At 33.7% G+C, this 72,089-nt stretch overlaps 1 protein-coding gene and 1 long non-coding RNA gene across 2 annotated transcripts; both read left to right on the top strand.

Annotated features, from left to right (window-relative positions):
- Window positions 1-26,462: 26,462 nt before the first annotated feature.
- Window positions 26,463-33,177, top strand: LOC133180469 (uncharacterized). The gene is made up of 3 exons (XR_009720331.1): window positions 26,463-26,531; window positions 27,118-27,336; window positions 33,094-33,177. It is a non-coding gene; the product is annotated as an uncharacterized LOC133180469 (long non-coding RNA).
- A 2,188-nt stretch (window positions 33,178-35,365) lies between these two features.
- LOC133180468 (von Willebrand factor D and EGF domain-containing protein-like) lies at window positions 35,366-68,465 on the top strand. The gene is made up of 13 exons (XM_061314984.1): window positions 35,366-35,469; window positions 35,611-36,006; window positions 38,769-38,854; window positions 45,365-45,428; window positions 49,230-49,415; window positions 55,433-55,656; window positions 55,775-56,174; window positions 56,345-56,497; window positions 62,219-62,387; window positions 63,241-63,431; window positions 63,527-63,766; window positions 67,684-67,798; window positions 67,979-68,465. Exons 1-13 carry the CDS (start codon window positions 35,404-35,406, stop codon window positions 68,281-68,283), a joined length of 2,595 nt encoding a protein of 864 aa, XP_061170968.1. The 5' UTR covers window positions 35,366-35,403; the 3' UTR covers window positions 68,284-68,465.
- Window positions 68,466-72,089: the final 3,624 nt, after the last annotated feature.

The following is a 72,089-nucleotide window of genomic DNA, read 5'->3' as shown; positions in this document are numbered from 1 at the left end:
ACCATATTTTTTTTTGAAACGATGTAAAATTTGCTGCACACCAAGTAATCTACTTGACGTATCGTTTGTAATGCAATACTTACCATTTATTTTGTATGTCCCACCCTATAACAAGTAGCGGTGACCATTTAACATAGTAAACCGACCCTTTATTATATTGAACGCAGCATTTATGTTGTATTTTTCACCCTATAACGAGTAGCAGTAACCATTTAACAGAATAAACCGACCCTTTATTATATTGAACACACCATTTATTATTTACGTTTCACCCTATAATAAGTAGTGCTGACCATTTAACACAATGAACCGACCCTTATTATATTGAATGCACCATGTATTATGTACGTTTCACCCTATAACGAGTTGCAATAACCATTTAACATAATAAACCGACCCTTTATTATATTGAACACACCATTTGTTATGTACGTTTCACCCTATAACAAGTAGTGGTGACATTTAACATAATGAACCGACCATTTATTATATTAAACGCACCATGTATTATGTGCTCTTCACCCTTTAACAAGGAGTGGTGACCATTTAATATATTGAATCAACCCTTTATTATATAGAACACACCGTGTAATATGATGTATCATACCTTAAGACAGCTATGGCGTTCCATAGAAACACCTCCATTTTCCCATAGAAGTGGTAACTGAGCACTAGTACCCTACCCTCAAAATTTCAGATCCCGGGACAGGGGACTTCGATATCGCCGAACCCGATGTTTATTCATATAGTACTATATAGTAGGCCTAAAAACTGGAGGGCTATATCTCGGAAACTAGAGATGGTACCATCACCATTTTTTCATAGAAGTGGTAACTGACCACTAGTACCCTACCCTCAAAATTTCAGACCCCGGGACAGGGGGACTTCGATGTCCCCGAACCCGATGTTTATTCATAAAGTATTATATAGAAGGCCTAAAAATTGGAGGGCTATATCTCGGAAACTAGAGATGGTACCATCACCATTTTTTCATAGAAGTGGTAACTGACCACTAGTACCCTACCCTCAAAATTTCAGACCCCGTGACCTATGTTAAAATTTTGAATTGCCAACTGCGTTCTAGAATGCAGTTCACTTTTGAATTGCGAATTGCGAACTCCGTTCCAAAATCTGATTGCCCTTTTTCTATTGCTGTATGAAAAAAATAAACCTTTTTACATTTTTTTATCTATTTTATTTTCGTGGCCTTTTTTGTGTAAAAATGCAAATTCATGATTCGATTCAGGTTGTATGAATAAGATCCATTCACAAATAAATAAAATACGCAATCCTAGGGTTTTCCAACTTTGGTTTTCCTTTCACACTTGTAAAGCGCTGCTAAACTTTCAAAGGTTTTTAATGAATTAAATAACATTCATTTAACTCCTTACTGTGTGTACTAAAGTGGGAATTGGAATCTAAGGGTTATTCATGTAAGGTAGACTTGTTTAATTTCCTTTAAAAAAAAAAAAAAAACACATGAACTATAATGTACTATTCCTCAGAGTTGAAACATAAATTTAAATCTGGTTATTCAAGATCACATTTTTTTTGACAGAACATGTACTTCTTTATTTAGAAATCACGTTCGTCGAATAAGAAATGAAATCTTAAGATTATTGTCTAACCAATAAACTTGTTTAGTGAGTTACAATGGAAAGTTTTAATTTGCCAATATGATAGACACTTTATAATAATACTGTCAATTTTAAAAATTTTAATGAATAGAAGTATCATAATTAGTCATTAACCTGAAGAAAAAAATATATCAGCCACACCATTTTTCTCTTTGAGAAGCAGTAAATCAAATATTTTAATTTCCTCTGCGCAGTACTCTATACAGAAAGTTTAACCTGTTCAGACAGTTCGAAGGTATATGAATTAGGATTTCTATTTGCTTTGTCAGTCTCTATTATTTGTCGAATGAATATAAAGTATTGATTTTTTCCTTCACATTCTGGAAGTCTTTTCTAATTTATAAATGGCGCTAGTCATAAAATGTGTTGCTGTATAAAATAAGGTAAGGACTGTTTTGTATTAAAAAACGAAAACAAACTAATACTAATAATAATATGTTCCCTGAGGATACAAAAATTCGGATAACTAGTCTTTAGATCAAATAAATATAAATGTATGGTGTTTATTTATTTTCTAAATTAAGAAAATCAATTGTTAAGAGTTCTAGGAACAAAAATGTTTATAATTTTATGACTAAGTCCTACATGTTACACCTGGTATCATACGCTTTAAATACATTAATATGTTTAACCTTATAAATCTTATAAAATATTATAAGATATGTTTTATGCTTCGAGATCGAAGATTAAGGGTTTATTGTTTTTGACCTGACCATCCGTAATTCTGTCACTGTATTTCTGTCAAACTTTAATTCTCTTAATAACTTTTGAACCAAAGGACTTAAGATTTATTTTTGGGAAAGTTATATACTTAAAATCTATTTATTGAAAGCTCTCTCTCTCTCTCTCTCTCTCTCTCTCTCTATACATAACATTAATATTTTTCACCAAAAATTTAAGACATTCATCTTTTCTTAAAAAATAGTGAAAATTTATATAAATCGGGATTGGTGTTCTATAAATAGGTAATACATTGTTGAGACTCCATGTGTGGTTAAAACAAATGAAATTGAACATCGCTTGCGAAAATTACAGATAAAAAATCTAAAACAGACTATAAACAGGTGACCACTCATGTGTGAAAATCACAATTTTTCTAGGTTGAAATAAACAAGAGTGCTTTAATTGAACCATCTTTCATGTTATTAGCTGGTTTAATCTGTGACTTTAACAATATGAAATACTAATGAAATATATGGAGATAACGAACAGTATTCAAGCCCAAAAGTCCATTAAACAATAAAAAGTAGGAGCAGAGCAAACACGGACCTCTAAACATCAGAGGTGGGATCAGGTGCCATGGAGGAGTGAGCATCCCCTGCCGACCGGTCACACCCGCCGTGTGCTCATTGTCATGATCGGGAAATAACGGAAAAATCCGTCGACAATTCAGTGTGTAAATAATGGCCTAACAATTAGTATGGAAAACATCAGTCAGCATTTGACTCGGTGATAAATTGTATTTGCTGACAAGGTCATTGTATCGACCATAGAACTTACGAAATGATAACTTTAAACGAGACAGCTGATATTCTTGTTTCATCAGCTTGTTTGTCAATAATTTACCTCGTTTAAGAAATTGTTCATACGTAGAGCATGCTCTTGCGTATCGAATCAACTGAGAGATATATACCCCGTATGCAGGTGATGAAGGTATATTGCTGCATAAGTAAGGGAAGTTGACGATTGAAAAGTTAAAGTCATCACGTTTATCATAAAGCTTGGTTGTTAGATTACCATTAACGTCTTTTTCAAGTAAAATATCCAAATATGAAACAGATGTGTCAGACTCTGTGGTATCTTTTATCTCAAGCTCACCAGAATATATCGTATCGACATAAGAATGAAAATAGCCATTGTTAATTGACAATACATCGTCGATATATCTAAATGTCGAGTTGAAGGCCACAGCAAGTGTTTTCTTCTTTTCACGTACAAGATTTTGGACAAATTCTGCTTCATATGAATACAAAAAAAGGTCTGCTAATAACGGGGCGCAATTGGTACCCATGGGAATTCCAATAGATTGTTGGAAGACCTGGTCTCCAAAAACCACATAGATATTGTCAATCAGAAACTCAAGCATCTTTTTAATGTCAACTTCAGAGTACTTGTGTGTACAATCAGAATGATTTTTAACAAAATAATTTTGCAAATGACCAATGACAAGGTAAGTATATTTACGAGTTCCATTTTTATTGAAAAAGCAGCTATCAATTATATCAAAAAGCCTGGACTTTAATTTATCGTGGGGAATGGTTGTGTATAAAGTAGAAAAGTCATAAGTTTTTAAGCTGTTGATTTTGGTAAAATCTTGCGATTTCAAATTTTCCAAAAGTTCCTTGGAATTTTTAAGTATCCACATCTGATTTACACCACTTCTCGAATATATTGTTGCACAGTACTAATTAAAACATTACATGTAAATGGAACGTGTCTAACACTCATTTATTTTATATACTTTTAAGTCATTTTAAGTCTTACGTGATATTTCGCTTTTAATAATTTCATTGACAATCATACTTTATAAGATTGCTGAAAAACTTCCATAGAAGTGATGAACGCTGTTAAAAAGCTCTTTTCCTTGGAAAAGGTAAGATAAAGAATAGGTCTACATAAAGTTTTTTTTTTTAAATAAAGTAAATAAAAGTAAAATAAAAGGTAAGGCTCCTGAAAAATATCAAAATCTTAATATTGGAAATAAAATTATTACGGACAGAAAAGAAATAACTAATGTAATAGCTAATACATTTTTTTTCCCTTTATATTCTTTATTTATTTATTGACAAATATTTACTTAAAGAACATTGACTATATTTCAAGGGATCCAATAACTAACTGTTCTGTTTCCAAGAGAATTTAAATCCAGTTATACATGTAACAGGATTGATTAAGGGAAATGGTTTTCATGAATAAAGGCGAAAATACTCAGTGGGTGTAATATTGAAAAAAAATTCTCTTTTAAAGGAAAATGAATGGTATCAATTTCCTTTGAGGCAAACCTCACATGCAAATAACATAAAGGTACATGTATTTTTTTTCTATATATTTTGTACATTACATCTATCAACTTTACTTGAATAAGACAGATAACGTACGACAATTACTCGTGGAACCTATACTAATATCAATGTAATATTGGCATGACAACACATTTACATTTAATCTCTTTTACAACATTTTACTCGAATAATTTCTACACAAATATCAAGGATGAAATTCCACATTTCGATTGCAGTACAAAATTAAAGTTGAAGAACAAATTGAAGTAAGAGATGAATCTGAGACTTCAAACTCGAGACGGATTCTGCTACTGATTCTAATAATTATAGTAATGGCTGCAATTGCCATCGCCATAGTTACTTATCTCAGGATTTTCAAGACAGATGATGGTTGGTATATGTATAAAATATTAAAGGTCTCTTTTGATTTTTTTTTTCGAAATCAGATTTTTCTGCAACCTAAAGATTTAGGAATCTTTATTAATGCTTTTAAACAAATTTTGGTGTAGTAACACCTGTACTACAATGTATATATGGCAGAATCTCGTATTGACTATTCCAATGTATTATTTTTTTAAATGTCATCAATTAAAATATAGAAATTTTTTTAGAGAGATCGAAAATATTTATTTAAAGCAATTTCAAATATCTTTGCCAAGTTCTTGAATATTCATGTCTGATTGAAGTCAATAGTCATTTAACGATGATTATAATATACGGATATCATGAAGAATAATTCAAGTATATATCATTCAGTTTTGAATTCTTCATAACTATTTTTCCCGTATTGTAAAGCAGAAATATTTTGTCAACAAATTTATCAAAAAACTCCATTGAGAAAGATTGTGAGATGAATATCACTTCTTACATGTAAACGTCTTTGTAATTTCCGAAAGCTCGTTCAATTGTTACCTGTCTAACTTAAAACATAACTTGACAAAAGCCAATAGGATTAAGTCATCACAGTGGAACAAAAAGGCTGGTTTTTAAAATATAATGACACATTCGGATTTCTGGAGGATTTGAATAATTCAGTGAAGATTTTCCTGCGGTTACTCTAGTTGACACACTCAGACCGAAAAAATGACGCCAGATTTACATTTAATTAAAATTTAGTTGCCTCATTTTTTACATAAATTTACGGTTTTTTCTAAAATAGCAGTGAATATACCATAAATATTTCACAAACACATTTTGAAAACTGTTTGTTGCTAGACACTAGAAATTTGAAATGTTTCTTAGGTTATATTTTTTTATTTATAAGATGATAAACAACACACTCTAAATGGAAATCAGGAAACACCTTCAAGTGGAATAGATTTTTCTACGACGACAACAATACCAACGTCAGGTAGGAATGATACCGCTTTATTCCCGGAAAATTATTTTTTAAACATCTCATTTGTAATATATGGTTCGCACAGATACTAGGCTGCAAAACATTAAACACCGGTATGTTCATGGACTATCAATTTTCAAGCAACTAACATTAAACTTTTTTTTTACCCTCAACATTCTATAAACAAAAACAAGTTAATGGTTTTTCCAAACTTGGTTTTATTTGGACCTGTCTTCAATAGTTTAGTGAATTATATGTACATGTATTTTGTGTAGAGTGACACATAAAAAAAATATGTAACGGTTTTGAGTAAGCGGAAGAATGAAATATGAAGATAACGAACAATAATCCAGTTCAAAGTCTGTTGGAACAATACAAACATCAGAGGTGAGATCAGGAGCCATGGAGTAATAAGCATCCCTTGTCGATCGGTCACGCCCGCTCTGTGCTCCTTTTTATGATCAGGGAAGCTGAAAAAATCCGTAGAGAACTCAGTGTGAAAATAAATGGCGTATCGAGTTGAATGAAAAACGTCAGTCAACATTCGACTTAACTTGGTAACATGGTCAATTGGTCATTGTCTCGACCATAGAATTTATGAAATAGTTTTAACGAGACTGTTGATAGCCGTGTATCATCAATTTTTTTCTCAATAGCTTGCGTCGTTTTAGAAATTGTTCGTACGCGTAGATGTTCTTGCGTACCGAATTAACTTGGAGACATAAATACCATATGCAGGTGATAATGATTTCAGGATATTCAACTGTATATGCAAATGCCACAATTCTGTAAATTTTGCTAAAGGATATCTCACAGATTAGTACTAAACAAGGAATATAATTCTAGCTTAATCATTATTAGTTTTTTTATTAACATCAATGACGCTATGTAATTTTTAAATGCTCTCTAGTAATAAAACAGGCTACCGAAATTTTCTGCTATAAACATATAAATAGAGGATTTTCAATGTATTGTACTTTGATATGGATTTATTTCACGAATGGAAGGATTTAAAAAAAAAATCACGATTGCAAAGCACACGAATCACGAGGGAAGTAAAGCCCATTTTCAGCTCAACGGTTTTTACCAGGTACTGAAAATGGTACGATTCCCAGTGCCAAAACGTTAATTATTCCTAATTTTGAGAATAAAAATTCTCATTTCAACTGCATGATGACTTTGTAATTCTTTTCATACGAAACATTGTACGAGTTGACTGTTTCACTTGCTCTTAAATCGAAATCGAGATCAGTCGTAACGTGTTGTAAACAGACTAGTGTCTTACATTTTGACAACTTGAAAGCAAGAAAACGTAAGAACATACGACATTGCTTTGAAGAAACAATGAATACTTTTTGTCTATTCTTTAAAACGTGGATAAATAGGTATTGAGGTTTGAATAAACCAAAAATAAATTTCATTTTTTAAATTTATAGTTTATTTTAAAAAATGATTCAAGGAAATTTTTTTTTTCAATTTTTAGTTTTTTGTAATTACATTTCTTGGTTTGCTTCTCTAGGTGTGAGAGGGAAACAGTTTGTTGTGCTTTTTACCAAAAATCTTCGAAATGCAGAAAAATCCATATATGTAACATCAGAGAAAGATATTGCAATAAATATTACAACGTCGGAATATCTCGACACGACATTGAAATTTGCTATAGATCGATCGGTTGTAGCAAGTTCTCCTTACAAAATCACTTTGCCACATGCTATACAACTGAATCATAACCAAGTGGAAAAGAAAGGCATTTTTCTTGAAACATCTAATGACGTCTCAGTCTTTCTCGAAGATTTTGAACGACTCAGTGCCGATTCAACAGCAGTTATCCCTGTCCACAAACTCGGAACTTATCACATTATAGTGACAATGCCTCCAGACTCGTTTAAAAGCCATATTGCAGTCGCTTCATTGGAAGATGACACTGAAATTTCAATGCGTTTCAAAATGGCAGTGGATTTACCATTAACAATTTTTGGAAATAGTTTTAGAAGCGGTGATGTTTTTAATTTACGGTTGAACAAGTTCGAAACATTTCTGGTAGGTCACTCCAAAGACTTGACAGGAACGTTGGTAAATTCTTCAGCACCAATAGCTGTATTTTCCGGTGATGAATGCACACTGCTTTTGTCACGTGGAGCATGTGATCATCTTGTAGAACAAGTGCCGCCATTTTCGAATCTTGATAATGTTTTTATTGTACCTTCACATGCTGAAGACCGTACTACAGTCGTCCGGGTTACAGCAGGGGAAAATACTAATCTTACGTACACCATGAATTCCACAACGACAGCTTTAACTTTGCATACAGGAAATTCACATGAAATATCAATTAGTACCTCCCAAGTGTGTTTAATTCAATCCGAAGGTCCTATTCTTGTCACAAGCGTAAGTGTTGCATCGACATCCACTTCAAATGGAGATCCTTATATGACAATTGTTCCTGGCATTCATCAGTTCATTGATTACTACAAAGTGCCTATCCCTTATAGGTACAATACCAACTACATATCCATTACAATCAATTCAAGCGCTGTGTCTTATATCTTAACAAACGGAACATCAATTTTGCAGTCGAACATAGTTTATGAAAGCCCCATCAATTCAGCAACTTGGAACTTCACGGTTTTGACATTAAGTGTAATACCGGGTGAACTTACAATACACACATCGGACCATTCTCCTTTTGGACTTCTTATATACGGGCATGGTAGCTATGTTGGTTATGGTTTTTCAGGAAACACTCTTCTTCAAGATGATGTATGATACAATGACTGTACGATTTGGCGTTTTAATTACATAAAAACGTAAACTTATATTCCTGAAAAGAAATAAGTTTAAACAAGTTTAATTTTATAGTTATATAATATGTTGTTGATCAATTGTACATGTTATATTAGTAACATATGAAAGGAACACAAACATTTCAAAAGGCATATCTTCCACAGATCGAGAGGAATAATAATAATCCATTCTTCACGACAAGTTTTTTCTAAACCCTACACCATTTTTTATATTGCTGAAATCAACCATTTTCTAAAAATAAAGGAAATTGTTCTTAAATTTCGTTTTGTATGTTTTGTGGACCTTCAAGAACGTTTCAAATGTTGAAGGAAAAGTGTACTTCTTTTATTTTTTAATTCTGTTGTCTGTTTCATTCGTATTTTTTTCCATTTCAAAATTTGCATAAAATTTTGATAAATTCACCCCTTCTAATGTGTTTGGAACCTTTTATTTTTCTGTTTTCCGCAAAATATAATACCCGAGGAGTTCACAATAGCTCTGGCGAGATTTATTTGAAACTAAAGCGTAACTTTTAATGGAGAGTGTCAATTTAGCTAGGAAATGACTACAGGGTAAACAGAAAAGTTATGTTACGTTTCAGTTTTCACCGCTCTATAATAATTAAACAACAGTGTAAATGTACTTGGAAAAGTGCAAATCTACAGTACTACCAATCGGAGCTTTTCACGCATATCATAGATGAAAACAAATAGGTCCATTATTATCTGTCATTTCTATGGTCATTTTAATAACAATTGTTAACAATAGAATAAAACAAAAAAAATTACGTCAAAATAAAAAGAATTCTAGGTTTCTCAAAACTATGTTGTAAGGCGAATTGTTGTACTATATCGGTGAATAATTCCCTAATCAAAGACGAAAGACTTATGTGTTCACGTGTTTCGTAATGAAAAAAAAAACTTTGTCGGGCATTTCAATGCATAAGAGATGCTGCTCGTTCTTTTTATCCTTAAAAGCGCTTAAGTTCTTTGCGAAACATTCTCATTGCGACAACTTTTACATGTATTATTTTCATTCTATAACATGGAATTTCTAATCAACAAAGTAACAACTAATTACAAACGCACCAATATCAAGTCTTACTGAGAGCATGTATTGGACATCTTATTTTCTAATCTTTGTAAATTTATATGAAAAAGCAATAATAATTAATTTCAATTGTGTTTTTTCAAAGTCAATTTTATATTGCATCGAAGATTTACCTGAACCATATGTTCGAAGTTGGTCAACATACTTCGCTATTCATTCAATGATGGGCAATTCTTCTTCGTAAGAATCTATGCGCAAGAATAACAATACCCAAGTATTAATTTAAAGTATAAACAAATATTTTTTTTTTATTTTAGTAAATATTACACTTTTTTCTACCAGCCTATTTGGCGACTTTGGAAAAATCACATCTACTGAGCTCCAATAATCGCCGTAAACTATCCCAAAGCGAAGATCAAGAAGCATGTGATTTTCAACCCATCCCCTTTTTCGTTTTAAAATCATGAAAATTTATCAGAAAGGTCCGAAAGACCTATACTCGGCACTAAGGGCTACTGAGGGTTGAGGGTTCTTTATCGTGCCAACGCTACAATGACACGGGACCTCTATTTTAAAGGTCTCACCCAAATGACGCATGTCCTTCACTTCTAGTGCCAGACGCTTGGCGAAGAAACAGTCACTACCTATGTTTACGTCTTAGGTTTGACGCGACGCGGCGCGAACGAGAATCGAACTCTAGAAGGGGGTGAAATCGTGTCCCATTGCCTAAACCTTATTTTGCAAATGACTATGTCAGGCATGTAGATGCAATTTCCGATATTTTAATCTCGTTGACGAATAACCAAAAAATGAAAATGATTCTAGAATTTTCATAGTATATTACCATGTTTTAAATGACCCGAATTGTTTGTTTGTTTATTGTTTAACATCCCTCTCGAGAATTTTTCACTCATTTGGAGACGCTACCACTTTCCGGTGGAGGGCTGCAAATTGGCACGTAAGGCCATTGAGCAGCGAGAGACCATTTTCATGCCAACACCTATTGCGACACGGGTCCTCGATTTATACGGTCTTATCCGAAAGTCCGGTCTCCACGTCCCGCAGTGGATTCGAACCCGCGACGTAAGGATCGCCTTCTTACTTCGCGACTCTAGAGCAGACGCTCCAACAACTGCGCCATGCGAGCAACATGGCCCGATTCGAAAATTCGGAGCTTTTGGACTCTCCAATTCTCTGTCAGTTTGTCCACAAACATTTTAATCTTGCGCATAACTTTTGATTGGATAGAGCTAGGGCTTTCATATTTCGCATGAGATTTCCTTGTAACAAGACATTTCTTTGGATACCAACATATTTGACCTTTTTACCTTGCAGTTTGACACCCCCCCCTTTTTTTTTTGCAAAATTTTACCAAACTTTGACATCGACCATAACTTTAAAACAGTTAATGCTATTTAGAGCTCTTGCATTTCACATGCATTTCTTGTGACAAGGCTTCCTTTGGGTACCAACATTTGTGATCTATTAACCTTAACTTTGATGTTTGACTTGCTTTTGAAAACATTAACCACGATTTCATATTTCACATGAATACTCATTGTGAAAATATTTTTCCTTTGGTACCAACATTTTTCTTACCTAACCTTGACCTTAAAGTTTGACATACATTTTTAAAACTTTATCCTTGGCCATAACTTATGAATGGTTGGTGCTAGGGTTTTCATATTCATATATGTTTCATATTCTTTGTGACAAGACCATGGGTAGCAATGTTTTTATGCCCCTGGATCAAAAGATCCCGGGGATATATTGTTACTTCATTACCTTACTTGGAGTATTACCTACATTTAAAACGTTAACCTTTTCAGTTGGTGCTAGGTGTAAGATATTTTAAATTTTGTATAACTTTGGGCAAGACCTTCTTTCGGCACAAACATTTTTTAACTTTTGACTTTGACCTTGGAGTTTGAACTATTCTACGCTCATCTGAGGCTCAAGTGAGCTTTTCTGATCAAAATTTGTCCGTTGTCTGTCGTTGTAAACTTTTCACATTTTCATCTTCTCCAGAACTACTGGGCCAATTTCAACCAAACATGGCACAGAGTATCCTTGAGTGAAGGGAATTCAAGTTTGTTCAAATGAAAGGCCACGCTCTCTTCCAAGGGAAGATAATTACGAAATAGTGAAAAATTAATGGCATCATTTAAAAAATCTTCTTCTCAAGAACCAATGGACCAGGAAAAATGAAAATCATGTGGAATCATTGTGAGGTAGTGTAGATTCAAGTTTGTTCAAATCATGACCCCTTGGGGAAGGGTGGGGCCACAGTGGACGATCAAAGTTTAACATAGGAATATATAGGAAAAATCTTTAAAATTCTTCTTCTCAAGAACAGTAAAGCTTTGATTGGTCATACATGTATTTATATGGAAGCATCCTTAGGTGGTGTAGAATGAAGTTTGTTCAAATCAAGACCCCCGGGGGTAGGGTGGAGCCGCAATGGACGATCAAAGTTTAACACAGGAGTACCGGTATATAGGAAAAATCTTGAAATTCTTCTTCTCAAGAACAGCAGAGCCATGATTGGTCATATTTATATGGAAGCATCTGCAGGTGTTAATTCAAGTTTGTTCAAATCGTGACCCCCGGGGGTAGGGTGGAGCCACAATGCACGATCAAAGTTTAACATAGGAGTATATAGGAAAAAGCCTTTCAATACTTAACTGATTTTTGCTTTTTTCCTAGCCACAGTGCTCAGGTGAGCGATGTTGTCCCTGGGCCTCTTGTTCCTTATCCGATCATAATGAACATCATCATAATGGCTTAATGTTACAAGTGCTATTGTATTTTTATATTTTTGAGATCTTGGATTAAAACTTTGCATGATCTGATGAATAAAACTGGAATTCTTAAAACAATTTTTCCCACAAATATATTTAGGTTAATTCTACAGTATTCTATCTTTAAAGCTTGTTTGGAATGGAATTATATTTTACTATAAAACATGCAAGTGTGGTTGTTCCCTCTCTCTCTATGAGTCCTGTTATATGATGAGAAGTAACTCAATAAGGAAAGAAAAGTCAACTAAGCTCCCTTTGTATTTTTGTTTTCTTCGTGTAGGCCAGGCTAGGTCATGCAGGCGATGTGGCCATCGTAATCACATAATACCATAATTTTCTAACTTGATAGAAAGTTTTCCGCTTATACTTTGCTTTAATCACCAAAAACGAAAGCACTCGTAACATTGACTTTTTATGTTCAATACTGATATGTCAGTTCGTGTTTCCTATGTCAAATGCTTTGTGACATGTGTAGTGATGCCTGGGATCTGAGATTGTTTTATTTACAATAATTGTTTCTTTCAAAATAGCAATGGTTATTTTAACAAATAGTGTATCAGTAGGGAATGTTTAACCATTATTATGACGTGTGTGATGTTTGTTGATGCAGACGTCATATGATACTGTTCCATATCGAATATGTTTGTAATGTGGCAAAACAATTACATGTACCTCAATTTCAATTCATACATACGTTCTGGTAGTTGCATCCGTTGTATATCTGAATCTTCTAGGTCATTTGGACACTCAGGATTGAATTCTCAAGAACTTTTACCGATTTTAATAAAATGAAGATCATCATGTTCCCCCCCCCCCCCCCCGAGTTATATCGCTTTGATTGCATAGTGACTATGGCGACAAGGGGCTTGAGGGACGAAATACGATATCAAAACACACACACACACTCCTTCACACAATGAGTGCTCATCATTTATATAACTTTTTATTAATAAACATTTCATCAGGACGAGTTAATCGGGTCAAGACCGATAATACACAAGTACCAGAAGTCGATACATTACTGCATGCGGTCAAGTTTAGAGACAGGTTTTCATTATTATTTTTAATTACATCTTAAAATAACATATTCTTAAATAAGGTACTCGCATTTGTAAACTTTTTAAAAAAATACGTAAGGAATATAAATCAGTTTCTTTTTTCTTTAAATGTTGGATAACCCAATAATTCCTTTAAGGTGATTTTCGCCTCGAGGCTAAACGGTGAGGAAAATGTAAAATTTTCGATGTGGCCACACCTCTCGAACAAAATAAAAATATGCTTTATGCATTCATTTTTTTATTCTTTATTTTATGGCATAAACTTTATTTTGTTCGAAGGGTGTGGCCACGGCAAAAATTTGAACCAAAGAAGAAAAAATAAGGTGTATTTGACAAAAAGGAGCAAAGTTTACGTGTATCGACGTTTACTATACAAATATGACGTCATTAAAGAGAAAAATCGGCATACACTTTTTAAGTTCGATACCAGCGACTTAGGGATCAAGACAACTCCTTACTCCGCAACTCTTGAGCGAATGCTCTAACCACTGCGCCATGCAGGCGACTAGTGTAGATTCATGTCTAATAAATCATGACCCAGGGGGTAGGGTGGGACTACAATGGTCAATAAAAGATTTACAAAGGAGTAAATAGGAAAAAAAAACTGCTGATGAAGAAAAATAAGGGTCATAGCTACTCAGGTGAGCGTTGTGGCCCTTGGGCCTCTTGTTTAATGATCATGTACAGTAGACTTGTAAATAATCGATATATAAAAATGAGACCAAACTACCTTATCTTTGCACTTTTAATTTTCAAAGACCTGGAGAGATCAAAGTGAGGAGGAATGGGTTTACTACAAATGTTTAAGCAATATAGTTTTCTTTTGTGTGTATGTTGATAGTGACAATTGGGATTGTATTAGCACAGACAAGTAAATAAAATTACTCTTTATTTTATTACCGAGTACTAGATGAACTATTTTGTTGACCCCAAATTATCCTTTCTCTCTTGGTACTGTAAAAGTGGTTATTTACGTTGGTTGTTAAGCACGCCTTTGTTACTGTCAAACATTACGCGTGGGTGTTATATACGCGGTTACACGAATAACCAAGTAAAATTTACGCGGCTATCGTAACTAATATCGAGTTGTTCCCCTTTGAAAAGGTCAAGTAGTTTACATGCATGAATAAGAAAAATAAATAAAAAAAAAATTAAAAACAAAACAAACAAGAGGCCCACGGGCCTTATAGGTCACCTGAGTATTGTGTAACAACTTTCCAACAATTGAATTTGGTTTGTATTTTAAACCAGAGGCCATGTAATTCACAATTTTGAAAGAGGCACTATTGCTCATCATAACTATACAGTTAGCATGCTTACTTTGATTACTTAATACCCAGAGGCAGAGCAGAGGAACTTACGTTACTATACAAATATGACGTTTACTATACAAATATGACGTTTACTATACAAATATAACGTTTACTATACAAATATGACGTCATTAAAGAGAAAAATCGGCATACACTTTTTAAGTTCGATACCAGAGACTTAGGGATCAAGAAAACTCCTTACTCCGAACTCTAGAGCGAATGCTCTAACCACTGCGTCACGCAGGCGACTAGTGTAGATTCATGTCTAATAAATCATGACCCAGGGGGTAGGGTGGGACTACAATGGTCAATAAAAGATTTACAAAGGAGTAAATAGGGAAAAAAACTGAAGAAGAAAAATAAGGGTCATAGCTACTCAGGTGAGCGTTGTGGCCCTTGGGCCTCTTGTTTAATGATCATGTACAGTAGACTTGTAAATAATCGATATATAAAAATGAGACCAAACTACCTTATCTTTGCACTTTTAATTTTCAAAGACCTGGAGAGATCAAAGTGAGGAGGAATGGGTTTACTACAAATGTTTAAGCAATATAGTTTTCTTTTGTGTGTATGTTGATAGTGACAATTGGGATTGTATTAGCACAGACAAGTAAATAAAATTACTCTTTATTTTATTACTGAGTACTAGATGAACTATTTTGTTGACCCCAAATTATCCTTTGTCTCTTGGTACTGTAAAAGTGGTTATTTACGTTGGTTGTTAAGTACGCGTTTGTTACTGTCAAACATTACGCGTGGGTGTTATATAAGCGGTTGCACGAATAACCAAGTAAAATTCACGCAGCTATCGTAACTAATATCGAGTTGTTCCCCTTTGAAAAGGTCAAGTAGTTTACATGCATGAATAAGAAAAATAAATAAAAAAGAATTAAAAACAAAACAAAACAAAAAAATCATACTGGTCATCGATATGTGCAACTGTGAGTTTCTGTAACATTTTGGACTAATTATTTGAAATTATGAGGGGCGTAAACGTACATAGAGGGTGTTTCAGAAAACATGCAACCATTTTGATTGACTACATTTTATTCGTGTTTCATCCAATACCATGCACCAACATATTAAATTAAAAGGCACAATTTCAAAATTTATTCTTGTAAAAATAAAGGTAATCCAGCAAAAATATAATGAGCTTCGATAGAATAAAGAAAACCTTTAAAATTTTACCTAGTTGCATAATATGTTCTAAATGACGTCATTTTCTGCTGAATGAATAAATGTAATCAATGCAGGAAATTTCTCATAACCATAACTAGTGCACAAAATTTCTTTGTTATGAACCTTGACTCATTTTTTTTTTTTACTATTTTGATTTCATGTGTTGTAATATTAATGGGGTGCTGTTTTATAAACTGTGACCATTAAATGTCCCAAAAGATAAAAGTCGTGGGGGGTTAAGTCAGGTGAATGTCGAGGCCAAAGGATTTTGGGATTTTGAAGAGAAGAATAGTCCTCCAAATATTTGTTTCAACCAGTCCAGTGTGTAAGATTCAAATCATATTTTAGCATCCGATATACACTTGACTTCTTATTTTTGCCTCACATTCGTTTATAAGGTCAGTTATTTTACTTAGGATTTCCTGCGAGTCCCTGAATCAACGTCTCTAACACTCTCAATGTTTTCATGTGTTCTATTGTCTTCGTTCTTCCAATTTGTCCTTTTCTTTTATCATTTATGTTCCATCATATTCAAAATTGTTAACAATTTTGTACAACTTCCACTTTTTAATACGTTCTATGCATTCTGGGTACCTAGGCCTAACTCTATTGTTATAAGTAATCACAGAAACTAGCAACATGCTTTGATAAAACTGTGTCAAAACTTCTGATGATTGCTCTTTGGTAAATTACATTTTCAGAATGAAATGACCTGTTTTTCAATGATGTCAAATATGCCGTCATAATTCGTTCAAATGATACTTATTTCCCAAATTTTTATCAATAAAATTTTTAGCCTTTTTTCTATAATTTTAAGAAAAACTTTTATATATTTCTGTTTGCATATCAATAAAGTGAGGAAAGCAAATGGTTGCATGTTTTCTGAAACACCCTGTACAAAGGAAAAGAAAATGAATATCGATGTTTGTAAGCTCTAATTGCGTGATGTTGCTTTAAAATATTTAATATGAAGATTCGTTATTCATTGCAAAATTTAGAAGAAAAAAAACCCTTTACTTTTTCCTCAATGTTTGTGATGTAATTATCTACTCACGTGCGTTCAATACCACGATTAACATACGACTGGTTCGACCGGTCTAACAGTATTAGTAATAGTCTAGAATGATTCCAGAGCTTTGAAATTTTGTTACCATACGCGCGGAGGTATTTTAGGCGGTTCTAGGCTTACCGCGTAAGTAGTGTAAATTTCCCCCACGCGTAAATAACCACTTTTACAGTAATTGGTTCATATTTTCATCTCTCAGTTTTGTTTATTACATACTTCTATAGATCCTTTACAGTGTTGTATTATTACTCAGGTGACCTTTAAGGCCCTTGGGCCTCTTGTTAATTTTTTGTAAACGCAGTACAAAGTTAATACTGAGATATGCATCGTTTCAGAAATATCATCAGGTTTTACAATCCCTCGATATTATATATGCTGATTAGGCTTTTTCTGTTCTCAAAAGCACTAATTTGAAACCACAGCAGACAACAGGAAGTAAATAAAGTGGGACAAAGGTTATTCATTATAAAAAAAAACTGCATAAAACATAAGAAAGTAATTATAACTAAGGCAAACCATTTTAACCGATTTTCACCGAGTGCAGATATAATTTACCCGAGTGTAAGACGGATATTAGATACATATCTAATCATTTTTTAATCAATCTTCGGCAAGTTATATTACATTGTAGGTAAACGTTGCGTGTTGAAATACAATAGAACTTTTCGGCCAAGGCCACATATTTAAATACCCGTGTTTTTCTGAAACTTCGTTGAGCTGTGTACTCCAGAACACTTCATACCATCCTTAATATGAGGGAATTTGTTGCTTATATTTATTTCTCTTTATGTCTTCTTTGTGGAATAACAGCGATATGTAAGTAAGTTATATATATATGCTAATGCTAGTGATATTTATAGAAAGGAAAAGGTAACGATTATCAGGAGGCATACATATTCAGAATGTTGTAACAATTTTGTGACACATTGGGCATACTAATTTTTAACCTGTTAGCTATTTAGTCAGGTCGAAGTGTTGCAAAAGACAAAGAACGATACATGTAACACCCGCATTTGACCCTTTTATTTGCAAAGTATGGAATTTAGCCCAATTTTCTCAATGCTGATGCAATTTTGGCAAATTTGACATACTTTTTCACTCCAGGAAACATTTAGAGCACAAGCGCTTAAGCTTCCCTGTTGGAGATACAATACACAGTATACATGTATATGCAACTGATAGATCTGCATGAAATTTATAAATTTGGTTGGAAAGAAAGTTTATGATCATGTATTTTCTGAAACAAAATGTGCATTCAAATATATGGAAATTTGAATAAGATGAGAATATTCTACACCTGATATACTTTATGATCTTCCTGTGACCTCTGCCTTTATCCTTTCATTTAATACAGCTACAACTACCCGTACTTTCCTTAACCTTCAGTATAACAACAAAGGAATTGACGTGGTTAATATACAGTACCGACCAGACACAATTACCTAACACCAGAGCGAACCCAAAGCGCACCCCGGGTTCGCTTTCTGGGTTCGCTTTACGCACTCACCTTTCCATTGATGAATTTCAAAAATCAGCATTTTTTTAAAAATTCATTCATCTGCAGAAATTAAAATAAAAATAAGTATCAGGGATAAAAAGTAACCCCGACAATCGTGTCGTGTGCATTTGCCGACTAAATATTTACATGTATGTAAATAATGGGAATCATTAATTTTTTTTTTTGTAAAAATATACATTTTTGATGTATTGATATAAAAATTTCATGACCACAATAAGCAGTTAGCGGGGTCTACCATCAGAGAAAAAAATCATTAAACATCTTAAATACGCTTTATCATTAAAAGTTACGCTATTTTAAAAGAATACAATACTGTACGACTTATTATATTACTTATTTACTACGGATAATTAGTTTGTTCAATAATGTGTATGTTTCTTTTTTCTTTTTATTCCAGTTAAAAAAAAAACAAGGTAAATCAAGCTTTACATTATTTTTTTGTAAAAGATAAATCAAAATAATACCATAGTAGTTTACAATTGGACATACTGTACATGTACATTTATGCTGTTCTTTATTTTTATTTTATTTTTTTATTATTTCTTTTTTTTCAATTAAGAAGATCACTAATTTTTATGTTGATCTGGATTTAACCAAAAATGTAAATTAGAATTATAAAAATAAAATAATTGAATGAAAGCACGTACATGACGCGCTGATTGGTTAACACGTCTTATCGCTAATCCTGATTGACAGCTCTGTTACGCAACACCGAACGCACGTTCGTTTCCGGGTTCGTTACTGAATTTGGGGTTCGCTTTCGGCTTTCGCTCGGGGTGCGCTTCGGGTTCGCACGGGGTCAGCTATAGCGAACCCCAAGCGAACCCGGGGTGCGCTTTGGGTTCGCTTTCTGTTAGGTTGTGTCTGGTCGGTACTGTATTTAAGTAAAAAAAATTTAATCACAAAAGGGTCCAGTCTTGTAGTCCACCATATTTCATGTTGAAGACTACATCCTGTATTTCCTATAAATATACATCGACTATTGCTTCCAAACTTTTCAATTACAAGAAAAATTTACAAAGCCTGGATACTGATCATCTGAAACGTAATTCTCCATCGTGTTCATGTTCTTCATAGTACAACTATAGTCACGTTATTACAGGTGTAAATATAGTTAATAATGAGGACCTTAATTTACTTGTTTTAAGGTTTTACCAAAGGTCAACATGTCCAAAAATTTATTTTTACAATAGCTCCAAAACTATGCGGTTTATAAAGTTAAAACTTTTACAGTTTATAAATATATCATTGATTAACAGGTAGAGAGTATCACTTGATAACAAATACTTAAAAAATATATTTATCGAGAAAAATTCTTTTAAAAAAAAATGCATATATTTTTAAAAAATACACCTAATTAATTCCGTACTTTTAGTGAAAGCCAACATTGCAGAAACAATATATGTTTATCAATGAAGGGCAAGTTGGACTTCGATAGCCTCTGGAAAGTTGTTTTCCCTGTTTATTTTGTCCAAATGTTAAGATTTGAAACCGAAAGTACATTGCAAATGGCGGATTTTATAGGGGTCTTGTCTTTATACATGTCATGCTTACAGTCTCTCAGAAACCATTCACGTCCAACTTGCCCTTCATTGATAAACATGTATTATTTCTGCAATGATGGTTTTCACTAAAAGTACAGAATTAAGCAGGAGCATTTTTTTTTTTAAAATATGCATTTTTTTGATATTTTTTTTTTCTCAAAAAATATTTTTTTTAAATATTTGTTTTCAAGTGATACTTTCTATCTGTAAATCAGTGATATATTTATAAACTGTAAAAGTTTTAACTTTATACCTCACATAGTTTTGGAGCTATTGCAAAAATAAATTTTTGGACATCTTGACCTTTGGAAAAACCTTAAAAGGAACAAAATTAAGGAAACCCCGATCTTTCAGCTGGAAGATTGCGCCAAGCGATGGGCCAAACATGAAAAGACCTTGACACTTTGTAAGAATGAATTAAATGTATCATATGTATGTTAAAATATCGCATTTAGCGATTGAGGGACAAAATGAAAACCATCTATCTTTCTGTGTTCAATAATTCAGAAGTGAAAAAAGAATTTGATAGACCACAGATCAGTATGTACTGGTCCCAACTGATAAAACAGGAAACAACATTGTCTTTGTTTGTAAGGCCCATTATTTTAATTGTATTTTAGAAGAACTGGGATTTAACTCTACAAGTGACAATCAAACTTATACCCACAGCTCCTTTTTAAGGAGGAAATTCTTCAAAATCAAATGTCAGTTTTAAATATTTTTAATATTCCCTACAACCAAAATGGATTTGAATTACCAGAATTATATTGGATCCCAAAACTTCATAAAATTCTTACAAAGATACATAGCGGGTTCCAGTTAATGCTCTAAAAGGCCTCTTTCTTTACTCCTCACTAAATTTTAACAGCAGTGGAGAAACTTCAGGAATACTGCGAATTAATATATTCGAGGAGTGGTGTAAATCAGATGTGGATACTTAAAAATTCCAAGGAACTTTTGGAAAATTTGAGATAAAAAATTTACAAAAATCAATAACATAAAAAATTACGACTTTTCAACTCTGTATACAACCATTTCCCATAATAAATTTTAAGTCAGGCTTTTTGACATCATTGAAAGCTGCTTTTTCGGTAAAAATTAAATTAAATTTACTTACATTGTCATTGGTCATTTGCAAAATTATTTTGTTAAAAAAAAATTCTGAATGCACAAAAATAAGTACTCTCAAGTTGATATTAAAAAGATGCTTGAGTTTCTGATTGACAATATCTGTGGTTTTGGGAGACCATGTCTTCCATCAATCTATTTGAATTCCCATGGGTACATGTACCAATTGCGGCCCGCTGTTAGCAGACCTATTTTTGTATTCATATGAAGCAGAATTTATTCAAAATCTTAAACATGAGAAAAAGAAATCCCTTGCTGTGGCCTTCAACTCGGACATTTTGATATATCGACGACGTATTATCTATTAACAATAGTTATTTCCATTCATATGTCGACACAATATATCCCAGTGAGCTTGAAAAAAAAGATACCACAGAGCTTGACACATCTATTTCATATTTGGACAGTTTACTAGAAAAACGCATTACTGGTAATCTAAAAACAAAGCTTTATGATAAACGTGATGACTAACCTTTCAATCGTCAACTTCCCCTACTTTTGCCGCAATATACCCTTATCACCTGCATGTGGGGTGTATATCTCTCAATTGATTCTATACGCAAGAGCATGCTCTACGTATGAACCATTTCTAAAACGAGGTACGTTATTGACAAGTTGATGAAACAAAAATATGAACAGTCTCGTTTAAAGTCCTCATTTCTTAAGTTCTATGGTCGATACAATGACCTTGTCAGCAAATACAGTTTATTATAAGTCAAATGCTGACTGACGTTTTTCATACTAATTGTTAAGCCATTATTTACACACTGAATTGTCGACGGATTTTTCCGTTATTTCCCGATCATCACCTGAAGCACACGGCGGGTGTGACCGGTCGGCAGGGGATGCTCACCCCTCCATGGCACCTGATCCCACCTCTGATGTTTTTGGAGGTCCGTGTTTGCTCTGTTCCTAATCTGTATTGTTTTAATGACCTTTGAGCTTGAATACTTTTCGTTATCTCCATAATTCATTAGAAACAATACTCATTTTGTAACAGGGATGATAATAGTTCTTCAGAGATGAACTTTTGCATCGTTTGAAAGACACCCTAAATCAGGAACCAAAAGGGGCCTATGTCTATTTTGTCCTTTATAAGTGTTTCATAAACACATTCCATACGATGCTTGCCTCCTGATTATCATATATATGCCTTTTTAAAAGCTTTTAACTTAAACGTAATTTCAAAATATAACACAATAAAAGTAGAGTATAAATAATTATTTTGGCTATGAAATTATTGGTTTTTTGTCGAAAAATTTTCTTGATATAACTTCTGACATAAATATCCAGATTTTCATTATTATTCAGGAAAATCAAGCGTCGGAAATCTTTAACTTAAAAAAAGCTGGTTCTGATAAGACAAATATTTTTTAACATTAGTAGCTTTCATACGGAAGAAACCAATTCTACAACTTGTGAATAAATCTGTCAAATTAGCTTTTATTAATCAAGTAACGATTTTTTGATTATATTTATAGACTGATAATTTGCTGACCTTAAGAGGCCCATGGACCTTGATTGTCACCAAAGTTTCTTAAGCTATGGTCTTTATTTTGCAACCCGAGAAAAAAAGCATACGTCTCTGATGAGACTGTAACTCTACTGATTTGCTTGTACTTACAACAAGGAGGAGAAAAGTAGTACTTGCAAATGAAACGATGCAGCAGCAATAAATATAATAGTGGTCATTTTGTTTAGTCTCTTTGTGACAAGATTTATTGCAATAAGACTAAAACTGTAAGAGGAGTACCGTTTTGAAAGAATTCCACCAAATTTTCTATTTTAATAACCATGGAAAGACCGTTCATCAAAATAATAATAAAAAAAACGATGAACAGAATTATGTATCTTAGTGTATTCTACTCGTGTGCCAAGTTATATTGAAACGAGACCAAAACTGTAGGAGTGGCATTTTGAAGGAATTTGTCCGAAATTTTTATTTTTAGTAAACATGGCAATATTACTGATTGATCGATTGATTGTCGTTTAACGTCTCATTCGAGGATTTTATACTCATTTAGAGACGTCACCATATACCAGTTAAGGGCTTCAAATTTAGACTTATACTCGGCACATAGGCCATTGATTTTTCGCCTATCTTCACACAGGACCACGGTTTCTAAGGTCTCATCCAAAAGACACGTGGCTTTCACTTCTAGTGCCGGGCGCTTGGCGAAGGAATATGTTTGTTGTTTAACGTCTCTCTCGAGAATTTTTGATTCATATGGAGACGCCACCACTTGCCGGTGGAGGACTGCATATTTTGACCTTTACTCGGCATTCAGGTCTTTCTCGTTTGTACGGTCTCATCCGAAGGACCGGTCTCCACGTCCCGCAGTGGGATTCGAACCCGCGACGTATGGATCAATCCTTACACCGCGACTCTAGAGCTTTAGCAACTGCGTCATACATGCGACTGGCGAAGGAATAGTCACTACTTATGTTTACGTTTTAGGTTTGACACGGCGAGGCGAACGTGAATCAAACCCCGGCCTCCAAATTACAAAGCAAACTTTTGCGAGAAGCGCTGACTTTTACAGTTGACTGCTTACTTTGGCATTTAAACCTGCCTTATGTACGGAGGTACGGAATTGATATAGATACTGAAAAATAATTAAGTGGTTAGTTGTATGGTATTAGGAGAGCTTACATGATTTACCGGTATACACTCAACACAAGAGATGATGGGAGGCAGAATAACATAACTTAAAATACTTAATCCGTGAGGAATAGTATCCACTTTTAATCTCATTCTCTGTAAGATTTAAATGAGTAAGAAAAAACATTCCAGAAGGAAAATTTGGCAGGAATTGGTGATGGTTGGAAGGGAGGTGGATGTGGATAGGGAAGTTGCCGTTCCCTTCCTAAAAACTTAATATATGATTTGTAATGGACCATGATAACCTTTTTAATCAACTTGTAATCTAAATATTTATATTGCAAAAGAGCTTCTATCCTAGTGTAAAAAGTAAGCCTTCGACTGTAAAAGTCGGTGCTTCTCGCAAAAGTCCACTAGGCTACCGTGACCGATCGTCACACTACTTTTCATATTCTTTCAATCATTTTTCTAAGCTGTTCAACGTGTGCTTAATGAAGTTCTATGTATAATTTTGAATAAATTTAATATGCTTAGTAATTGTTAATCAATAAAAAAAGCCTTTTTTACTAATTCGAAGAGATTTTGACACTGAGTACACCAAAACTGATAACCCTTTTTTTTATTCAAAGACAATATAGCACGTTCTACACCAGTTTTCTTCAGTGTAAACAACAGCGTTTACGAAAATACGAAAGCTTTCACAGACGGAATAGAAAGTGACACTTGTCAAAAATTTAATGGACATATGTTCAACTTCCGGATAGGACTTGGAGAGAAATACAACATTAAATCATTACGGATTATATTCAAAGGTACAACATTGATACAATAATCGACAGAATTAATACATGTGTGGTACATAACGTTAATGTCGTAATTTTTTCTCCTGTTGACATTTATGTGACTATGATTAAACTTTTAAACAATTTTTTTTTATATAATCGTTGTTTTGTTGAACTAAAAGAAGTAAATTAGATTTCGCATAAATTTTATTAAACTTTTAAAAAGTATAATTTTTATTTGTCCAGGAAAAATTTCTACAGATAAAGCAAGTATTGAATATTTCGACCCGCTTAACAATTGGCCTTTTGAAATCTTAAGGACATATTCAAAGGAACTTCCACATCTCGTAGAGTTCGATGTTCAACGCATTGGATCAAAGATTTCATTTGATATAGAAGTCGACTGGAATTCGTCATTAGTCTTTGAGTTGTGTGAAATAGAGGTACACGGTGAGTTCAAGAAAAACTTGGAATAAATTCTTAATATTTTTTTACATAACAGATTCTTGTCCATTTTATTAGGACCCCGCTCTGCGGGCGCCCTATAGTGATCAGTCTGTCCGTCCGTCCATCTGTCCTTCCGAGATCTCTTGTCCGGAGCATATCTTCTCTCTCCTTGGCCCAATCTGGCTCATACTTCACCCACAGAGTGTCTTTGGGTAAAGGGTGTGCAGTGATCTTGAAGCATGTTTCTAGGTCTAAGGTTAAGGTCATAGCAGAATTATATAAAAAAAAATCCTTGTCCGCAGCATATCTTCTCTCCTCTTCATTCAATGTGGCTTATACTTCACTCACAGAGTGCCATTGGTCAATGGATGTCCAGTGACCTTGAACAAAGTTTCTAGGTGAAGGTCAAAAATAGCCTCTCTGTTTAAATTCATGTCCGGAGCATATTTTCTCTCTCCTTGACCCTTACTGGCTCATACTTCACCCACAGAGTGTCTTTCTGTAAAGGGTATGCAGTGACCTTGAACCATGTTTCTAAGTCTCAGGTTAAGATCATAGCAGAATTATATGAAAAATCCTTGTCTGCAGCATACCTTCTCTCCTATTGGTCCAATGTGGTTCATACTTCACTCACAGAGTGTCAATGGATATGTAGTGAACGGAGTTTCTGTGTTAAGGGTCAAGGTCAAAAATAGCCTCTCTGTTTAAAATCTTTGTGCGGTGCATAATTTCTTTCCCTTAAGTCCAGTCAGCCTTAAACTTTACCAATTGACTTAGGGTACGGAACATTTGTGATTTTCCTTTCATATATTGATAGAGGGTATGCAACAATTTTCATAGAAGATATGCAACATTCGTGATTTTTGTGCTGTGTTTTGATAGAGGGTATGGAGCACTCGTGATTTTCGTGCCATTTTTTATTATAACAAGGATGACATAGAAGCCCTTTAGACTCAAACAACACATCTCTTAATAGTACATAAATGTTCCTCTTCAAAATAAACCCTTTTCAGCTACCTTACATTTTCATGTTTGTTGCTGAAAGCGGGGCTCTTTGAGATGGCCATCATCTCAATGTTATCTAGTTTTCTACTCTTATGATCATAAGGTACATGTAGCTGCCACATCGTTCCTTTTTATACCTGTAGGTTGTGAAACAGACCATTTCGGTAGCAGCTGTCAGCCATGTATTAAGAACGATAACTGTGAAGTTTGTGATGTAAATGATGGGACGTGCTACATTTGCAAAGAAACCTTCACTGGACCAACGTGTAGCAGAAGTATTTCTAATTACTTAAAGTTGCATACTTAAAAATTATTAACATAGAAAAGTCTCATTCGTAAACCGGTTGTAGTCTTATAATCAAAATAGATCTAGATATCCTGTACAGGATTCAATCTCCGTGAAGAAAATATAATGTAAAACACGGCATGTTTGAAAAAAACCCCAGCAGATTTAAAGATGTTTAAATTAAATTTTTTTAATAAAAATACACCTTGGTGTTAAATGAAAATATATTTTACTCTAAGTACTTAATATTTATCTACCGTTGTGTACCCTCAATATTTATTTACCGTTGTGTTTTATTTAACATACAATTCTTTAATTGCACATTAAATTTACAATGTGAACTTACTGAAATGAAAACTATATCCTCTGAAGTTAATGAAAAATCAAATAAAATTTGAGAAAAAATAAAGAGAAGCAATTCAATGACTTTTTGAGATTTTATAGACACAAAAAGGCTTGCTAAACTAAGATGCCAAACATTTCTATTGAAACGTTTATTAAACTAGACATCCGATAAATAAGGTATTCTCAGGAAAGATTTTATTAAGCATAATGAATGTAAATTATTTTATTAGGAACTGAAAATGTAGCACTACAGAAAGAGGCAATCCTTCGTTGGAACTTTGAAGGATTTGATGCTTATCTTCCTTCTTATCTTCTTGTCGATGGATATACGAAACGGCCAAGCTGTATTGCCTTTAATGTACTCAGTGCTGGAGAAATTTATAAGTTACGGGTCAATCTTCTGAGAATTTACAACATTAAAGGAGTGCAGTTCCACTTTATTAAAGATGGTGAGAGATATTTCTTGATTTACGACTTCCTATACATGTGCATCAGTTAAAAAGACTAGGTCTGTATTTTTGCGTATGCATCTAAAAGGCAGACAAATATAAGTTTTCAGTTATATTACGCAATTCAAATCCTCCTGTCTTGTTGGTGAAAGGAGAATTAATTAAAATGCAGACTTGCGACATCGTAAGCTATGCTATACAAGTGCTATTTCTACAAAACAACGGGGGTGGGGAGGGGTTCATATAATTACTCAGGTGTGAATACTAAAGGCAGGTTTTGGGTGACGTACGTAAACGTAAAAGCAAGGTTCCACCGACCTGCAAGTGTCATCGATTCCTACAAAGGGTGTCACGTGTAGATATTTGAAATTATTATTCTAATTTAAGGGCACTTACTACAAAACAAACATTTTTTCACAAATCATAAAACTAGATATAGAAGGGTTTAGAAATGATAAAAGGGTTAAGAAATGATAAAACATCAATGTTTGATGATATGATCTTTAAAAAGAAAAATCAAAATCTATTTACTTTTTATTAACTGTCGAAAAATAATAGGTGAAAGTACTCATGATGAGCAGGCTATAGCACATCAAATTCGAATTGTTGTGACACCGGGATATCCTGAGAAATGCTGCATGTTGCATCATCTTGACTATACAAAGGTCGCTTTCTCTTGCTACGTTCAATAGTTACTTATCAACGCCTCCAACTTATTTTAAAACAACAAAGCAATGCACCCGGAGAAAGTTTGCATACCATTTCACAAGAACATTTGACTTGAACATTGTCAATATATACACATCAGTACACTCGAAAATCTTTCCTTTATCATTCAGTATTGTTAAATTGCACATATTCGAGTCCTAACTACCGAAATCCTAAACAAGAAGCCCAAGGGCCTGAACGGTCACCTGAGTATAATACAACAATTAAGAGGATCCACAAGAGTATAAAACAAACTGAGAGATGAAGATTTGTTGCCCAAAAGCAAGAGAAATATGATGATCAGGATCAATGGAATAATTAGTCTAGTATTCAGTTACAACTCATAAATTAAGTTTTAATCTATCCCCAATTTATCACTATCGCCATGCAGACTATTAACAAACTATAACTATTAGTTCTTCTGTTCTATTTTTAACTCCATATTGTGACCTCTCACATTAGCTTCTCTTGATCTTTGAAGAATATTTTATAAGATAAGTTACTTTTGTCTCATTTTTATTAAATTTATTATTATCAAGTCAACATGATCATTAAAACTATGAAAGTACTTTTCGTATTATACAATTTTTTTGCATAATTCTTTTATTCTATGAACTTGTCAAATACATTATTTACAGTGATTAATTATCAAAAGTGAATGACAAAGAGGAATAACTTCTCTCAGTAGAATACAAATTAATAGAGCCCTGGCCAGGACCAGAACACTTGACCAAATGGTCCTGATGTTCAAAACTCTGGTAAAAATACCCTTGCTTTTTAAAACCTCTACTCTGTTTGCCTTTGATTTGCCAAGGAGCGGAAAAGATTTTCAAAGAAGTAATGCATTTTCAATACAGATTCAACACAGCCCTACCCTAACACCCAAATCCATGACCCAAGGTCATGAAATTCACAAATCTGGAAGAGGTACCTTCGTAATAGTAACTATGCACTCAGTTGAAGATTTTCAAAGAATTAACACAATTTCACTATATTATCAATATACCCCTCCCCCCTCTCAAGAAGCACCAAAACCCCTTACCCTGGGGCCACAAGTTTTAAAAATTTTGTAGGAAGTACCATTCTTCATCATAACTATGCACTTTGTTTATCTGCTCAACACTAAGGAGCAGATAGGATTATTTAACAGAACTAGAAACTCGTTGGGAGCAACGACAGGTCTTTCGTCCTATTCTCCATCTTTGTATTATTGTATGCAAGTAAACATATTTATATGCTCGTTATAGTGACAGACACAGGAAAACGCACTTTAAAGAAATACTTATTAAGGAAAATATCATAGCGAAATAAGTAGGTAGAATTCATTGCAGACGTTTGAGAAAACATTGGATCAAAATTATTGTTCAAAGTTCATTTAAGTCCAACAAAGCTATTCCCATACCCACAATGTAAATGATAAGACAGGTTATGTCAGAATTTTCTATCTAATGTTTTTAATAGACGCAAATGTAATTATAGATATAGTTAATGTCTTTTGGCAATAACCATTTTTCCAGAAAAGGGGCGTTGGCTTGTGAATATTGACGAAGATATTTTTCTTTTAATGTCTTTGCAGGCAGATTATTTTCGTTCTGAGATGACCAAAAACATATTATATCGTTTTAACAAAACAAGGAGGAGGGGGACTGCCGATATTCATGAACTCGATTTTTCATCTTTGCTAGCAAAGAGTTAAAATTCCTTACAGATGACTGAAGGCCTATGATTCAATGTCAGATTCCTTTTGGAGGATAGAGTATTTATATTTTCATAGACGAGTTATTCATTTCCAAAAATACCAGCTCCCTTGTCATTAATTTGTCAGGTTACCCCTATGAAAGCCATGAATTTATTTTTAGAAATCGGATAGAAAAGTCTTATTTGTATTAATTTTATGTTATACTGAAACTAAAATATTTTTTTTATCATTTTAATGAAGCATTAACACTTTGCCTAAGAGAATAGCCAAGGTGGATTTAAATTTAACTGCAAAGAAAAACTTCAATCCAAAGTTTACCAAAACGTCCGCAATAAACTCACTGTGGACGTCTGAGAAAACATTCCATTCAATTTAATGTTTTCTCGGACGTCCGCAATTAATTCGATGCGGACGTCTGTGAAAACAGTGGATTGAATCTCTCCTTTTTAAGAGCATTTCAATTCAGTGTTGAAATCAGACGAATATTTCGAGTTTGGATTTATCAACTTTCAAATAAATTATACATTAAGCATGTTGAAAATAATCTCTATTATTCCTGTAACTTTCATTAAAAAATATTGAGAAACAGAAGAGTTGAAAAATTGAACTTTTTTCATTCGTTTCCAGTAGCGAGCGGACGTATTGACGTTGCACGAAAATATACTTCTGGGAATTTAAACGTCATGTTTTATAATCTCTAAAAAGTCTCCAGTTCATACCTTTATTCGTTCTTTAGCTATACCGCGGACAAAATTCTAATTAAAAATCAGGAAATTGTCCATAATTTGGAAGCGGAAGCGAATTTTCCAAATTTCCCTTGTGATGAAAAAAGTTCATATGGTGACTCATTTTTAGCTCACCTGAGCTGAAAGCTCAAGTGAGCTTTTCTGATCAACTGTTGTCCGGCGTCCGTCCGTCTGTCTGTCCGTCCGTCTGTAAACTTTTCACATTTTCAACTTCTTCTCAAGAACCACTGAGCCCATGTTAACCAAAGTTGTTACAGAGCATCCTTGGGTGAAGGGGAGTTTAAATTGTTAAAATGAAGGGCCAATACCCCTTACAAGGGGAGATAATCAAGAAAAGACAAAAATTGGGTGGGGTCATTAAAAAATCTTCTTCTCAAGAACACCAGGGCCAGAAAAGCTTAAACTTATGTGGAAGCATCCTTGGGTAGTGTAGATTCTAAATTGTTGAAATCATGACGCCCGGGGCTAGGGCGGGGCCACAATAGGGAATCAAAGTTTTACATTGAAATATATAGGCAAAATCTTTGAAAATCTTCTTCTCAAGGACTACTGGGCCAGAAAAGCTGAAACTTACGTGGAAGCATCTTTGTGTAGTGTAGATTCTAAATTGTTCAAATCGTAGCCCCCGGGTGTAGGACGGGGCCACAATAGGGAATCAAAATTTTACATTGAAATATATAGGCAAAATCTTTGAAAATCTTCTTCTCAAGAACCACTGGGCCGGAAAAGCTGAAACTAATGTGGAAGCATCCTTGGGTAGTGTAGATTCTAAATTGTTCAAATCATGACCCCCGGGGGTAGGGCGGGGCCACAATAGGGAATCAAAGTTTTACATTGAAATACATAGGCAAAATCTTTGAAAATCTTCTTCTCATGAACCACTGGGCCAGAAAAGCTGAAACTTACATAGAAGCATCCTTGGGTAGTGTAGATTCTAAATTCTTCAATTCATGGCCCCTGGGGGTAGGGCGGGGCCGCAATAAATATTACAAAGGGGAGGTGAAGAACAGCAGGGCCAAAGTAACCCAGGTGAGCGTTGTGGCCCATGGGCCTCTTGTTTGTGAAAGTTTGATTGAAAAGTATTGAATAGTTTTCCAGAAATCGCGTACACAAAATTTGGTCAAAAAAAAATAATAATAACTGGACGGGCTTGTTGCAAAGCAACAGATAAGTGTTCCGCATAATTTCAAGGAGATGAGATAGAGATCGAGAGACTTCTACGGTCATATGTGCAAGAATAAGCCACTTACCATTACTTCCGGTTTGAAGACTTGTAATGAATTCCTTCGCTTCTTTTTGAACAAATTTGCTTCTATGATGCTATACAAATTCTCAATACTTTTTGAGATATCGGGAAAACCTTTTTGGCCCCTCTAGCTTCTTAATGTTATGGGCCAGCCCCTTATTGATATCATTTGAAAGATCGTAACATTCTACACACCTTTTGTTCTATATGTTTTTACAAAATATAGGTAAAAAGATATTGCAGTAAAGGTGTTAAAAATTTAACATTCGAGATAAGACTTCTTTTTTTCGGGCAATAGCGAGCGTGGATGTTTGGCACTTCCGGTGCAAGAGGACTACGTACTACAGATCTACACTGTGTTACTCTATCTTCGCTGAAAGTTTCAGGTTTCTGTGATAAGTGGTTTATTAGAAAACTTGCAGACAATCTGACCCGCAAGAAATCACTAATTCGCGGAAATCTCCGAACCGGAAGTGACGTCATCAAAATGGGAAAAATATGTATCTAGATTTTTTAATGTTCTATCAGACCTAAAAGTTTCATGCAGATTGAGCAGGCCGTTTCCGAGAACTCGCGTGCACAAAATCGGTAAGACAAAATTGTGAATTTCAATTTTGGAGAAGGCACCCTTGAACATCATAACTATGTATTTAGTTTGTTTAAATAATGCCCATGAGCAGAGGAGAAGATTTTCAAAAAATAATGTACTTTCTATATATGACTATAGCCCCGCCCTAGCAACAGAACCTCTGACCCTGGGGCCATGAATTTCACAATTTCGGTAGAGGGCTCAATAATTATACAATCATGCCAACAGTTTTGACCACATGATGTCCAGGAGTAAAGAATATTTTTAAAGATTGCATTAATATTTTAGCCCCACCACTCAGTCCCCCCCCCCCCGGGGGGGGAGAATAGGGACCACAAATTTCACGATTTTTGTTCCCCTTCACCCATAGATGCTATTTGCCAAAATTGATTGAAATTGACTCAGTTGTTTATTAGAAGAAGCTGAAAATGTTCAAAAGTTTACGACCGACGGACGATGACATACAAAAATGGATAGCAATACGTCACCTGAGTGACTTAGGTGACCTAAAATAACCTTGAAAATTTATAGAATTTGACCTATTACAAGTAATGCTGTGGTAATTCTAGTCCTTTCTAAAATCCTGCACACGTTTATACACGTAGTAGCACTCACATTCACATATTACCATAGTATATCTTCTTAGCAACTTATTGAGCGAAAGGATAATAACTTTTGGGAGTACTCTATGCTATGACTGAGAAAAGATATGCTTAATAATTGTCGCGTCAATACTATGTATTTATTTATTTTTTATTTATATCTTTAGATCCTGAAACTATTTGGTTCAAATATACGGTATACCCATACTGGTCTTACTTGCCTTCCGTGTACTGGTATTCAGGGATGGAGGAATTATCTGCTGTTTCTACTGAAGTAATTATTCCATATCCAAAGCAGTTAGGCTATATAGATATGGAGTTTACATTGTCTCCTTACAACGGGACAGAAGCTTTAAATACGTCAATTTTCCTATGTGAAGTAGAAGTGAATGGTAAGGTGATAATATTACTATTACTAAATTACTATATCTCTATATTTGGGAAAGTTTACATGTGATTGTAGTAGAAAAAGAATAACTGCTTGTTCTACATACGGTAACGAATTTGCAGTCTTTAAAACTACATCCTTGTTGATAAAGCACACAATCTGAATGATGTTTTTATGAACGTATAATTTTATTCTGCACATCGCATCCCAACGGGTACAATTTGGTAAGGTTGTTTCAAAATTCAGTGTTAGAATAATGATCGCGAACATTTTAACCTCTTCTTGCCAACTGTTTCAAAATCAAGGATGCCTTCGTAATCATTACGGGAATCCATGCAGACCATGTTCTAAAAAATGTGACCAGTGTAATGCCGTTGATGGATCCTGTATATGTCGGAGTGGGTACACTGGAGAGAGCTGTACGGAGGGTATGATGTTATTTGTTAATAAGCTTTAATACTTTTTTTAAAAATGTCAATCTTCATTCCAGATCGACATAGTAATACACTTTCTGCTTAGCTTGTAACATATGAGAGGTATGTTTTTAGAGTGTAAGAAAAAAACATTTGGTCCTAACTGTGTGTACAACTGTGGGCACTGTTTAAAAGACACTTGTCACCAAGTGACGGGGAATTGCCTATTTGGGTGTCAAAGCGGCTGGACAACAAGTCATTGCAACCAAGGTTTAGATTCCATATTTCTGGTTTATAAATATCTAAGAAATTAAGCTTGTATTTCAAAAAATATCTTTTGAGAACTGAGATATACAATATTTTATTTTATGTAGCCTGTAATACTGGTTGGTATGGAGAGAACTGTACACTGAAATGTAGCAGTCACTGTATAACGCCCTACTTGTGTGATCGCTTTAACGGATCTTGTACTGGGGGGTGTGCTTTAGGTTGGAAGAACGACACGTGTGACGTTGGTTTGTATTCCTGTAATTGAAATGTTATTCAAATACAATTTTTTTTTACCAAAAAAAATCTGAACAAGAGTTGAGTTTTATTTTTCCCATCATCTCTCTCTTTTTTTTTTTTTTGACAGTTGTTGACGACAGCTGTGAGTATTTTCAGTTTATATATATTTACTTGTATATTTAATTCTACTATTTAATAAATCGAGCCTTCATCAAGCTCAACTGGAAGGGTCTATCCTCTATCACAATGTATCATTAACTTATAACTTGCAGATTTTAATAGGGATCGCTTCATAAACTTCATGATACAAACATCGTAGAAATTAAAGAGCATGTTGAGATCATTATTGATTATTATGATTAAATAGCATTTTTTTCCCATTTTTTAGATGTTTTGTTTTATTAAAAGATATGATGCTTTTCTTTCCTTAATCCTATTATTTTTTATCTTTCTGTCAATTTTTAAGAATTATGCGCGATCATTTACTGTAATTACACAGCAATATGTGTCGCATGCTTGCATCGAATGTTTGAACATTTTTATTAAGTTTGGAAAACGTATGAAAAAAAATATACTCGCAGAATTTCGTGTGCAACAACAAAACACGTTCAGGTTTTGTAGATATCATACACATTCGTTCAAAATTGTACATTGTTTCGGGAAAGCAATACACCATAAATATATTCTTAACTTCTTTATTGGAACAGGTGTTGATTGGATGCCATCGGATGTATCCGTTTCCTATCAGACTATGACGTGGAGGAAAAGGGAAATTAATCACGTGACAAGATACGATCCGGCTGTTACCCTTTCATGCATATTTAGCTTGAAATCTGAAGAGTTTTTGTTTTATCATGTCACTTGGTTTATTGATAAGCAGGAAGTTTTTAATCAGGTTGTCGATGTATCCAGTAATTACTCGGCTGAACTCACTGCATACGACATTTTAAATGTTCACAAGAAAATGGGCTGTGACGTAAGCAATTTTGTTTTCGGTTACAATAATAGGTCAGTTCAAGTATCCTTCTAACCGCTTTTCTGTCATTTAGTGACATATCTACTGATATTTTAAAGTACACAATTTGTGTTCCAAACTTTATAAAGAGTTCTATTGATTAAATGGATATTTTGTTTTATTTTTATGCAAGATTAACTGTAAAGTGGGTGCAATGCGAATGAAAAATAACACCCCTTGCTTATTTAAAGAAGGGAGGCCATTCTTCGCCGGAATAAGGGTATTAACCTTTACTTCTTAAAATCCTGCGTGTGAAAGAAAAAAAAATATTCTTGCACACTAACGAGTGTATATGGATTTCTTTTCTATTTAAAAAGTAAGATTTATAAATAATTACCTCCTGAAGTAAAATGTCTTTCAGACGCGCAATCCTAACATTGAATTAGAAAGAAAAGGTTCCAAGAATGTGGAATTGGAAATGACAATACCCTATGCTTCTGAATCGATCGTCATTAATGGTGTTCCAGAACCTGTTAGCGACCTGGATATTCATTTGTTTTTTAAATCAAATCACACATCACATTGCAGCGGAAGCATGACAACTAGTAATTGTAATATTAAGCTTAGAAGTTTTTCCTACAATGAGAGACACAAATACGAAAACGGAGAATGGAAAAAGAGCATCACATTCCAAGTCTTCAACCAGGACACTGACAATTACGTCATCAATAGTCAATGGACCCTTCAAACAAGAACTGGAATTACCAAAGGAATCGGAAGTAAAATATTTGAGGACGTTTCTTTGCCTGATATCTCGGTATGTTGTCTAGTACATATAGGAATAAAAAACAAAAACGTATTGAATTGTTGCACAAAATTTTGCATTTAAATGAATGTTGATTGTTGAACTATATTTAATAAAAATAAATGAAATCCAATTGAAAACAAGCAAATTCAAAGAATTGTGGTCCCCCGCTTTCGGTGTCTCAGTGGATGGGATGCCATTATACATGTATATAGCATGTAACTGTCTTGTTTGTGTGTCCTGTCTTGTATGTGCATTATACAAAAAGACATAAATTACGCTTTCTAAAACTACATCAAACTTCAAGATCAAGTTCATGAGGTCCAATTTCATAATCAAATCCGAAATGTTTTGTCACAAGTAATGCACACGTAAAACAAAATATCAGAAACCAGAGTATACAACCGGAAAGGTCTTGAAACAGGTAATGCACATGCTAAATGTAAATACCATGTCTTCTCTCAATCAAAACTTATTAGCAATGCTCAACTTTTAAAAAATTAGGTCAAACTTCAAGGTAAAGGTAATGGGATTAAAAATCATAGTACATTTGGTAATGCTCGACACAGGTAATGCACGAGTCAAATATGAATGCCCTATCTTTGCTTCTTCAAAAGTAAGCAACACTGATGAAATGTTTGAAAATCGATTCAAACTTGAAGGTCAACCTCACGGGGTCAAATATCATAGCATATTCAGTAACATTTTGACACAGGTAATGCACTTATCAAATATGAACGCCCTATCTTATGTCATTCAAAAGAAATCACAAAAGTTAATTTTTTTAAAATTTAGGTCAAACATGAATGTCAAGATTAAAGGGTAAAAAATCATAGCATAATCGGAAACACCTTGTCACTAGAAATGCACATTTCAAATATGAAAGCCCTTTCTATTCCCAATCAAAAGATATAAGTAAACATAACAAAATTGTAAAGTGGGGTCAAAAACCATAGTATATTTGGAAAAATCTTGTCACAGGTAATGTACATATTAAATATGAAAGCCCCACCTTTTTCTCATTCAAATTTTATGACCAATTTAAAGTAGTATTAATTTTTTTTTGAAAAGTAGGTCACACTTCAAGGTCAGGGTTCAAGAGTCAGTAAATTTTCGAAAGCTCTTGTCACAGGTAATGTTCATGTCAAATATAAAACCCAATCTCTTTCACTCAAAAGTTGTAAGCAAAGATATAATTTTTAGAAAAGTAGGTCAAACTTCAAGGTCAAGTTCATGGGGTCAAAAATCGTAGTATATTTGGAAAGGTTTGTCACAGGTAATATACAAGTATAATATGAAATCCTTACTTTTTCTTATTCAAAAGTTATGACCAATTTAAAGTAATGATAATTTCTTTGAAAAGTAGGTCAAACTTCAAGGTTACGGGGTCAAAAATCATAGTATATTTGGAAAGGTCTTGTTACAAGTAATGTACATGTGAAATTTGAAAGTCCAATCTATTCTCACTCAAAAGTTATGGCCAAGGTTAAAGTTTTTGTGACTGACAGACGAATGAGATTTAATGTCCCCTCGCTTTCGCGAAAGCGGGGGACAAAGAAGCAAACTAGTAAATACAAAAAGGTAGATGTGAAAGCTAGTAAACTAATGTTATGCATTAAACATATGAATAAACATTTCGGGATTTACCTATAATTTGGAAATATGAGATAGTTAAGTGATTTAAACAGTTAAGTAGTGTAATGAAAGTTATGTAGTTAAAATCATCGAAAACGAGGTAGAATTCATAAGTGAAAATTGCTTGGTCCCACAGAGAAGCTGATTTTTTTTTTCGGTAAACACCAATCTTTCCCAAGAAAAATATCAGTTAAAAAACCATGTTGACAAAACAAACACGCTATAGATAATTAAATGGTGGAGTCCACGTGATTTCCAAAACTTGAAAAGGTATTAGTGCCTTGATTTTACAAGAGCATGCTCTATGTAGCAATAATTTCCAAAACGAGACAAGCTATTGATAAACAAATTGATGAAACAAGTAGATGTACTTGTCTTGTCAACAGTCTTGTATAAAGTCACATTTTTGCAAATTCTATCGTCGATTCAATGGCTTAGTCAGCAAATACAATTTTAAGTCGAATGTTGATTGCCTTGTTTTCATACAAATTGTTAGGCAATTTCCACGCAATGAATTGTTTAGTACGAGTTTTTTCGTTTGCCCGAGCATGACAATGATCACACTGCAGGTGTAACCGGTTGACAGGGGATGCTTACTCCTCCACAGCACTTGATCTCGCCTCTTGTGTTTTTAAAGGTCCGCGTTTGCTCTTCTGGTATGTACTGTTTCAATGGATTGATTTTTCAGCTTGATAACTGTTAGTTATCTCCATATTTCATTCAATAGGCATAACTGTTTAAGATTGTTCTCGTTGTTTTGAAGTGTACTGCAGCCAATTATAAAATTAAAAAAGAAATAAAACCATTAAAATTAAGTAAAAATTATAAAAATCATCTCCTACGTTTGATGATTGGAAATAACTTTTAACGAACTCGTTGTGTGTTTCCTCGTGTTCTTTTTGTTTTTATTTCTGATTGTTAACCCAAAATTCTGCAGTATGGAAAATGCAATAAGTAATGGGTCTTTAATAATTTTCTTAGCATGATATACCCAGCAAATGCTCTGTTAATCCCCATGTGACTAATTTTCGTTCAAACAATGGTATATTAATCCATTGCAGAGAAATTTTTTTTTGCGCTTTCAAATACAATTGAACAAATTACCTCGCTCATCATTTTATTTGATGCATTAATTGCAGTTACGTTCTTTGGAGACAAACGAGGAATGGAAAGGAAAATTTTGTAGTGTTAGAGCAGATCCACACATGTATACATTTGATGGAAAGTAAGTTTCACCAAAATGTCTTTTTTAATGGACCATGTCAACATTTATAAGATGCACAAGAATCAAAATATTGTCCTCACGATAATGGAACAGTACTCAAAAAAGGGGGTGTGCAAGCCGAGGACAGTCCCCATCTCTGAGAAAAGATTTCCTCAATTCTGAAATTGATGGACAAGTCATATTTTTCAAAGAATGTGATGTCAGTAATTTTATTGAATAACTATTGATAAATAATTTGTTTTTCAATTGTGTTATTTTCACACACACTTTTGTACCGTGTGAATGTCTGGTGAATTAGCTCGTAGTATACCACTCGGCTTTCTACTGGTTGCTATATCTGATGGAGAAGAGAAACAAATTCCTTTAAATTAAATTTATGTCTTTATTCTTTAAGCATCGGATGGAAATGTTAAACATTTTAAGCACAAGATAACAAATTCGATACACCCTGTAGAAAACTCGATGAGAGAAGGTATGATTGTTTAACGCTTATAAACTAAAAATGAATAATTCTGAAGAAATCAAATTATGCATAACGCTTATATAATGTATAAAATTTCGAAATCAAACTGTTACCTATTGTCATTCAATAATAAAGGAGAAAATATCGTGCTAATGTTCCTTACACTGACTAAGCCGACGAATTTCTATCGCTTAATAAATTTACCTTCCTACACTGAAGAGTTAAACTTTTAATTTAACATTATAAAAGGGGAAAATAGCCTCGCGTATTATTCGAACTCTCTCCGAAGCTCTCGGTAAAACTTTATATTAAACGTGTTTACCACTACACTACGAAGTTTTCTTATCATTGTATAAAGGAATTGCTGAAGCATTTCATTTTTTTCAAGAAATGTTTGAGATATTTTTATATAGAACGGTGTTAAATTCTATTTTTTAAACATATAATAGATTTTACATTCATTCAATTTAATATAGGATTCGGACGTACATTATTGACTTGTAAGGACTCCGAGAATGTAGACTATCGGGAAGTTTGTCACTCGTCTAATGGTTGTCTACAATTCATTTTTGGAGGTGATAATACTGTCACCATTTTCAGTTCTCTTTTGATTCTGAACTAGACGTTCTCAATAATGCTTAAATCGCAATTCTGTACTAGTCGGAACATAAAGAGAATGTAGTTTGTACTTTGAATCCATGCATTAACCGCGCTCTATGTATGGGTGCATTGTCGTCTTGGAAGATGTTATTATGAGCAAAATGACCTACAATAACCGGCAAAAAGTGTTCATCAATATATTTATATTGCCGTATACGACAGTAAAGTGTGCCTACACCATTAAAGTTTAAACATCCCGATACCATTAAACTGACCTTTGGCGTTGGAGTCTGCGATAAAGAAACAGGGTAGCAGTGTTACAACGCAAAATGTAATAAACCAGGATTATTGCATTTTGCGTTATTACATTTTGGGTCGAGATCAACGCAGAATGTTATAACGCAAAATGTAAAAAATCAGACTTTTTAGGATTATTACATTTGGCGTTGTTACATTTTGCGTCGAGATCAACGCGAAATGTAAAAACGCAAAATGTAACAACGTGATTTTTGCATTATTACATTTCGTATTACATTTTGCGTCGAGATTAAGCAAAATCCAACACTGCAAAATGTTGTAACATACCTTTAGGTCAGTCAGGTTGAAAATAATTTTAAACCGAGTAGTGGGAAAAAAACATAAAGAAAATAAATCAAAAGGAAAAATAAACGTACGCCAAGTCTTACATTAGATCTGTTTTAAAATCAGTTGATATTCAAATCTTAGGTGTTGCAAATTTAAAAAAGTGCGTGCACACGTGCGTGTGTGTGTGGGGGGGGGGGTTAATTTCGTTGATCAGTGTATCAGTTTGCTTTTGCTTTAAATAGGCACATGCATGAAATTAAGAACAGAAATCTATTTATTTTTACCGAACGTGTAAATATAGCTGGGAGGGGGTTTCTGTCAATTAAGATTTCATACTGTTTTACAAATCAGTGCATTGCAGACCAGCAAAAATAAAATTCTTTTTTTCTCTCTCTCTCTCCAATATGGATAGTTTCTGCATGCGCATAAAAATACAATGATACACATATGAAGTAACCCAACCCCGCTTCTCCTCGCCAGATATACACAGACATACACGTCTAATTCACAAACCAAAGTAAACAGACACATCTTACATGCATATCGAGAGATTTTAATGGACCCATGGTCAATCTTTGGTAATTTAGAATGTCAGTGATGAATATAAACAGACTGAATTGTAAATAGACATGTCAATCAAAGTTAAGTTAATGTTATTTAAAGTATTCAATAAAAATGTTAGAAGCAGAGTTAGAAAGAAACATACAATTAGATTTAGTATGTCCGTAAAAGCCGTAACATTTGCCTCAGAGTCAAAGGTCTGTTTGGTAAAGCGAGTTTCCCCATTAATAATATAGGTTTAAATCAATTGTGTGATGTTTTTTATGTTGAACACAATACAAAAATATACATTTTGTTTTATTACATTTTGTTTTATTATATTTTGCATTGTCCTCAAAAAATTAAGTAACGCAAAATGTAACAACCAAAAAGTGCATTATTACATTTTGCGTTAATCCCAACGCAAAATGTAATAACGCAAAATGAAATAATCCAACAACTGTGTTATTACATTTTGCGCCATTACATTCTGTGTTGATTTCGACGCGAAATGTAATAATCCGAGTTTATTACATTTTGCGTTTTTATTACATTTCGCGTTGTAACATTGCGATAAACAACAGGGTAGCAGTCCTCTCCGACATTTCGCCAGATAAATACGCGATTATCAGAACCAAATGCCCATTTACATCAATGAATATCACTCTCTGTAAGTAATGTTGAAAGGTTTCTAATTTTTGCCTGTGCACCAAGAATGCCGAGCTTTACGATTGACTTCACGAATGATGGCTCCTTTTCTTACACCTCTCCTTAAATACCTCTGGTTACAGTACACTAACTTCTCTGCAAAGTTCGTTTTGAAACAGAAGACTCTCTATGTTGGTTAAATAAAGCAGTAATATCATACAAACTTCTTTTTCTTTTTTCTTTCACAAACTTTAAAAGTTATCTAGTTTTGACCCTTTTCTTGGTATATTTTTCTATAGTAGCTCACTTTCGAAATCGATCTATCGCTGATGTTATTTTTCTGGGTATTCCCAACCTCGAGATATTTCTTGCTATTTTAGTCCTGTCTGACACAAATACACAAATATTTCTTTGATATCATATCTTATTTCTTCCCGATCCGTACACTGCGTGAAAAAATAGCTTTACAAACCCAGTAAAGATAAAGTAAATTTTAAATTTACATTACCTTTAAATGACTTTACTGAAAAAAGTCAAAGTTCTAAAAGGTGACCTTTACTATAACTTTACTTCACTTAAATATAATGTAATGTCCCACTTGGCTTTACAAAGCAGTAAATTTGATATTTAATGGCATTAAATATATTATTTTGTTTGCATTAAAATAAATGTTTACATATTTTAGTGGCAGTAAATTTGATATTTAATGGTATTAAATATATTATTTTGTTTGCATGAAACTAAAAGTTTACATATTGTAAACATACTGTATATTTCAATCACCTTTAATTACACAAAATGTCATTTATTTACATATTAAATTTAATCTTTCCTCTTCACACGTACTACTTGCGCACATTTATTTTTACACATTCACTTTTGTTTTTACATTTTAGTAAGGTATTCACATGAGTAGTACTGCTTTGTGAAGTCAAGCACACGTGTCGATGTGTGAAGCTGGACACATAAAGCACATGGTACTACTTGTGCATTTATTTTTACACATTCACTTTTCTTTTTACATTTTAGTAGGGTATTCACATGAGTAGTACTGCTTTGCGAAGTCAAGCACACACGTTTCGATGTGTGAAGCTGGACACATGAAGCACACGTACTACTTGCGCACATTTATTTTTACACATTCACTTTTCTTTTTACATTTTAGTAGGGTATTCACACGAGTGGTACTGCTTTGTGAAGTCAAGCACACACGTTTCGATGTGTGAAGCTGGACACATGAAGCACACGGTACTACTTGTACACATTTACTTTTACACATTCACTTTTCTTTTTACATATTTATAGGGTATTCACACGAGTGGTACTGCTTTGTGAAGTCAAGCACACACGTTTCGATGTGTGAAGCTGGACACATGAAGCACACGGTACTACTTGCGCACATTTATTTTTACACATTCACTTTTCTTTTTCCATTTTAGTAGGGTATTCACATGAGTAGTACTGCTTTGTGAAGTCAAGCACACACGTTTCGATGTGTGAAGCTGGACACATGAAGCACACGGTACTATTTGCGCACATTTATTTTTACACATTCACTTTTCTTTTTACATATTTATAGGGTATTCACACGAGTGGTACTGCTTTGTGAAGTCAAGCACACACGTTTCGATGTGTGAAGCTGGACACATGAAGCACATGGTACTACTTGTGCACATTTATTTTTACACATTCACTTTTCTTTTTCCATTTTAGTAGGGTATTCACATGAGTAGTACTGCTTTGTGAAGTCAAGCACACACGTTTCGATGTGTGAAGCTGGACACATGAAGCACACGGTACTACTTGCGCACATTTATTTTTACACATTCACTTTTCTTTTTACATTTTAGTAGGGTATTCACATGAGTAGTACTGCTTTGTGAAGTCAAGCACACACGTTTCGATGTGTGAAGCTGGACACATGAAGCACACGGTACTACTTGCGCACATTTATTTTTACACATTCACTTTTCTTTTTCCATTTTAGTAGAGTATTCACACGAGTGGTACTGCTTTGTGAAGTCAAGCACACACGTTTCGATGTGTGAAGATGGACACATGAAGCAGATGGTACTACTTGTGCACATTTATTTTTTACACATTTATTTCTTTTTACATATTTGCACATGGTACTACTTGTGCACATTTGCTGGGCACATAGAACATTTGATACTGTATATGCCCACTATTATACTAAAAAAATGCAAGTGTAATATTTTATATAAGGAAAAGTTATCTATTGATATATATAAGGTAAGAGTAATTTTGGTTGTTTTTTTTTTTTTTTAAATTGATATGTTTATAATATACTGGTTTTAAAGCAAGTTTGGCTTCAAAAATGTAACAACTGTATGTAGCTCAAATCATAAATCATAATTGTAAGTATTTTTATCTCAATGTATATTGTAATTTTAAACAATATTTTTATATAATGGTATTCCTGGTCCATTTATTATTATTATTTTTTTTTTTTTGTTGACAATGATCCTGAAATAAATAGAATTATTTAAAAATGTGCGTTTCTGTCTTATTTTTAGTGTTTTCAAAAAGAGGTTGTAAAATTTGACAAGTATTTAATGCGTTACACACACAGAATACTTAAGCATTCTGATCATAAACAAAGTCTACCGATAAATATCTTTTTCTCAAATTTAAAAGATTGAAAATGTTAAATTTACTGTTCCGTAAATATGAAAGATGTAATTTAATTACATTTAAGTATTGTAAAGATCATCTTTGCAACTTTAGTCAAAGATGATCATCTTTTTCTCAAGTTTAAAAGATTGAAAATATTAAATTTACTTTTCCGTAAATACGAAAGATGATATTTGAATACATTTAATTATTGTAAAAATGGTCTTTGCATCCTTAGTCAAAGATGAACATCTTTTATCAAATTTAAAAGATTGAAAATGTTAAATTTACTGATCCGTAAATATGAAAGATATAATTTAATTACATTTTAGTATTGTAAAGATCATCTTTGCATCTTTACTTGAATTAAAGTTGATACAAAGGTAACCTTGATATTCTCTATATCTTTAATTAAATTTACTTTTGACGTAAAGTTTTGTAAAGGTGTTTTTTCACGCAGTGGTAGCCATATTCTTTACATGCGCAATACACAATGCAGACGAGAACTTTTATGTGTAAATTTGTCAGGCGTCATTTTCACCGATACCTTTTTTATTATTTTAGTTCGCCGATAAAATTATATACTATACAACAAAATATACGCAATGTACGTGACTTTTTCCGGTCACTTATGGCACAATACTGTACCATTCGTACTAAAAAATCTTTTTAAGGCTCCAGTAGACTTTTCCACAAAATGAGCGTAACTGTCAACTTAAAAACAAATATTCAATCAATACGTCATTCAATAAAATGTGTTATAGATAGCATAACTGACAACATAATTTGTTTAAAAATATAATCTTTCAATTCAGAAAATTTAATATAAATTGTCTCAGAGAGGGGGAATTTTCTTGAATTGTCCACCCCTATCCTTTGTTTTTATTATAATGATTTCTAATCTAAGGGTCTTTTTGACCTGAATTTCTATGTTTATAATTTTACTTTCAATATTTTGGATTCAACAGTGTCACTCATTCTTGCATTATACCATGACATACAATTATTAACTGAAAGAAGAATAATCTCTCCCTTTTAAGGTCTTATGAGTGCCATTTACCAGGAGACTTTAACAACTATAGGAATGATCCCTACTTACAATGGGTAAGTTGAATGAACGAAATATAACCCACTTAATCGAATTAAAATGATATTCTAATAATCTGACCAAATAAATTTAAACAGTTAACGTGACTGATAAAAGATATTACTTCTTTTCATGGGATCAAACATCAAAGATATGATATGGTCCATAACTTCAAAAAATATGTATTTATTTAATATGTACAGGGTTGATCCAAAAGTTCGTGGAATGTCTTAATATTTTATTTATTTACTAGTGGAAGTGATTGAAAATTACAGATGGAGATAAATACACTTGTTAATTCTTTTTCATTAATAAAAAATAAAAATATTCATAATAGAGATGTTTCTGAATCTAACTCGAATCTGAAAATGAATCTGAAACGAATCTGAATCGGAGGGATCTCGATCCCGATTTGAAAACTGAGAAAAATAGCACAAGAAATTTTCTAAATTATTCAATGAATAATGATATACATGTAGTATATGATAATTGATGTTTTTCTGTGATTTACAAAGTATTTTTCACCTGTATGATGACAGAGGATTATACAGATTTTAAATTTGAAAAGTGTTTGAGCCTCTCCCCCCTCCCCCCCCCCCAATCTTTTGAATTTAACTAGTTCATAATCACGTATGCGATGCGGAATACAAGTATCTACACTGTCTGTTTAATATGACAGTAAAAAAATGCCCTGTAACAAATATTGAAAAAAAAAATCAGTGGATGGTGTTTAGATTTTTGTCATTTGGATGGGGGTGTTATAAGACGGACAAGTCAAATTATATAGGCTGAATAACAGAACAGGTACCCATTCAATTCAAGGGAAAATTAAATCTTCTCGTTAAGCATTATTGTTATATATTATTCAGCTACTTACTTTATCGTTCCTCGCGAGAATCGTGTTCTGTTCTATTTTTTTTTGTTTTTAAAAGTATGTTTAAATGTTCATATATCATGAGTCCTTTTATATTTTTATAGGTAATTGAAAATTATGTCGGAAAAATAACTTTTTCAGCAACCATATGACCAACGCATCCCAATTTTTTTCGAAAATTTTCTGCGATTTTCATTGTATCTACAAGTGTCTATTCCAAACCTTTCCTTTCATTTCTTGGAAAATTCCCTTGATTGGTGAAGAATGTAGCTTGTTAAAATGGGTAGTAAAAGTAATTTGTCTCCCACGTCTAAATGCTTCTATGTTGTCTCCTCCTGTCTTCATTTTCTTACAATATTTAACACAATTCTCTCGATGAACGAATTTCTAGTTAGTTTAACAATGCACTTAAATTTAACACAAAACTGATATTTTTGCGTATGTATTGAAAAGATATTTATTACTACATGTAATAAGTAATATTTATAAAATACAGGGATGGGACGCAACTGAACCAATGAAAAAAATCTTAACGAGCCAAAAAAAAAAAAAGGTCTAAGACTTCATTAATGAGGAACATAACCATAATTTTGATCTGATTGTATTATGTAGTACATTCATATAAAGGCAAAGTTATTAAAAGGGGGGGGGGGTTACTGGCCTCCATCTCTCACCCGGTCGTTACTTCCCTCATATAATACTATAGAACTTGGGCAGTCAGTAACGATCAAGTTGGTAAGGTGTGAAAGCATTTCAGGTTTTTCAGAGTTATTAAATTGTATATAATATAGTAAGCTAAAATAAACTTGCCATCCCTCCACTTTGAGAATTAAACACGGACCCCTCGTAAGCTGATCGAGGAGAATTCTAAAGCCCATTAATCCCCCCACCCCACCCCACACACAAACACATGCAGAGATCTATCAATATCAAAGTAAAAATGCTGACAAACCCGTAGAACGGGGGGGGGGGGGGTTCCTACTTTTTTCTGAGTAAAGTATTTTTCTATAGTAAATTTTTATTTAGAAACTGGTTCTACCCACCCACCCCCACTTTTTCTTGCTATAAGGTTCGAGAATTTGGACAGTTAAAAATTTTTTTTTTGCTTGTAGACTTTTTTTGAAACCCTTGCTGAATATTTATGGCTGAATATTTATCTAAACTTTGGAAATTTATTGGTATTGTCCCCTCCTCACTCTAAACAGAATTTCTGGTTCACTATCGGCATTTTAAACACATTCCCAAGCCACCAAGAAAAATTAATCAAACTAGCTTACTTCATAAATTCTTATTTTTTCGCAATTGTTTCATTTAATATACAGGCATAATTTCCATATACGATTTATGTCATAGACTTTTACTTCCAGGATATGGGGGGGGGGGGGGCACAAACACTTAACTTTTCGTGCAGGTTACAGTTTGATATACCAGGGGGAAATCAGTAATCATTTTCTCAGTGTATAATGTTATTTTTCAAATCGGGATCGAGATCCCTCCAATTCAGATTCGTTTCATATTCATTTCAGATTCGGATTCGTTTCATATGCAGAAACATCTCTATAAGTAACACTTTGGCAGTTGTCATAGAAACGGATGTATGAAAATGCGGGAGAGACATTTATTCCTTCATTATCATTTCAATTCTTAATATTCATTGTAAGGGGAAAAATGCGCTAAGTGGCATATGAAACGAAAATGATGTCATTATTACGATTGCTTGACCTTTTATAAACCATTGTGTGAAAGCTTTATCGATTTTACTGGATTATTAGTTTTTCAATTGATGATTTGTTGTTCATCATGACATCATGGGACAACGTCGTAATTCGGTCTAATACTAAGTTTTGTGAAAATATCGGGAACACTCCGACTTAAACGCATATACTAGTGATACCGACAGGACAAAAGTGCAAGTAAGCAACTGGTTTTCCAGTGGCGTGAGAACTTCAAGAAAAATATAACTTCCATCGATGAAGATAAATGATACGGCTGCCTATTGGAAGGTCATTTTTTCCTCATAGACAAATTGAGAGCGTTAATGGACGTGGCCCGCAGACATACTGTGGTTGGCGTTGCTACTGAAATAGGAACATCATATGGAACGATGGAGCGCGTATTTTGAGAAATTGTCGTAATAAGAAGAAAGTGGATGCGAGATGGGTTCCCTGGATTTTTTCGAGAACAGAAATGGAGAAACGAATGCAGCGTTCTTTAGAATTTCTAAGTCGATTTGAACAAAAGGGTGAGATGCTCCTACAACGTGACATACCTAACGACGTTATGTCCAATTCTTCTCCGGATTTTACAATTGTCCATGTTTTAAAAAAAGCTCCTTTGACCTTAATGGTAATTGGAACGTGGTGAAATTCTCCAGTATTGTTGCATAATGGCTCTATTTTTATAAACATGTCTATTATTTGCTTTAATCACATCACGATGAAATTTTAGAAAGAAATTTCACGAACTTTTGGATCAGCCCTCGAAATATAAATACATTTGATTGTCAGTAATTTTTTTCTTTGAAATGCTCATCAAATACGAAACGTTTAAGGACATACGCAATGTACCTTTCCTACTGATAATTTTTCAAGATATTCTTAATTTATGATTATAGTGCTATCAGTTGTACGTAGACAAAAAATCAGTATGCATAACCAGGGGTTTTGAAGATATCAATTGATGAAAAATCTTGTATAATTCAAAGAAGAAATTACAAAAATTGCTAAACATATATTCTAGATGTTTTGTTTAGACAAACTTGTTTTAAAAGAAGTGTACAACAGCATATATAGACATTAAAATGTAGCACGCAGTTCCTTTAAGTAGTGGAACTCTTCAACTCCAAGGAAAAAGACAATAAAGTTCAAACTACGTTGCGTATGTCCTTAACCGCGATATTTGGCGTCTAACCAGAAATGAACCTGTACTTTATAATTGTTTATAGATACAATCCAGGCATCACCTATGCTTCCCATCAAACAACTTTCCCATGTGCGTTTGCGCAGTGGCAGCAAGAGCAGGCAGAGATGTATTCGTCATTGATTTTTGTGGAGCAAATGGCGCCATTAAATTTGAATTGTGTGACGACAATGTGTTAGTGGTAATAAAAGTCAATGATAAACATTATAAGGTAATACATATGGTAGTTATTTAAAAATATATATTTAACTTGTTTTTTATTATCATTACTTGATCGATATTTTAAAAAAAAAATAGATTAGAGTAAGACGTAAAATTATGGATTAAATCATTAACGGTTTTTAAATGAAAGTTTGTCTGTCCGTTCATTAACTTTTTAGATTTTTGAAATTGGTTCAGCGGTTCTAGAGAAGAAGCTGAAAGTATACAAATGTTAATGCACAACGGACGATAACGAATAGCAATGGTCAACTGACCGACCCAGATTACCCAAAAATCTCATCAAAATCTACTGCGTTATAAACAATGAATCTTGTGTGAATGCTTCTTGATATAATGTTAACTCAATTTTGTTCGAATATATGCTCTGTCGGTAGAGCGCTCGCTCCGTGATTGGAAGGTCGGGAGGTCGAATTTCGGAAACAAGAGGCTCATGGGCCACAACGCTCACCTGAGTAACTTTGGCCTTGCTGTTTTTCACCTGCCCCCCCCCCCCCTTGTAGTACTTATTGTGGCCCCGCCCTAACCCGGGGGTCATGATTTAAACAATTAGAATCTAAACTACCCCAGGATGCTCCCACTTAAGTTTCAGCCTTTCTGGCCCAGTGGTTCCTTAGAAGAATATTTTTAAAGATTTTTTCTACATATTTCAATGCAAAACTTGGATTCCCTATTGTGGCACCGCCCTACCCCGGGGGTCATGATTTAAACAATTAGAATCTACACTACCCCAGAATGCTTCCACATTATTTTCAGCTTTCTGTCCCAATGGTTCTTGAGAAGAAGATTTTTACTACATATTTCCATGTAAAACCTGGATTCCCTGTTGTGGCCCCGCCCTACCCCGGGGGTCATTATTTGAACAATTTTTAATCTACACTACCTCAGAATGCTTCCACATGTGTTTCAACTTTTTTGGCCCAGTGGTTTTTGAGAGGAAGATTCATTATGATGTTTACTACCTATTTCGATGTAAAACTTGGATTCCCTATTGTAGCCCCGCCATACCCCCCGGGATCATGATTTAAACAATTAGAATCTACACTACCCCAGAATGCTTCCACATAAGTTTCAGCTTTTCTGGCCCAGTGGTTCTTGAGAAGATTTTTACTACATATTTCAATGTAAAACTTGGGATTCCCTATTGTAGCCCCGCCCTTCCCCCGGGGATCATGATTTAAACAATTAGAATCTACACTATCCCAGAATGCTTCAACATAAGTTTCAGCTTTTCTGGGCCAGTGGTTCTTGAGAAGATTTTTTAATGACCCCACCCAATTTTTGTCTTTTCTTGATTATCTCCCCTTTGAAGTGGGCTTGGCCCTTCATTTTAATAATTTAAGGAGGGATTCTTCTCTTAAGAACACTTATTTCTTATATTTAGATATCAATGAAACTTTCACAGAATCAAGAAGACAATATCACTAAGTGATGTATCCGTTAGATTAAATTTGACCGTTTTATATTAGAGGCAAGGGCAGGTCAAGGTCAGTATCTTTTTCCTGGACATTAAGAATAAAAAATTACTGTTGCGAATCATACGATGCCTACTTCTGTTTCAATAAATTAAATGTTTTTCTTTTTGCATAAAGAGATATTACCATATAGGGCCTATAAGCTGATATTACCAAATTGACATAAATAATTTAGCTAAAATGGAAATTGGCTAATCCAAATTTTCTCTATTTTTCTTAAAATTTTAAGATATTTCAGTTATTTTTATATGCCTCCTATATTCAAATTTTTCTTATTTTCACATAAGGTAAAGTTGTCATATAAAAATACAAAATGATATAAAAACAAAAAGTTTTGACCGTTTACTAAGAGAGAAAAAACACTTTTTACTGATTTTTGGCTCAAATCTGAACTTTGATTGGAAGCTTTTAAAAGCTAACATAACTGTAGTTTGTTTGGAAAATCATATTTATTTGATATATTTTAAAACTTTAGTCCCTTATTATTAATTTAACTTACATTTAAAAATTTTCTTCAAGTCTTTGATTGTGTAAAAATTATAACTAAATTCATTATTCTATAATTATTTTGAGAGGCAGAAAAGAAGATATTTTCATACGCCGTCATTCCGCCAAAAATAAAGTCCCTGCTAGATTTCAAACACACTGTATCATTTCTATTTAAAGTTGTACAATTGTGATGAGGAAAGAAAAAAAAAATGATCTTTTAAATCTCTTACATCTAAATATATAAAACATATAAGCAAATATACTTTGAATATTTTATCTAGTCAGAAACCAGAACAAGACTCCCTGCTTAAACTCCCCTTTACGCAAGAATGCTTTGTACTAAGTTTGGTTAAAATTGATCTTCTTGAGAATGTGAAAAGTTTACAGACGGACGGACAACGGATGATTAGAAAAGCTGAGTTGAGCTTTCAGCTCAGGTGAGCTAAAAAAAAAAGAAAACAACTGTTCCTTCGCCAAGCGCTCGGCACTTTGAAGTGAAAGCTGCGGGTCTTTCGGATGAGACCTTAAAAAATCGAAGCCCAGTGTCATGGCAGGCGTTGGCACGATAAAGATCCTTTACTGCTCAATGGCTCAAATGCTGAGTAAAGGTCTAAATTTGAAGCCTTTCAGCGGTATATGGTGACGTCTCTATAAAAATTCTCGATTGGGATGTACAGCAACATACAACCAATCAAATAACCAGAGGTTGCGTTGGCTAAAGGGGGATCAAAAGTTAACTTAAAAATGTTCTGAAGAGCATCAAGGGCAACAATCAGTCAAATTTATATGCAAGCAAGCGCAGATAGTGCAGATTCGTTCTGTAAGGGAATTTTAGAAAACTCATGAATCTTCATTTTTATTCGAGTCAACAGGGCCAAAATATAAGTCAGATTATGCAAACATCCCAGATAGGGTTAATTAAAATTTATTCCAGCCATGGCATTCAGATTTTAGTTCGGGCGTCATATGCTTAAATGGAATAAATGCTTGCACGTTTTTTTCCCTTCTTTTTGATATCTCATATACAAAAACGCACAAGATATCTCATATAAGAGAAAAAAACCCGCACAAAATCAAAAATTTAGTTATTTCTGCGGGATATCGTGTGTCATATAATAACATAAATATTAAATATTGCGCTATATGCAAATGTGCAAAAATTTATGCGCAATAGTTAAGTTCGAAGAGCGAGGTGGATATGCCTTTCTGTGACGTCGATATACATGTATTAATGAAGTGACCGAATTATTTTATATTCCTATCTTATATTATTTTCTTTGGGACACACATGAGAAAACCAAAGTAATTTATGTAGAATGTGTGATAATTCTCAACCTGAATGTGTAACTTTTGGAAAGCTGTCAATGTGACAGCAAATCCTTTTCCCTTTGTGTATAGAACTGGTATTTTCACATCGATAGACAATTTTCCATTTGCAAGAGTTATTTACCTTTGTTAGAAAATACCCATTTTTCTCGCTACATGTATGTCCTTTCTAATTTACATGTAAAAATTTTCAATATTTCAAAATCTTTTGACATTTTAATTTCCTACCTTCATTGGCAAGGTATGGGACAACAAAGAAAAGATATATTAAATAATGATACGCATAAAGATTTAATTCATCAGATACTGCCCATAAACTTGGTAATGTTCTAGAGGGATAAAAATATCCTATGGCGGTTGAACCTACACTGACCCCAGAAGTTGATTGATAGTATATTGTTTTACGTCCAATTCGAGAATTTTTCACTCATATAGAGATGTCACCATATACCGGTGAAGGGTTTCAAATTTTGACCTTTACTCGGCACTCAGGGCGATTGAGCAGTGAGGGATCTTTATCGTGCTAACGCCTGCCGGGCCTCGGTTTTTAAGGTCTCATCCGAAGGACCCGCAACTTTCACTTCAAAGTGCCGACGCATGGCGAAGAAACAGCTGCTACACATTTTTAATCGACTTAGGTCAGTCGCGAACTCACGACCTACTGATCACGGAGCAAGCGCTCTACCGACTGAGCTACCTTGAACGGTGACGAAGTGAAATAACTCTTGTATATGTGAACGTCATCTATTTTGAAAACTGTCTATTCCGAAAACTGTAGGAGCTGATCTCAACAAGATCAATGTACGCTATTACTATATATTGCATGGAAATGACAAGTTCAACAAATGGCATTTTCTCTATAAATGATCAAAAAATCTAAATCGAAGTAATATGCACATCTCTGATACATTTACAATTGATATGCTCAATAAAAACTTCATTCAAGTATCGTGATTCGTGAAACTGTAGGTTGAGCTATCCGGACAAATGATGTACCCTTTATGCATATTTTGCAAACAAAGCTTGCATTTTTCTCAAAAATAATCAAAAAATCGAAATCCAAGTAATATGCATATCTCTTATATACATGTAAAACCAACTGATCTGCAAAATAAGAATCTTTGTTCTTGAAAACTGTAGGAGGAGTCGGTTGAGTAATCCGCACAAATGGTGTACACTATATGCAAAATTTTGCAGAAACATGACTAAGTTGAACAGCTGTTTTTTCCTCAAAAATTAACAGAAAATCAAATTCATGCAGTGTGCTCATATCTGATAAATGTACAACTGATCAACTGATCTGCAAAATAAAAAACAACCCTCTTATCTTGAAAACTGTAGGAGTTATCCAGACAAATGGGGTTCTCTTTGCAATATTTTCCAAAATGATGTCTACGTTGAACAACTGGTATTTTTCTAAAGATTATCAAAACCAAGCAGTATGCACATCTCTGATATATGTACAATTGATTTGCAAAATAAACATGATGTGTTTGTGAAACACTGTTGCCCTGTATGACAACTTATAGCGAATACTAAACTTTCTCAAATGCAAATCAAATATGTTGGTACCCAAAGAAAGGTCTTGAGCAACCAGTGAATAGATACGGAGAGAGTTAAAATTTTTCAAAGGTATGTCAAACGTCAAGGTTAAATAAATGGTGCCTAAGGAAAGGCATTCTCACAAGAAATATACAATTGAAATATGAAAACCCTAGCACCAACAGTTCAGAAGTTATGGCAAAGGTTGAAGTTTCTCAGAAGTCAAACTCCTAGGTCAAGGTCAAAGTTGTTAGAGTATCCAAAGGAATGTCTTGTTAGGAAGATTACATACATGAGGTACAAAGGAAGGTCTTGTCACAATGATTACATCTGTGAAGTATGAAAGCTCTAGCACCAACTGTTCAGAAGTTATGGTCAAGGTTAAAGTTTTCCAAAAGTAGGTCAAAGGGTCAAAATTGTTGGTATCCATAGAAGGGTCTTGTCACAAGGATTAAATATGTGAAGTATGAAAACACTAGCACCAACAGTTCAAAAGCTATGGCCATTGGCCAAGGATTAAGTTTTCCAAAAGTAGGTCAAACTCGTGGGTCAAGGTCAAAGTTGTTGGTATCCAAAGGACGGTCTTCTCACAAGGATTACACGCGTGAAGTATGAAAGCGCTAGCACCAAATGTTCAAAAGAAATGACCAAGGTTAAAATTGGGTAAAATTTTACAAAATTGGTTCAAACTCCAAGGTCAAATATGATGGTAACCAAAGAAAGGTCTTGTCACAAGGAATACACGTGTGAAATATGAAACCATAGCTCCAACCAATCAAAATTTAGGCAGTGTACTGCGCAAGTTTTGCGAACAAACAAACAGACTGACTGACAGGGTAGAAACTATATACCTCCGAATCTTCGATTACGGCGGCATAAAAAGTCCCTGTCTTGAAAACTGTAGGAGGAGTTGTCCGAACAAATAATATCCCTTTTGGCAGCTGCCCTTCCGCCATTCCATTTAAATAATCAGATTTTTCCTACGCAAAACCCGATTAAAATTATAATGTATTATATGGTATGGAGCAAATCCATCGAATTAAACGGTAAAAAAAACATTAACTTTCATTCATCTGGAAGGGAAGCATGATTCTGTTGAGCTTTTTGTCAGTTGGGCTTGAGAAAGTTAGGATTTGGATGTTCAATGTCTAAATGTACATCTTAAATATCATTTTAGATTTATTTTCCCACCGGTACAACGCTTTCAGTGTACATTACGGATTGGAATGGCTATTACAACATTGACTTGGAAATTAACCCTTCTTCTCTGGATTTCGGAAATTCTTATGGTTTATGTGGTTTTTTTGACGGTGTTATAGACAATGACGTTACAAGAAGAGACAAAACTACGACAGACAGTATCGAATTGACATATCCAAATACTTTTTCGAATTCATGGAAGTAAGTTTTTAAAAATGCAAAGAAAAATTGGTTTTAAAAACCCATACGCAAAGAAGTTAAACTACTTCAAGATTTCTTCATAAATGGATTATAAAATATGTTATATTTTAATTTACAGAGTACAGGCCAGCGAGAATCTCTTCAGTGATAGTTTAATATATCTTGGTCTGAAGTCCATCTCCAACGTTCTAGGCTCCAATTGCAAATGTACCGATAGTGGCCAAACCGAGTGCTCATACAGGACCTTTACTCCTTGTAATTTTGATCAGGGTAAACGATATGAATGTGACAAAAATCAAGTTCAAAACCGACAAGATCTAGACATATCGAGAAAGCCCGAGAAACCGGATGTTGAAGATCAACGAGTTCAAGACCGGCAACAGGAAGGCCTCGTAACTAAAAAGACCGAAGAACAGGATGTTCACAAAGATCAAGTTCAGAACCAAGGACAGGAAGGAGACTTGTCTAGTGAGCCCGGAGAACCGGATGTTGACAATCCTAAAGAACGGGATGTTTTAGTTATGTTTAATATCTTCATATCTTAAGCATGTATATTTTCTTTCTTGTAAATATAATATACACAAAACACAGTGCATTTTTTGTGTTGTAATGTAGATATTAACTACTACCATGTCAGAAAAAATATACGTGTCCTTGAAAACAATCGTTGTATTCTTTATTCATTTAGATAAACACACTTATGACGTTCGTACAAACGAAGGAATACGCTACGATAGTTTGTTTGAAAGCCTTTCAAGATTCACCTGAATACAACACTTGTCAGAAACACGTTCCTGATGTAGTTAACATTACCATCGCTAACTGTATCGAAGATGTAAAGGTAAATAAAAAACTCATTTTTAAAATTCTGTTTTTATTACATGTAGATTTTAGTTCTTACTGAATTTGTGAATTTTTGCGGTCACCTGAGTATCATTAGGATTTCAGTAAAATGTGTGCTACATTTAACACAAATGGAAAAAATTTAAAGTTTTAAGAACTTTTGCGCACCCAACAAAGTTTAAAGACAAAATATCCAAACCATGTCATATGTCATCGTCGCAAACCACGGCCAAATGTACGATCCTCTCCCATTGTAGGAGAGCTATATACGGACTCCGGACCGTGTCTTGAGACGATGGTCATATGTATGTCATACATTTTCCTCAAATCGCTCTTTGAAGGGAGATCGGGGGATTTCTAGAAGAAAGTCCTGACTATTTTCAAGTCAGAAAAATTATCGTGCAAAAAAAAGTGTTCTGACATTTAATAACCAAAATGAAAGTAGTAAAAATACAAATTGCCATGCATTTGCACATTACATTTCGAGGATATTTAAAGATTAATCATGAATATGCAAGTGTCCTCATGTACTGCAGATTCAAGTCTGTTAAATCATGCCCACCCCAGCCCTGGGTTAGAACAGGGCCACAATAGGGAATCAAAGTTCTACACTGGAATAAATAGAAACGCATCATTCCTAGAAAGTATTCTCAAGAAATATTAACAAAAGTCATGACTAGTCATTTTAACATTCAGATTTAAGTTGGTATAAGTCATGCGCCTTGCCCTCCCTGGAGAAAGATTGGGCCACAATAGGATATCAAATTTTTAAATTGGAATGTGTAGGAAAATAATCTCTAAGAATCTTTTCTCGAACATCAAAGCCACAATATAAATGATATTACTATGTCCGCATTCCCCCAAAAATGCAAATTTAAATTTATTCATATTTATTGTAATAGGGTTTAGTTGGGACCAATAAGGGATCAATGCAACATTTACTTAAATGTATTGTGCAAAAAATTCTTTAATGTAGATTTATGTTCAGCTTATTGTTCCCGAGACTTTTTTCATATGAATATATAGGAAATTTATTAAATTTTAAAAATCCAGCATGACCACCATTGCTTTCTTCCGTTGGCATATGCTTTCCGGCGAAATATATCCATTAAGGTAAGGTTTGCGACCCCCTCCAATTTTTTTTTAAAATTGTACATATGTCGTATATCAATATATTTGGAAAAATAACTTGATCATTTAAACACGATTTTAAGAGATATTGCCCGTCCCGTTTTTTAAGCCAAGACGCAAAATTTGAGGTATTTGACGTTTTGAATTTTAATTATTTTCAATGAAAAAAAAATTATAATCCGTCATCTTAGAATAATTAAAATGACATGAATTATTACATTTTATGCTTAATTTATCTTAAATTTTTATTTCTGTTATTTAAAATGTAAAAATTTGGGTAAAAAAGAGGATATTTCAATTTTTCTGAATAAAGTGAAACCGTTGCCATGGCAACAAACAAGTAAAAATCACCAATTTCCATATCTACCGATTCCACGAAAATCCAAGAAATTGTTAACTGGATCATTTTTATCACAATGAACTGAAAAAAAAAATATGTATGTCCCCAACACCGTTTCCGTGGAAACGGGCTATATAACAGGTTTTGTACATCAAAATCAGACTTCTGCATTTTAAAAGTTAACATTGATACGATTTTGAGAAGGTGTCAACGTCAAAGTAAATTTTATAAGAAATTGTTTTTTTGGCAGAAAATTGACCACAATAACAATCCGTCTATACTACTAATTAATCAGTTCATTGAAAGACTCTTGTTATACATGTCCTACTTAAAGCACCTTTACAATATTATTGATGAAATATAGTCAATGGAATTTTGTTTCAAAACCGTTTAGAAATACATGTATATATAAACATGTTTGAGGTGTACACATGTACATGTATTTGTTCATCATGGTTTCTTGGTATGCTGCTGTTGGAAAACAAGTTTAAGTAAACCTATAAAAAAAGCTTTTTGACCTCATTTTGATTTAATCATTCCAAAAGATTCCAACTACATGTATTAATTTCTAGGCATCTTTAGCTAATGTCTTACTCATATATGACTGGTGAGGCTTTACATGGTATTATTTGAGTGAAATGTTGTAGGCACTGTATCCAGGTAGCTGCTATCTTAAAAGCAGCAAGTTAACATATCAATCATTTTATTAGTCTGTTTGTTTGTAAAACATCCTTTCAAGAATTTTTCACTCATATTGAGATGCAACCACTTGCCAGTGTAGGGCTGCAAGTTTACACCTGAACTCGACGCTTATGGCCTTTGAGCAGTGAGGGATATTTTTCATGCCAGCAAATACTGTGATAAAGGACTTCGGTTTATACGGTCTCATCCGAAGGACAGGTCTCCAAGTCCCCCAGTGGGATTCGAACCCGCAACGCAAGGATCAATTCCTTACTCCATGATTCAAGAGCAAACGCTCTAACCAATGCACCATGAAGGCGACTTTGATCAGTCCCAGATTCTGGATAAATGCAGCTGTATGTAAGAAGACAATAACATTGGATTCCAAGTTACAAATTCATATTTCAATGAGTTTACAGTGCAAGTACTTCCGATTTCAGTCAAATTGTAAAATTCTGCAGAGTTATTACAATGTCATGAATATTTGACAAGAACAGGAAAAACAACAATGCCATAATGACACATATATCCGATCCATTATCTATGGATATTTTGCTACAACAATTTTCATGAAATTTTACAAACATTTTTTGAATGCTACACAGAAACTTGTTAAGCGGACATATGCCACCTTCAATTAATACCTCTGATGCATATATTTATTTTACTGAATACAAGTTCAAAGATGGAGAGGCAATGTACTGTAATCATCTCAGATTCTTATTTTTTTCTAAATTAAAAGGAAAACAGCTTGTAGATAGAATGTTGTGGAATCATTGTTTCCAAGAAATACATTTATTGGGTAGTGGGTAACCATTAATTCTCCTCCAAATTCTGGGCCATTGGTATTGGCATATCAGGTTTCATACCTTTGCTTGATCAATCGAACTTTCTTGAACATTCATGAGCTGGAATAGAATGGTCTTTAATATCATATATGGCAAAAATCTTCTAAGCAAGTAGTGATTACCAATTAATGATCCATAATCTGAAATTGTGTGTTCATTTTCATTTAATGAAAGGAATGGGGAAAAAAAACAGATGAAATGAATGAATTTCCAACATACTCACTTTATAACTAATAATGGTACTATTATAAAAATAAATGTTTACATTTCTACAGATTGAATTAGATGAAAGCAATTATATAAGGTTGATGAGTGAATGTTCTAAAACACACCCTAAGATTATTCATACATAGTCATGCATAATCTGGTTCTCTTTTTATTTTATAAATAAGATGATAATAAAAAAAATAGAACTTATTTCACAAAAAGTATTCCCAGGCCCTCATTAAAATCATTCAATTTTCAATCTAAATTAAATCTCTCCACATCTTGGCCGTAGGAGGGGGAAGTCCCCCCCCCCCCCAATAATTTTGCCGATATATAGAATACTATAGAAAACGTAGCAACTATATGCTTGTGCCCCTCAAAATATCGTCTGATGACCTTTTTTTGCTTGTCAAGGAATTTATTTTAAATTATTGGTAGTGCCCACCTCCCACTATGGGCCTGATCCACATTACACTAATGTATCACTTAATGAGAAAAAAATATTTTAAATTTGCTGATGTCTTTTCTTATATGACAATACCAATTAAATTGACATTCAATTTTCAATGACATGCAGTTGGTCATATGATCAGAATTTCTTGTGTATGGAAAGCAAACTGCACGAACCATTTGGAAAGTTTCGACTATGATGTCACATGTTACATTTTCCATAAAAAAAGTCTAAATAGTGTCTATTTTTCCTTGTAACACGAATAAAAGTAAAATATAAATATAAGAAACAAAATATCATTCTTTTAGAGATTCATTGGGATATGACATGAAGTCGGTACGTGATCAAATCTGATTTGATTAGCTGACCGACTTCAAGTCATATCCCAGTAAAACTCTAAAAATGATATCTTATTTCTTAAATGAATACAAACTGTACTTTAAAAAAGCTCACCTGTATTATGTCATAATTCCAACCTGAGCCAGCTGTCTCTATAAGCCCCCATCAAAGGTTACTTGAAAAAAATAAGATAATAAAATAAAATACTTACATTTACATGTACCAACTAAACATGTACATCTATTTATTTTGAGAGAACCAAAATTTACCCATATTGCCAGTGCATATAAGTAAATAGGAGAAGTTTTGAAAATGTCTTAAAACTGAGTCCAAGACTTTATGACTTTAAATCTCCCTCCTTTTAGCCTTTTTTCAATTGGATTTGGGCTCGCAGTGAGAAATAACACTAGATCTGAATAAATGTCAATCATTAATTCAAACTATTTCATTTAAAAAATGATGAAAATGCTTTCCGGATTGTAATAAAAAACGAGAGGGAGAGAACGAGAGAGATTTAAACAAAAATGGGTGACAACTTTTTCTGCATTGCGGGTTTTAGTCACATGTACCTAATCCGAGAATCGCCTGCATATGTCATCATATCAGAATATGAGCAGATAAAAGAGGGGTTAGAGTCAGAGGAATCTCGGATTAACATGCACCCTTATCTGTTCATTAAATACTGTATATGTCCGTTAAGGTCATTGACAACTTTCCGTAATTCGTAGATACGATACGTGATTATGAACTACAAATACTGAAAATTAACACTTAAATAATTACCTGTCTGGTGCAAATATATCAAACTGTCAAATGCTCCATGACTTCTCTTCCCTGTTCGGAGTGCATACTGCATAGACCATGCAGAGTGTAACAGGATGCTCCCACATATATTCTTTCTTTCGTTCGTATTGTCATTTAACATGATTAAGTGAAGTGATGAAGTGCATGATTTACAATACATCTGATTTTTTGCCCCTGCTGTCTTGAATAACCGTGCAACTTGCGCAGATCCATATTGAAAATAAACTTACTAGTCCTCTTTTATTGTGTCATCAATCGTGCATCACTTTTAACGTTTTACATACGTCCGCTAAATTCCTTTGAGATTCCAGCACTTTAAATTGCTTTACGATTTTCTACTGGAAATGTCATTTGTTTGTTCCCATCATCATGTTCATGGTGTTTGACAGACGAAATTCATTAGCGATTGAATGCTTAGTATAGCTGGTTTAAATTTTGCCGTTTTTCAAACGCTTAACTGATTCATAAGAGTTATCTTCCTGTGATCGCTAACCTTACCTTAATTGAGAATTGGACAAAAAGTACATCAATCATCTTAAGCTTTGATACCTCTTTCAAAGCAGAGTGCATGCCCCGCATGTTTGGGTATACATGGTGATGACACTTAATCATCGAAATGCAAATATTCCCAAGTCGTGATGCTTCAGGTTTGTTTAAGTTAAAAATACTGTGGCTGAAGTGAGGCTAAACTCGGATCAAATTTTATGTAATACGTTTATATAGGGGAAAACTTATATTTATTCTTCAGAATAGCAGGACCATGTTAGTGATATTGATATTCAGAATCCCAAAATATTGTGTATTCAGGTCTGGTTTAGTCCTGGCCTCCTTTCGGCTATGCAGGAGCCACAGTCTGGGGTGAAAAAGCAGAAAAACGCAGAAAAAGTGATATGAGCCTCTTATTATTATTTTTTGTAGATGACTGGAGATGAGAGTTTGATACAGATGCACGTTGAAGCAGCTTTGCAACAGTGTTCCATGTTCGTTTTTTTAAATGAAACTTTCCAGGAGTCAGAACCTGATATTACCTACTCAATCCAAAACTTGTGTCCTAGCAACTGTAGCAGTCACGGTACTTGTGAGGGAGGTGATGTATGATTTAATTTTCCAGGGTTTGAAGATGTTAGATGCTCCAGGTCAATCCCAATCTTCCTTTACCATATTAAATTTTATATATATATATATATATATATATATATATATATATATATATATATATATATATATATATATATATATATATCAATGCGTTGATAGATTATTAGTAGAAATACTCTTTAAGGAGAAATAATCGTTTCTCTACTAAATACTGAGAATCTATAGTAAATAAGATAAATGTTTTACAACAGAAAATAGGTAGGGCGCTCGCTTCATGATCAGGAGGCCCGGGTTCGATTCTCGGTCACCGCGCTGCGTCAAACCTAAGACGTAAACAAAGGTAGTGACTATCTTTGCTTAAGCGCCCGGCACTAGAAGTGAAAGTCACGGTTGTTTCGGATGAGACCTTAAAAATCGAGGTAGGCGTTGGCACGAAAAAGAACCCTCACTGCCCAATGGCCCTGAATGCCGAGTATGGGTTTAAATTTGAAGCCCTTCACCGGTGACGTCTTTATATGATTGAAATATTCTCGAATGGGAAGATGAAAACATACGGTCCATCAATCAACAGAAAATATTCTAAAAATTTAATTCTATGAAATACCGAACATTCTGTGTATTTTATTAAGCGGTGTGATTCTGATGAGTATGTAAATAGTGACCGTTGAAGAGTTCAGCAAACATAGCACAGCTTTGAGTCGTTTCATCAGACTACGCAAATGAGTTATCAAAACCGGTTACGCAGGAAACTTTATTGATAACATGAATTTGATATGTTATCTTACCGTGAAACAGAGTATCGAGTTTGAACAAATAAACTTCATATACTTTTTTTGTTACAGGAAACTGTACATGTGACGCTGGCTTTGGGGGGAGCGACTGCTCCTTTGATTTCCTCGGACCTCCCACAATAACAAGTGTTCCCAGTGCTGGTCTGTGTGATCTATCTACTACAACCTGTAAAGAGGCCACCATCTTGGGAAAATATTTCTTTGAAAACATGGACTCGATTTGTTACATAAATGTGCATCAGGTATGCTTTAGGTTCTCTTTTCCCCCTCAGTTCTAACATCGAACTATCAAATCATATAGATCTTACAATGTTTCATATCGTGTCTTTCTTATCAGGTTGATGTAAACCAATCCACATTGAGAAGAGAATCGACAAAAAATACCTTAAAAGAAAGAACTTTATTTGAGGGATATTGTCCCATCCCTTTTAATACAACTGGCATTTGGACTACTGAAATTAATTTCAAGATATCAAATGATAAATTGCGTTTTACAGACACATATCAGATATTTATCTACCAGTCAACATGTCAAGAATATCATAATGATTCTGGAAATGTTTTTTTCACTTTAAAGGTTAGTATTAAATTAAAGGATTTGTTCTTTTTTAGGTCACCTAAGTCACTAAACTATCGGTCGTCCTTTGTAACTTTTAAACATTTTCAGCTTCTCATCATAAACTGCTAAATCATTAACCAATTTTCATATTTATGGATAAAAGGGAAATTGAATTTCATGGAGCATGATAGGTGTGGCTAAAACCATCAGAAATCAATTCAATATTGAACAAGCTAATTCGGAGAATTTGTTTACCTCTCTTAGGAAAAAGGAAGATGGAAAACGGGAAAAAAATATGATGCAGAAATAAAAACAAGGCTAACCTTGACCATTCAGCTTTTGGCCTTATAATCAAAAGGGGTCCTTTTTAGGTTAAAGAAATTCCATGGGTTTCACTTCAAAAGTTTTCGAAGAACAAAGTTATCATCTGAAAACTATGTAATCAATATATATAAGTTTTACCTTTTTTGACCTTAAAATCAATAGGAATCTTTTTGTCTGTCATACTGACTATAGGTATAAAATATTACAAAGCCACAAAGAGAGCTAAAGCTATCAACTGGAAACCTTTTTAATGAAAGATGTTAGTATGTCACCTTAATTTCTTGACCTTAGAGTGAAAAGGGTCCTGTTTGAGTTATAACGTATGATGTATAAGATATCATTAAAAAGCTCCAGAAAAACATAAGTTATATGAATTACCTGGAAACCGGTTTTGCATTGTATGAATTTCTGACCTTGAATTCAAAATCAATTGTGTTTTTAAGGCTATGTCTGGAAATTGTTATTTGCAATGAATGAATTTCTGACCATGACCTTTGCCCACAAAATCAATATGGGTATTTTTAAAGCCATAACAAGTTTTGAAATTTCATTGCAAAATTTCAAAGGCTTTTTAATATCACCTGGAAATGAATTGATATACAAAGAATGTATGAATTAATGACCTTGCTATTTAACTTTTTGACCTCAAAATCAAAAAAGTCTTCCTTTCGTCAAACATAGTTGTGATTTTAAAAATTTTGTTGTAAAAGAGCTCAAAGAAAACTAAAGTTTTCATCTGAAAAATATTATTTGCATTGGACTGATTTCCGATGTTGATCTTTCACTTTAATATCAATAGAGGTCTTCATCAGGCCATATGGACTTGTAATATAAAATTTCATCGCAAAATCTCAAGGGATTTTTAAGATATCATCTGGAAATAAAAGTGTTACACAAAGCGAAAATGAATGAAATTATGGCCCTAACGTTTGACCTAAATATCGATAGGGGTCTTCTTTAAGCCATAGGAAGTAAAGACGTAAAATTTCATTGCAAAAGCACAACGGTTTTTGAGATATCGTCCGGAAAATAAAGTGTTACACACAGAGAGAACGTATAAGACCTTGACATTTGATCACAAGATCAATAGAGTCTTCTTTAGGCCAAAGGGAGCTCAAAGGCTTTTTTGGGATATTGTCCGTAAACGACAGACAGACAGTAGGACAAACCCTCATTAATACCCCCCCCCCCCCACTTTCACTGAAATCGGTGGAAATCTGGACATCAAGCAGTCAAACTGTTGGCATGACTGTAATAAGCAGTAAGTTTTCTACCAATTTAGAAATTCTTGGCCCAAAGGTCAGGGGGTTCTAGAGTTATGGTGTGGTCTGGAGTTATGGTGTGGCTCTATTGGTCTTATAGTGAAAATAAATAAATTCTTTCAATAGTTTCTTATGTACCTTTTATTAATAACGAACTAAGTGCATGTTCATCATAAGCAAGGGTGCCTCCTCCAAGATGTGAAATTCATTGCCCCTGATCCTTTTGTTAATGTTGGGCCCTATTTATTACATATATGAAAACAATTCCTTGAAACAATTCTTCTCTACTTTATGTATTAAACAGTTCATATGCATTTTCCAAAATTTTGAAATTCATTCTTTGGGTCTGGTATTTGGGCGGGGCTCTGTTGTTTGACTGGTTTTTATTGTTAAACGCTGAGTCGGCAATTTCTCAGCCATATTTCGCCGATAAACATTTACGTTCTTTGGCGAGTTTTGAAAGTGTTTGTGGTTTCTCTGGCGGCCCCAAGTGATCCCTTCTTTTGTTCGAAAAATTTTTCAAGTGCCAAGGGATTGTAATCCTTAACACGAGGTACAATTTAACGTCCCATTCGAGGGACTTGAAGTTTAAAAATATAACAATGGGTTAGATTTACAATTACAAGCAAATAATAATTTAAAAAATCACATTTAAATCTTACTGTAAAAATCGGTTTCTTGGAAGTACAGTAAAATTTTACAAGAACTAATATTTAAAAAAAAAAGATCATGCATGGTTTGCACATTATTAATTATGGTTATCATTATTATAAAAAAAAAGATGTGCTTGTGAAACATTAACGCCCCCGTATCACAACTCATGGCGAATGCTCAAGTTTCTTAAATGCAAGTCAAAGGTCATAAGTCAAAAAATCTTTGTACCCAAAGTAAGGTCTTGTTACAAGAAATACACCTGCGAAATATGAAAGTCCTAAACTATGACCAAAGTTAAAGTTTTTTTTCCAAGATAGGTAAAACTCCAAGGCCAAGGTCAAAGGGTCAAATTAAATGGTGCCCAAGGAAAGATCCTGTCACAAAGAATACAAACGTGAATATATGAAAGCGTAGCACCAACCATTCAAAAGTTATGGCAAGACTAGTTAAAGTTTTAAAAAGTAGGTCAAAACTCCAAGGTCAAAAGTTAAAGGTTAAAAGGGAAGGTTTTGTCGTTAGGAATACACATATGAAATATGAAAGTCATAGCACCAACTTTTCAGAACATGACCAAGGTTAAACTTTTCAAAAGTAGGTCAAACTCCAAGTTAGAATAAATGGTACTCAAGGGAAAGGTCTTGTCACGAAGAATATACCTGTTACATGAAAAAGATCCCCCACTGCTCAATGGCCTTAAGTGCCGAGTATAGGAAAAATTTGCAGCTCTCCACCGGCAAGTGGTGGCGTCTCCATATGAGTGAAAGATTCTCGAGAGGGACGTTAAACAACATACCAACAAACAAACAAACAAACATTTAGGTGGATGTTCTCTGTTAGGTGGAGATAGATGGGTAAACATTGAATGTTCCAATACGTATGTCTGTCTGGCCGTCTGTCCCTCTGTCTGTCTGTCAGTCTGTCCCACTTGGTTTTCCGCATTTTTTTTCTAAACACTTGCAGATATTGAGCTGATTTTTGGTATGTGAGTGTATCTTGATGACTTACAGATAAATTTTGCATTTCGTTCCGCTTCAATGATTTTTGGCGGAATTACCACGTTGTCAATTTTTCAGGGTTTTCCTCAATTTTTTTCTAAAGGCTTACAGATATTGAGCTGATTTTTGTTATGTGACCTTACCTTGATGAATTATAGATCAAGTTTGCATTTCATTCCACTTCATTGATTTTTGACGGATTTATGGCATTTTCAATTTTTAGCGGGAACCAGATTACACTTGCCGGTAGGGGACTAGTATTGCTAATGCAATACTCCCAGAATGCTTGTTTCTGTTAGATCTACTTGAGTTGTCGCTGAGTACTACTATTTTGTTGATCTCTGATTAACATATTTCGCTTGTGATTGGGCAACCTATTTTTATCTAACTGATTATTATGTTTTATTATATACCTCAGTGATCATTTTCAGGGTTTTATTATACTCACGTGATCGCTAAAGCCCTTGGACCTTTTGTTGTTACTAGTTGTTGAAAACCTTTCCTGCCTCATACATGTAGCAAGCAATTTGTTAGCATAAAATGAACATTTAAAGCCAAAAAATATATTTAGTGGAGAAATAATTTTTTTGGAATAAAAATAATTTTTCAATATCATGAAATCAAACTTATGTTTGCTTAAAATTTACAATATTTACAGTTTTGGCATAATATATTTCATGTTTTTTTTTTTAAACTGCAGTCTGCCTTTTGCTACATCGATGGCACGTGCGTAAATCCGATGGAAAAAAGTATGATGAACAAGTGTTTGTATTGTAATGCTTTAAATGATAAATTCAATTGGACAGAAAATGAATGTAAGTATAAGATATTTTCTCTGAACACAATATCTCGATTTAATTCACAATTGTAATTTTTTTCCCACTGCCAACACTGCTTATCTGTCACTTTCACAGAAATATTTCAAAAGGAATAAATAGTGTAAAAATATTAAAGATAAAATATTTTCTAATTGTCTTCATCTTCTTCGGGCATAGATTGTAGTCATACTACACATTCTGCAATAGACGATGGTACTCCTTCTTCAACCACATATGTCGAACTCGAATCGACCATACTAATGGAAGAATTGACAAAACGTTACCCACAATACCACAGATCAATTATTGGCACTCCAGGGAAATCAGGAGATGATGAAGAAGAATCAGAAGCCCCCGAACTAGATACAGATTTCTTCTTTTTATTTTTTCTGTTTGTTTCTAATTTTTTGCCGTTTATATTACTAATAATTTTCATTTGTTTGTTTAAACATCGCAAGCGGCCTCCTCAGAGGCCACAGTAGTAATAGTTTACTTGCATAGATTTACGAAAAAAAAAAAAATAGACTGGCATAGCAAATGCTATATTGTTTACAAAAGCTTGGAGTTTTGTATTTTTTTAACATCAATTTATATTTTCCTGTAAATATGCAAGTTCTTTATCCACTAAAATCTAGTTGTTCTTTGCTGATCATAGGAATCTGAAAGTGGGACATGTGAAAATATTTTATGATATGATTCTCAATGTATTTTTACATAAATAACTATGATCATTTTTGATTACATCTTGTTGAATTTTCATTTCACCTGAATAAAAAGATTTGGTGAGCTTTTCTGTACAACATTTGTCCGACTTGTCTGTTGACTGTTCATATTTTTTTTTTCCAAATTGTTAATTAATGTACTGTAAATGTAAAGTATATGAAACATTTTAATGAACATGAAAAATCGCCAAGTACTTCAGATTTTAAATTGTTCAAATCAATACCTAAAAACTAGAATGGAACAACTATTTCAAATCTGCAAAAACAAAATTTTCAAAATCCTCGCAATCTAGTTTGTTCAGTCCATGTTTCAGAGAACAACAATATTGAATCGGAATTTGTCATCAAAGTTTAGAAAAAATCATGAAAAAATATTTCATAAACAGCAAACCACTTTAAGTCAAACTGGTCTGCAACAATTCCATCTAATGTGTATTTATGATTAAGTCAAACCATTATCTTTGAGACAAATTGCATAAATATCGTAATGTTTTCTTTTCATTAAAAAGAATTAGATGTCCATGAGAAGAGAAGATTTTTGTAGCATTTTCAATATGAGACTAACATAGCCCAACCCAGGACCCTGAACCCAGGAGTCATGATTTTCACAAGTACTGGTATTGGTTACTTGCTATCTGTAATCATGCATTTTTTTCTGCTAGATGTCTATGTATAAAGACAAGGTTTAGATGTCATATGCATTTGTACTATATGATCAGCTTAACCAAATATTAGCCTTTATCATGGCAAGTGGAGCTCAAATGTGATGGATTAATTGATGAATTGTGAACATTAATGCCGAATCGACAATTTTCAGACACTTTTACGCGATAAAATCTATTTTCTGTTTTGAAAAGTTTTTGGGTTTATCGAGCGGCCCCAGTGTGTCTATCTTTTTTTAGAAAACGAAGGAAACGATTTTTTACGTTTCAAGGGGTTGTAATCCTTCACACGGACCACTATTCAACGTCTCATCAGCCGGATTTGAGACTTAAAAATATGAAAACAGTTACAGCTGTACAATTACAAAGAAATGCGGTCATATCAGCTGCATAAAACCCAGCATCAGCAGACCTCAGTCACCAGGCCTCGTGAACATAACCAAAAATAATTCTCAGACAAAATTTATTCGTAGAATTCCAATATTTCTCAGCTAAGAATTTTTTAATGCTTTAGAAGTTGAATCAATTTTAGTTGTATTGTTAGGCTTATGTTACAGTAATTTCAGATTTAAAAAAAAAATGGAAAGAAAGAAAAATGACTATTCTATTAAGTATTTTTTAAAATCAAAATTAACATGAAACTAAAATTAATTTTTCTGCCTAGGCTTCTCTAGTGTTGACGAACTCTAGTTAATTTAATAAGCATGAAAAATGGCATAGCATTAAAAAAGAATATTATTTGGCTTTGAAAGACTTACCTTTAGTAACCGCAACAATTAGAAGATAGAAATACAACGACATCATCGTTTATGAAATTGTTGCAATAAAATAAGAAACACGGAAGAAATCATCATAAATAATTTTGTTTTAAATAATTTCCGATTCCTCTCTGAATTTAGGAAAGTGACAACGCAGCTAGGTTAAGGACGCCCATGAAATATACGCCTTAATATATTCAGGGAAAATGAATACAATTTTAATATTTTTTATAACAGCATTAGTTTTGATGAATGTGAATCGTGGTGTGTGCACTTGTATATATCGGGTCTCTGCTGAGTTCGGCCAATGCGACTTCGCTTACATCAGCTGTTTGTCACGTGACAGGTTTACAATTAGAACATATATGTACTACTACAAAGATCGTAAAAGTTCAACGATATACGGGCCTCTTTCCGCTGTAAAATTTATTTTGTTTTCTTTGAGACAAATTCCTTAACATGAAAAGTGCTGGGAGCAACTTCCTCGTGCTCGGGAAATTTGTAAAATTTTGCCGTCTTTCTGTAAACTCCAGACATAGATATAATACACATTAGAATAATGTTACATTACGAAATAAATAAACAATGCACAACCAGCTCCCAGCACTTTTCAGAATAGTAGGAATAATAGCTACACGTGTTTAAAAATTCAGAATTGATAGTGAAGCGGATATCGTTGAACTTTTTGACATTTTCGAAGGACTGGACCTGTCATTCTAGCACGTTACTGTACAGATGTGCTCCCTACGGCTTATATATTATGTCTACACATGATCAATTTAGTTTGACAATATAATGTAGATTAATATATTTCAGAACACGTCTCTATTTTGGTCGGACTACGCGTGTTTCGTCATTAATTTTATTTTTACAAGCTATGATAAAAGCTTGATCCACGCCTCAAGTACAGAGAAACTGCGTGTCAAACTAAGAAATGACGTCATCTCAGTAAGTACAGCGAGATCAAGCTGGCTTTCATTCTACAAACGCTAAGTGCTATTATGGCAAGATAAGTTGCACACTCAATTATTTTTATAATATTTGTGAGAAACGAAAGTATTTAGATTGTTTTAAAAAGAACATATAGTATTTATTTATCGAGATTCATTTGCATTGCTTTAACGTGACGTCATAATAGCTTTCCCGAACCTCGGCATAGACTGACGTATATATGGGAGTCCTTAACCTAGCTGCGAAGTGAAAAGTATAATATAATTATCAAAACAGAGTGACTAACATTATTAATAGAAATGCTCTTCTTCCTTATTGGCAGAAGCTTTTGATAATTGACTCGGTGATAATGTCACCATCTTCAATAAACCTTAATAATGTTTGAATATTTTGAGCAAAAGTTTGAAAGACTATAAACTATAGTAAACGAAAATCATGGCAAAAACTTGTTTCGAAATTAAATTCACATTCTCCTATTCAGAAGGTATGGAAAAAAATTGTTTCGAAATTTAAGTACAGGTCTCTCTAAAAATCAGACAAAATGGGTACAAAAGTGAATCATGAGGGTTATCAGAATTGGATGATTTTCCATATATAGATTTCTTTCGCACTTTGAACTATGTATGTAAAATTAAAATCAAATTGGATTATGGTTACTATGGAAACCTGAAGAAATTTCCCTAGAAACCAGCCAATTTTCCATGTTTATGGACCAAAAAATCACTTATATTTAAGGCTTGAAATTGAATGTGAATATTACAAGAATTCTTTTTAATGAATGTTATCATAAAGATAAACATTTAAAGTGTTTAACAGTGCAAAACGTAGAAATTAGATTTTAAGATATCTCCGTCATAGGCAGTGTAAGATATGCATGTTTTGCATTTTTTGCTGATTTAGCATTTTTGTAAATTTCAGCACTATTCAAGCCCATATTTTTCAAACTTCTGACACAATACATAAGTTTCGTATATTTTACATAAAGGCAGAGGAACGTCACTTTTGGAATTTAAATTCAAAAAGGTGTGTTTTTTGATATTTCCCATCTGTTGCCTAGCAACAAAAATGGGTGTTTTGATGAAGAAGAAAGAGTAATTGTAAATTGGGGGATATATAAATCAAATAAAATGTTACCGATGAATACTAAAAAACTAATTTTGCAATAAGAAAATTTATCTGAGACTTCTGTACAAAC

Source organism: Saccostrea echinata, unplaced genomic scaffold (genome assembly GCF_033153115.1).
Source record: "Saccostrea echinata isolate AGI-Se365-2 ecotype Australia unplaced genomic scaffold, CSIRO_AGI_Sech_v1 ptg000006l, whole genome shotgun sequence".
Classification (NCBI taxonomy): domain Eukaryota; kingdom Metazoa; phylum Mollusca; class Bivalvia; order Ostreida; family Ostreidae; genus Saccostrea; species Saccostrea echinata.
The sequence above is the reverse complement of the archived record's forward strand: the minus strand, read 5'-3'. Positions and strand labels throughout refer to the sequence as shown.

Bases quoted from the DNA above. Each gene is read 5' to 3' on its own strand.
- LOC133180468 (XM_061314984.1), top strand. From the start codon at position 35,404: ATGCGAATGAAAAATAACACCCCTTGCTTATTTAAAGAAGGGAGGCCA. The intron at 35,470-35,610 runs GTATTAACCTTT...AATGTCTTTCAG, and splicing joins CATTCTTCGCCGGAATAAGG to ACGCGCAATCCTAACATTGA. The intron at 55,657-55,774 runs GTAAGTTTTTAA...TTTAATTTACAG, and splicing joins ACTTTTTCGAATTCATGGAA to AGTACAGGCCAGCGAGAATC.